General features: G+C 38.7%; 2 protein-coding genes and 1 pseudogene across 2 annotated transcripts; 1 reads left to right on the forward strand and 2 right to left on the reverse strand.

The window, feature by feature from the left end:
* Positions 1-15,071: 15,071 nt before the first annotated feature.
* On the reverse strand, positions 15,072-24,081 carry LOC105046830 (uncharacterized). Its single transcript, XM_010925566.4, has 9 exons — positions 23,430-24,081; positions 23,135-23,183; positions 22,966-23,044; positions 22,816-22,861; positions 22,621-22,719; positions 18,442-18,510; positions 18,015-18,345; positions 17,247-17,398; positions 15,072-17,169 (listed from the first exon to the last, which is right to left on the reverse strand). Exons 1-9 carry the CDS (start codon positions 23,940-23,942, stop codon positions 15,721-15,723), a joined length of 2,787 nt encoding a protein of 928 aa, XP_010923868.1. The 5' UTR covers positions 23,943-24,081; the 3' UTR covers positions 15,072-15,720.
* A 7,708-nt stretch (positions 24,082-31,789) lies between these two features.
* On the reverse strand, positions 31,790-37,751 carry LOC105046831 (probable membrane metalloprotease ARASP2, chloroplastic). Its single transcript, XM_010925567.3, has 2 exons — positions 36,249-37,751; positions 31,790-32,132 (listed from the first exon to the last, which is right to left on the reverse strand). The coding sequence occupies exon 1, from the start codon at positions 37,631-37,633 to the stop codon at positions 36,338-36,340; it is 1,296 nt and encodes a 431-aa protein (XP_010923869.1). The 5' UTR covers positions 37,634-37,751; the 3' UTR covers positions 31,790-32,132; positions 36,249-36,337.
* Positions 37,752-52,356: 14,605 nt separating this feature from the next.
* Positions 52,357-52,454, forward strand: LOC140858977 (small nucleolar RNA R71; annotated as a pseudogene).
* The last annotated feature ends 19,635 nt before the right edge of the window (positions 52,455-72,089 follow it).

A 72,089-nucleotide genomic window follows, 5' to 3' on the forward strand; every position in this document is an offset into this window, starting at 1 on the left:
GGTAAGGATTTTTCCTCTGCTCCTAATGGGATTGTAGGGGTGTAGAAGAGCCGCTGAGGGACTTTTCCCCTCATCCAGTCTTAAACGACCAGATCTTCATTTGTGTCAGGATGAGGTTCTCCTCCTATTTCTGACACAATCAATTTCAGCTCATGTTAGGATGAGATTTTTCTCCTATTCCTAACAAGACTGCAGGGGCACATAAGGGCCGTTGCAAGGGCCTCTCCCCCCATCCGGTCTCTGAATAACCAGGCTTTCGACCTTGCTCATGTTAGGATGAGGTTCTCCTCCTATTCCTAACATGACTATGGGGGCGCATAAGGGCCGTTGCAAGGGCCTTTCCCCCCATCCAATTTTTAAATAATCGGACCTTCGACCTTGCTCATGTTAGGACGAGGTTCTCCTCCTGTTTCTAACATGGCTGTGGGGGTGTATAAGGGCCGTTGCAAAGGCCTCTCCCCCCATCCGTCTCTAAATAATCGGGCCTTCGATCTTGCTCATGTTAGGATGAGGTTCTCCTCCTGTTCCTAACATGACTGTGGGGGCGCATAAAGGTCGTTGCAAGGGCCTCTCTCCCCATCCAGTCTTTAAATAATCAGGCCTTCGACTTTGCTCATGTTAGGACGAGGTTCTCCTCCTGTTTCTAACATGACTGTGGGGGCGCATAAGGACCGTTGCAAGGGCCTCTCCCCCCATCCGGTCTCTAAATAATCGGATCTTCGTTTGTGTCGGGATGAGGTTCTCCTCTTGTTCCTGACACGCTTAATTTCGATTGTCTGAAGGAGCTATTCCCTGTCGTTATAAGCTCATGCCAAAAGAAAAGATATGTGAATATGAAACTTTTATTTAAGGCAAAGTTATCGGTAATACATTCGTAAATTTTTCGAATTTCAGGATCGCGGGAGGTCTGCTCCTCCGGGCTCTTTTAGATAGTATGTCCCGAGCCGGACTACCTCCTTGACTTCATACGGACCTTCCCAGTTCGGGGCAAGTTTCTCTTGGTTCTGAGGTTGTGAAACAGTAGCTCGCTGAAGTACTAAGTCTCCCACTATGAAGACTTTGCTCTTGACCCGGGAGTTGTAGTAGCGGGCTGCTTTCTGCTTGTAGGCTGCCATCCGAACTTTAGCTGTCTCCCACTTTTTCTCTAACAAGTCGAGGTTGGCCTTGAGATCCTGTGAGTTGCGCTGCTCGTCGAATGCCACAACTCACGCCGACAGAAGCTTGAGTTCGATCGGGATCACGACTTCTGTTCTGAAGGCTAAGGCAAAGGGGGTCTCCCCTGTGGACAGTCTTTGGGTAGTTCGGTATGCCCATAATACATGATAAAGCTCATCTGCCCAAGTTTTCTTTATTTTTTCGAGTCTCGCCTTGATTCCTTGCAACAGAGTCCTGTTAGTCACCTTGGCTTCGCCGTTTGCCTGTGGATGGGCTACTGACGTGAAGTTATGGGAGATGTTTAAGTCCTCACAAAATTCAGCAAACCTTGCTCCAGTAAATTATCGCCTATTATCAGTAATGAGAGTTTTGGGTAAGCCAAACCTACAGACGATTGACTTTCAGACGAAGTCCTGCACTTTAGCTTCTGTGATTTTCGCCAAAGGTTCAGCTTTGATCCACTTGGTAAAGTAGTCAATTGCCACCAGGAGGAACTTCCACTGTCCAGATGCCATGGGAAAAGGTCTAAGGATATCCATCCCCCATTGTGCGAACAGCCATGGGGCACTCAAGGGTGTAAGTTCGGAGGCGGGCTATCTTTGGATATTCGCATATCTCTGACACCGATCACACTTTCTGACATATTCAATGAAATCGTGGTACATTGTAGGCCAGTAATAACCTTTTCGGAGTAGTTTGTGGAATAAAGATCTGGCCCCCAGATGACTTCCGTAGACTCCTTCATGTACCTCCCACAAGGCAAAGTCAGCTTCAGAAGGTCAGAGATATTTCAAGAGGGACAAAGAGTACGATCTCTTGTACAGCTTGCCTTCGTAAAGGATATATCGAGAGACTTGGTTCCTAAGCTTTCGAGCTTCTTTTGCATCATGAGGAAGAACCCTGTCTTTGAGGTATGCAACCAGCGGGTCAATCCAGCTGGGTTCATGGCTGATCTCCATTACAAGCTGCGGTTCTTCCGTACTTGGACACTTCAGAACTTCAAAGAAGACTTCCTTGGGCAGTTCAGCTGGAGCCAGTGTAGCCAACTTGAAGAAAAGGTCGGCCCTGATATTTTCTGCTCTTGAAATCTGCTTGATGTCAAAGCTGCCGAAGGCAGGGATGATCTCTTTTACCTTTTCGAGATACTTGGCCATACTATCTTCCCGAGCTTCATAGTTTTCGCTGACTTGTCCCACCACCAATTGGGAGTCACTGTAGACTTGGAGTCGATCTACTTTTAACTTTTTGGCGATCCTCAGTCCTGCAATCAGAGCTTCATATTCTACTCCATTATTTGTCGCAGAAAATTTGAAGCGCAGCGCGTACTCCACGATAATTCCTTCCGGATTGATCAAGATCAGGCCCGCACCCACGCCTGACATGTTGGAGGAACCGTCCATGTAGAGGGCCCAAAAACCATCAAGGAGATCTGTTCTTTTTTCAGGGGAGTTCGGCTGGAGCCCTAGGTTGTCAGTTTTACCTCGCTCAAGTTCGGCTTCTTCTGGGATAGTGCATTCCACTATGAAGTCTGCTAATATCTGGGCTTTTATCACCAGTCGAGGTCGATAATTGATGTCGAATTTTGTGAACTCGACTGTCCATTTTGCTATCCTTCTGGAAGCATCTGCTCGATGCAGAACTGCCTTAATCGGCTGGTCGGTGAGCAGTATTATGGTATACCCTTGAAAGTAAGGTCGGAGCCTTCGAGCTGCAATCAACAAGACGTAAGTTAGTTTCTCTAACTTAGTATACTTGATTTCGACATCTCTCAATACTCGACTTATGTAGTAGATCGGCTGTTGAATTTTTGCTTCTTCCTTAACCAGAACTGCTGCGAGAGCCACAGGGGAGACCGTCAAGTATAAGAATAGCTCCTCTCCGGGTTCGGGCTTTGCCAATAGCGGAGGTGAGCCGAGGTAGTTCTTCAATTCTTTGAACGCCTGATAACATTCAGTGGTCCAACAGAAGTTCTTCGGCTGCTTGAGAGTCTGAAAGAAAGGTAGGCACCATTTGGCCGACTTTGAGACGAAGTGATTCAGAGCTGCTACTCTCCCAGTAAGGCACTGAACTTTCTTTATTGTCTTCGAGGCGGTCATTTCCTGGATGGCACGAATTTTTTTTAGATTTGCTTCAATGCCACACCCCGATACCATAAAATCCAAAATTTCTCTAAGGTTACTCCAAAAGCACACTTGGTTGGGTTCAGCTTCATCTTGTATTTTTAGAGGGCACTGAAGGTCTCCTCAAGGTCAGCGATGTGGTTCATTGAAGATTTACTTTTTACAAGCATATCGTCCACGTAGACCTCCATGTTGCGGCCGATCTGCTCTTTGAAGATCTTATTCACCAACCGTTGACAGGTCGCCCCTGCATTTTTGAGGTCAAAAGGCATGATCCTGTAACAATAAAGACCACGATTAGTAATAAAAGCAATTTTTTCTTCATCCTCTGGTGTCATCTTGATTTGATTGTAGCCGAAAAATGCATCCATGAAAGTGCGAAGCTCATGGCCCGAGGTTGCATCCACTAATTGACCAATTCTGGGCAGAGGGCAACTGTCCTTCGAGCAGGCTTTGTTCAGCTTTTTGAAGTCTATACACATCCTCCACTTGCCGTTCGCCTTCTTGACGAGAACCACATTGGAGACCCAGTTTGGGTAGTTGACTTCTCTGATGAACCCGGCTTTCAAGAGTTTATCAACTTCCTCAGCTATTGCTTTCTACCTTTTGGTGCATGACCTTAGATTTTTTCCTTCATCGATCGATGTTTGGGATCAACAGCTAGACGGTGTTCCATGACTTTCGCATCAATCCCCGGCATGTCCGTCGGAACCCAAGCGAAAACATCCGCATTCTTTTGTAGAAAATTGATGAGCCGTGTCCGTACCTCTTCTCCTAGGTTGGAGCCGATCTTCACCATATGCTTCTCATTCCCATCGTTCAAAGGAATTGAGACAAGACTTCAATTGGCTCACCCCGTTCTTTAGCAAGGTCATCGCGAGTGTCTAATCCATCAACCGGACAGGGGTCAGACTGACCATTTCTTTGTAGGGCTATGTTATAGCAGTGTCTTGCCAGGACTTGATCTCCTCTAACCTCTCCGACCCCTTGGCTAGTAGAAAATTTCAATTTCAAATGGTAGGTCGATACCATAGCTTGGAGGGCGTTGAGGCCAGGTCGACCGAATATTGCGTTGTAGGTAGACGGCGCCCTTACTACCAGAAAATCCACTTGCATCCTAGATTGTTTTGGATACCGACCTGCAACTATGGTCAAAGTTATTACTCCTTCCACTGACACAGCATCGCCAGTAAACCCTACCAACGAAAAATTATCGGCCCTAATCGACCATCCGGAATGGATATTTTTGAGAATACATCGTAAAATAAAATATCGCAGAGCTTCCACTATCAACAAGAATGTGGCGTACATCATAGTCAGCAACGTTTAAAGAAACTACAACCGCATCATTATGGGAGAATTGAATCTCCCGAGCATCTTCTTCAGTAAAAATTATAGATTCTTCAATCCTCTGCCGCTTGGACGGTCCAGTCGATCCATTAGCTGCTCCCCGTCGGGATCCTCCAGAGATGGTGTTGATGATCCCGATTGGAGGCCGATCTCCAAGCTGTTCTTCCCTCCTTGGTGGCTCTGATTGTGGTAGGGCCCTCGGCCGATCTTTCCTACCCTCAGGCCGGCGTCGGATGAATCTGTTGAGCCGACCTCGTCTGATGAGCTCCTCGATCTCGTCTCGAAGCTGAAAATACTCCTCTATGTCATGGCCGTGGTCACGATGATAGAGGCAGAACTTGTTAAGGTTGCGCTTCCCGGGGTGTGTGCGCATCCTTTCCAGCCTTGGCAGCTGCTCCCTGACCTCCATCAGCACTTGGGCTTTTGGAGCATTAAGAGGGATGTAGCTGTGGAATCTTCCTGGGGAGAGCTCCGTCGAACTCTGCGGTCTGGGCTCCTCTGCCTACGAGCCCGGGGAGGAGTCCAGACACGCTTGTGTCCGAGAGGAGTTCGAGAATGTGGTCGAGTGAAAGCTTCACTCAGCCCTTTTTCAGCTGCGGGCTTGCTGGAGTCACCTGCCTGCCGCTCCTTCGCGGCCTCCTCGTCCTTCAGCTTGAAGGCTTCCTCTGCTCGGGCATATCCTTCGGCCCGAGCCAGCAAATCAGTGAAGTCCTTGGGATACTTCTTTTCCAGGAAAAACAGAAGATCATTCTTTTGAAGACTGCTCTTCAGGGCGGCCATTGTAACTGATTGATCCAAGTTCTGGACCTCCAATGCAATAGCATTAAAATGGTTGACATAAGTTCGGATGGATTCTCCCTCCTTTTGCTTGATGTTGATGAGGGACTCCGAACCTCTCCGAGGACGCCGACTACTAACAAATGAGCCGCAAACTGATGGCTCATTTGATCAAAGGAGAAGATGGTACCTGACTTTAGTGTCGAGTACCAATTTCTTGCTGCTCCCTTTAAGGTAGATGGGAAAGCTCGGCATAGGATGGCGTCTGGCGCACCATAGAGCAGCATCATTGTCCGGAAGGCTTCCAGGTGGTCAACCAGATCCGAGGTTCCATCGTAGCTCTCAAATTGAAGGAGCTTGAAGTTCGACAGGATCGGTTCCTGCATAATCATTTGAGAAAAAGGAGGGTTAGTACAGATATCCACACCGTAAGCAGGGAAAGCATGGCGGAGCTCTTCGATCCGCCGGTTCATCTCTTGAAACCTTTGATCCAGAAGATCTTCTCGATCGCGAGTCTCGAGGGTCTTCTAACAGAACGGAGGTAGGGACCCTCCGGAGGTGGAATCATGATCAGACGGAGGGCTCTCCGCCCTCTGCTTCTCCTTTTCGGAGAAGACAGGGCGACTGGCCCAAGTGGCCCGCCCGATCGTCGGATTCTGAAACTTCGGTGATGCTCTTTTCAGCCGCACAGATGCCTGCGACTGCTGCTGCTGCTGCATGGCCTACACCACTTCAGTGAGGCCCCTGACCTGCTGAACCAACAGGTCGAACTGCTCCATGTCGACTGCCATTGTCGGAGGAGGAGGAGCCTGAAAAATTGGAGACGAGGCCGGAGCTTGCGGATCTCCCTGAGATCTGGCCACGGAGGTCATAGATCGCCTGGTGGATGCCTTTTGGGGAGGCATCGGTGGGGATCTGGCAGGAGAAAAGAAGAAGATGTCGAAGAAGATGACCGAAGACAGTCCCGTTGAGTACTCCTTTAAGAACAAGGGTCCTGCGAAGACACAACCCTTTCTCTAGCGTCAATTCTGTCGGTGCAGAATTTTACCGACGTCAGAGAAGCTGGAGTCGAGGGGATTGCGGTCATCGTCGGGACCTGCAAGGAAAGTCTAAACCGGAGTTGGGGGTGCTCCGGCAAGACCCTCCGACACTCAAGTCAGTACTCTGCTTCAACAGAAATGGAGCACTCGAATGAGATTTTAGCAGAGTTTCGAGATAGAATTTAGAGCTTAGAGGAGAACGTATCTAGGGGGTCTCTTTTATAGATGGGAGAGCGTAACCGCTTGACAGCAACGTTTGTAACTGCCTGATAGTAGGCCGTTCAGGGCCACGTAGAGTTTGTTACGGAGAGTGGAATGGTATCCGTTGTCGTGACTTACTAAAGAGTGGTGGGGCCACATGGAGTCTATTACGAAGAGTGGAATGGTGTCCATTGTCGTGACTTGCCAGAGAGTGGTGGGGCCATGTGGAGTCTGTTATAGAGAGTGAGGTAGTGTCCATTATCGCGACTTGCCAGAGAGCTCGGGCCAGATGGCTGAAGCTCGGTTGGGACGTCTGGTGGAGCAGAATAGCTCTCTATCTCAGCAATTTAAGAGAAGCTCAGATGTTTTCGAGGTTGCTGACGGATCAACTGTTGTTGGGTGCCTTAGGTGCTGAAACTACAGGCAGGAGTCATCTGCTGTAGAAGCTCGGACAGAAATTTTCTGTTGGAGAAGTCTGGCAGGAGTCCGATCGCTAGAGAAGTCCATCTGAAATTTGTCTGATGTAGAAGCTTGTCTGAAGACTGTCCGCTGGAGAGGTCCAATTTCATGAGGAATCCAGTAGAAGGTCGACCAATAGTGGAGTTCAAAAGGTATTATGGAAGTTCGTCTGCTGAAGGAGTCTTGATGACACTGTGCAAGGTCGACCGCTGGAGGAGTCTGGAATCCAATTCTATTGTAGAAGTTCGAATGGAGTCCGATTCTTGTAGGAGTCCGAAAGGAGGCCGTTTACTGTAGAAGCTCGGACGAAGATCGATTGCCGTGGAAGCTCGGATGGAGACTTTTTATTATAGAAGCTCGGATGAAGTCCGCTTGCAATAGAAGTTCAGAGTAGAGATCCGGCTGGTGGAGCCCGTCTGTTGTAGAAGTTCGTCCGGGATCCATCCGCTGTAGAAGTTCGGATGGAGTCCGGCTCTTGTAGGAGCTCGGATGAAATCTGGAAGGCGATCGACCACCATAAAAATTTGGATGGAGTCTGGTTACTGTAGAAGTCCTGCTGCTGGAGAAGCTCGAACATTGACGAAGTCCGAAAGTAGTTCGGAGTAAAGTCGGTCGTAGTAGGAAGAAGTCTGGAAAGGATTCGAAGAGTAGTCGATCACTGTAGAAAATCGGCTGATAATAAAGCTTAGAGAGTATTTGGAGTAGTTCGGTAGACGACTGAAGGAGCTCATTATCGGAGAAGTCCAGATGGCACGATAGGAGTTCGTCCGTTGGAGGAATCTGGAGGACACTGTGGAAGGTCGATTGCTGGAGGAGTTCGGATGGTATTGTGGAAGCTCGGACGGTCGGGGGAGTTCAGAAAGACACCGCACAAAGTCTGAAGCCGAAAGAGCCCTGGGAGGGTCAGCCTCTTACGAACTTCGGCTGGGGTTATTTTATACCCAACAGTACTATTCCCTTACCAGCAAATATCATTAGCTTGCCAGTTCAATGAATGAAAATACCCCTTGCTTAAATAGATGGTTTGAAATGGACTACGGAAGATCTTTCAGTGGCACTTGAGGAGAGCGACGGCAGGCTTGATGGAGGAAGCATGAGCCTTGGCGAGGGCAGTGTTGAAGGCCTCATAGGCTAGATTGGTAGAAGAGGATATGAAGGAGAAGAGGATGAGGAGGAAGTGGAGGAAAAGAGGATGATAAAGAAGGGAAGGAGAGAAAAGAAGGGGTTGCCAATGAGAGAAGCAGAGGTGGAGGGAGCCACCGTAGAGAGGGAAGGTGGGATCACAATGGATGTCGAAGGAGGTGAGGTGGTAGAGGCAGGTATTGCAAAGGTAGGAGGCAAGGTCAACAACACTAGGAGAGCAGAAGCAAGCATCCTAAAAGATGTAGCAATGATTGTCAATGGCCTGGAGGAGGATGGGGGTTAAGGGGCGGTGGGGAAAGTGGAGGTTGATGTTGGAGGTGGGGGAGGAAAGAGGGAGCCAAAGGCAAACAAGTGGGGTGACGATGGAGCTGCAGAGGTTGGAGAGGGAATGGAGGTCGTGGAAGGACTAAAGGATCGAGAGGAGGTAGTGGGGGGAGGAGATGTGGATGAAGGTCGGTAGAGATGAGTGGCAAGGAGGTGGAAGAGGGCATGAGTGGCGCAGCCGATGAAAGAAGGGGGGAGGAGAGGGAGTGGGCACAAATTGGACAGGAGAGATGGGAGAGGGCAAGGTCATGGTCAATAGAGAGGGGAGCGGTCAGAGCTCGTTGAGAAGTTTCAAAAAGAAGGTAAGAGAGGTTGTAGAGAGAGCTCCACCAAGCATCGTAGGCATGAGGTGTATAGACCAGATGTGGTTCGAGTTCAGAAGAAAGAAGATGGTGGCAGTGGAGGAAGAGAAAAATTGGCAGGGGTGAGGGGGGAGGAGGAGAAGAGGATGAACTTGCATCATCCCCATCTTCAAAGTAGGACAAGCGGTCACGACGGTGTTTGTGGCTGCTATGGAGGGAGGAGGCATAGCAGAGGACAGAGGTGATGGTGAAGAGGGGGGGCTAAGGAGGAGGTGATGGTGGCAATTGCAGAAGAGAGAGGAAGAGAGCAGTCAAAGAGGAGGAGGCGATGGTGATGATGACTACCAAACTGTAACAACATTAGCAACTGATGCTAAGGACAATTTGGTCTATATGATATCATTCTATTAATAGAGTTAAATAGCAGGATCATTTTATAATATTTTAAAAATTTGAAAGACTAATTTGATACTTTTTAAGATAGAAGGGGTATAAATGAAAATAGATTAAAATTGAGGGGTGTTTTTGTAATTTTTCTACTTCAAACGATAGGATGAGAGACCTACTTATAAGTATCTAGGTCTTAATTTGTGAAAATGCATCAATAAAAATTTGGATATAAACCCTTTGATTGCTAGAAAGGGGGACACGACAACCGGAATAAGCCCTTGTCCATTATCGTTAGGCATTCGACCGTTGTACCATTGGCATAAGATATTCCAGGTACCATTATCCGTGACATCTATGCATTAACAGTTGAAACTAGAGTAATCTGCTTCTGCAATCAGGAAATTTCCAGTGTCTTTGATTGGATTAATGAAAGCTTATCATTTGAATTAATCATAACGCACAGTTAAGGGGTCCATATTAACCAAACACCAAGCACTTCCAATTTGGTTCGTGTGATCGATGCCATGCAAGTTCAATCCATTAGGGACAGGCTTCGTAGAGCCCAAGCCCTTCCAATTAATGCGTCCCAAGTGTGAGGGGAGGTGACAGCAATGGAGCCTTCGCGAAGAATTTTTTACAACCGTATCAGTAATTGACACCTAGAAAAAAAATTTTAAAAAAATTCTTACTTCCAAGTTAATTTTTTTATTAACGCATACCGAAATTTACCGTTTAGATATTGAGTCCGTACCGGTTCGATCCTGTTACCACGAAGTTCCGGTGAGATGTTTGGTGTGGTGCCGAACAAGCGTGCCTTCCTCCCAAATGAGAGAAATTTGTAAAAAAAAATCTGCTTATCGAAATTTATCCGTGTGAAAATCTTTTAATATTTAAATCAATTAAATTTAAAAAATAAAAAAATAAATCATAAAAATAAAAATTTAATATATCAAAAAAAAAATTTTTAAATCTCCTTCTTACCTCTTTTTATATGAGGATGAAGTCTGTCATTGCCATATAACTTTTATCTCTTGAGACGTAGAAACATGAAAGTTATCGAATTCAAGTGGGTGTAGTGAACAGTTATTTTGATCAACGATCTTTTGGTTATAGTTAATACCTTTGTCGGCATTGTAATCATTTTTCGATCTCTAATCTTTGGGGTCAAGTATGACGATTCTTCCACAAATATTCGACCCTTAGCCGGGCAGCATAATCGATTCAATACCAACATTCTCATCGATCTATGAATAGTTGCATCGTAGGATAGATATCGTCGATGATGAGCATCATCGGTGGTTTGATATAATTGGTAGAAATCCAAAAAAATTTTGACACGATAGGTAAATGCCGATTCTTCTCCGAGCAAGACTCTTGGACATCTTTGGAGATTATGATTTCGACTATTTGCCCCAACACATTCTATTACAGTATCAATGTATAATACAATACTAGATGGTAAGACAAATCCATTATCGAAACGATACGGGACTATATATCGATTTTATATCAATTGTATCTGTATAGTATAGTATGATACATATGGTAGACTATGGCAATCAATACCACTAACCCTGATGTACAATATAAAAATAAAAAAAAATAATTTTTCGTAATAGACATTGAAAAGTCACTACAGTCTTATGAAAGAAACACCACCTGCATCTGCTTTTATCAAAGAACCAAGATGGTTGGGAAAACCATTCCAAGCCGCTTCTGAACACTCTATACTTGCATGATTGGCTGGAAGATCTGCTGCATTGCTGCTTCCTGCATAATATAGCAACAAGAAAAATTTGAAGGAGTGGCACATAGAGTTCTAATTTTTTTAGCAGATGGTGAAAGGATTCGTTGCCATTAATCCAAGCCACCAGTCTGAGAGTCTCTCTCTAATGCAGAGCCATCGGTCTGAAAATGTCTTATTGCTAATCTCAAACAATACCAAACCACCATTAACTCCACTATTGGAATTGACTTCGTTGAGATAGGAATTAATGTGGCTATGAGCGCTTGGCCACGTTCATCTATTATCACAAAGCCTGCACCTGGGCAAACTAAACCATCAAAATTAATTTTAATATAACCTATCTGTGGGGGCGACCAAGAGACAAGAATCTGCTAAGGTTGATTCGCAAACTCTCACACAATATGACATCACCAGATTCCAACCTTTCAACATTGCTCCCTTCAAGTATCTTTAAATAAAAAATAAATTGAAACATAGAAAACCAATATATATATATATATATAGGAATGCATCTGATGATGGGCTTTGGCCTACCACAAAGGGAAGAAAGCAACAACTCACCAATGGTGATAGGTGAAGTACCCAACAAGCAAATGCTTTTGGATAATGGATTGGATTAGACAGATAAAGATGGGGCAGGTGAATATTTTCAATCAAAAAATAAAACTTAAAAATTAAAAAAAAAAAAAAAAAAAAAAAAAAAAAAAAAAAAAAAAAGATGGGGCTAGCGAGCATGGCCAGTGTCATCTTTCCGCTTCTTGGCCAGGGTAACAAAGGGTGGAAAACAGCTTCCAACAAACAAGGGGGTAAAATAGGTTTTTCCTTTTCACTTATTGAAAAAAAGAAAAAAAAGGAGATGGCAATGTTGATGTACCTCTCCCTTGTCTCATTCCCCTTGCCAAAACCTCATAACCAGGATATGCAATCCAATTCCCCGGTGGAAAATGTTAAAGTTTCATGGCAAACTTCCCATTTTGTTTCCCTTGGACAGGATTTAAACCACTTCTTTGTGAAAATTTAACATCTAGTCCCTCGTTTTACTTTAATTTTATGTTTAGTTCTTCCACATTTAGCATTTCATATTTAGTCTCATATTACATATATGGTTAGACCTCTACTGGACACAAAGTTAACCTGTGTTGGGCGGCGAAGCATGGGTTTTTCTATAACTATATACGAAATTTATTATTGCACTAAGAGCCACCCTTACAAAAATCAAAGGATGAGAATATAAATTTTAGTTAAGAAGAAAAATCATGAAATGACATTCAAACAAAAGTTGGAGCTATTTTTATTCTAATCATACATAATCTCTCACCAAAAGAATCATATATAATGACAAATCAAGAACTATGTACAAAATATGTTGGTTAGAATACATTGGTCATGTTAAAGGTTATGCATGAGATTTAATCAATATTGTGAGGATCCGTGTGTATATTTAGTCCCACATCGATCATTTGCTAAGAAGATCTTTGATACTTACACAAAATCAAAGAATGCAAACTCAAATAATATCTTTCGATTAGTTTTTTCAGATAAGATCTTGGATTGTTACAAATGCTATCCAAGTCGATCCAACTCATAGCTCACATGGACCAGAGAACATTGCAGCATGGGTCACCAGCACTAATCATAGGTCAATTATGATATTTATGAATGGGTTTGCATGGATTTGGGCTCTTAGCCTAGTGAAGATGCTAGGACTTAAATGGAAAGAGTATGTGATAATCCATATATGTATTTAGTTCTATATCAATTATTCACTAGGAATATGTTGGGTACTTAGACAGGATTAGAGGGTCCAAATAATGTTGGCTATCTTTTTGAGTCCTAGGTTATATAGATAATTAGTAGGAGATAAAAGATTGATATAGATGATTGGACCAAAAATTTAATGACTTAGCCACTCAGAATTCTTATAGTGGGTTTTAGAAAGGAATGAAGTTTCTATTAGATATATTAATATGATTAAAAAGGCAAACAATAGAGCAGTTACTAATATGAGAACTACTTGAAATAATACTAGTGATTTTCCAATCACAATAAGTTTACACCAAGGATTTGTCCTAAGTCTTTATCTTTTTATTATAATTATGGATGAGTTTATTAGGCATATTTAGGATGTATACTATTTGTGAATGATATAGTCTTAGTTGATAAAATTAAGAATAGAACTAATCACGAGTTAGAATTTTGGAGGAGTACATTAGAATCTAAGATTTTTAGATTAAGTAGGATCAAAATAGAATACATAAAAAACGGTTTTAGAAAAACTAAACATAGATATAAATGTGGAATAATAAAAGTTGAGGATTGTGAAGTTCCTAAAAGTAACTGCTTTTCATATTTAAGATCAATTTATAAGGAGAATGTGGTATGTAGGATTAAAGCAGGTTGGATGCAATAGAGAAATACAACTATGATATTTATTATGATCATAGGATACTTGCTAAGTTGAAGAGAAAACTTTATAAGACATCCACACAAGTAGTTGTGCTTTATCATACAAAATGTTGAATAGCTAAAAAACATGCTCATAAAATAAGCATGATTGAAATGAAAATATTGAGATAAATGTGTGGTAATATAACAAAAGTTAGAAATAAAAAAATAAAATCATTCATAAAAAGATAGAGATAGTATTAATTGAGGATAAGTTGAGAGAACTACGTGATTAGGATATGCACAACATAAACTAGGAGATGCACCTTATAAAGGAATTATTATTTAGAAAGAACGGCGAGGGGAAGGGGTAGACCAACATCCCCATCTGGTGAAATAGTAAAGAAGAACCTAATAAATCAGGATATTTCAAAGAGTACGACTCTCAATCGAGTGAAATAGAATAAAAAGATTCATGTGGATAACCCTAACTAATATGTGATTAAGGTTTAATTGAGTTAAGCTAAATTGTGTTGCAACATGTATAGCAAATCTGGTGGGTATTATGACTTCCCCATCCACCTAATAAGCAATGTCGCAAATAAGATGCTGGAATTGGTGCGACAAATGATATTGATTCTGGATAACTCGTCAAGCTATTGAGATGTTGGAATAGGTGCAACAAATGATATTAAGGATCACAGACTCCTATTACGTTTCTAGTGGACAATAGAACACCTCAACTCTCAAGTGCAGCTAACTTCAAGTTAACAACATTCAATTTCTGTACTGTACCTCGCTAAGTGGGGTTCGCCAGCAAAGTTAGGTAGGCACCAACTAAATTATGCGTGCTCCTAGGGATAAATCAAGTCTCAAGCTTCTATCGATTCATGTCTATTCTTCTTTTAGGTCTATTAACAATTGGTGACAACACTCAACCATTCAACCTGTTTAATTTGTTTAAAACTATTATAAATTAGGCTAGATTATCTATTTAATAAATAGTCAGATTCAGATATGTATATTTAACTTGTTTAATAAATAAATTAGATTTGGATTGACAGATTTTTGATCATACATCCACCTTGATCCATATCTTGTCTGAGCTGGCTCATATAATTTAATTGTTAATCCAACATTGCTGGCTCATAAAGCTTGCATCTTTTTATCACTTTGCTTTATACAACATACCAAATCTATGCAACACAAACAAGTTCATTGGCCATGGTGCCTGAGTTAACACTCATTGATCTCAAATTCTTGGCTTTTAGAGCTCTGGATGACAACCAACTTCCAGTTGACAAAAGGGACAAAATGGAAAAAAGAAAAAGGAGAACTTTAGGAAGAGCCTGGTAGGCCGATCGATGATAGGAATAGTATCTTACCACTTCTTTTGGTGGCAAAACTATCTATCTTATCAGTTAGGTTATTTTTAACTCCTGAGGACAGAGAACTTCTCCATGATTCCCACGAACTCCGAACAAGGAACACAAGAAGTCTAACTTAATTAGGACACCCACTCCATCCCCAAAGCATGTCATAAGCTAAAGCAACAAACTGAAGCAACCTATTAACTGGAACAACTTGCATTTATAAGCCTCTAACATTCCCGATTTGTTTGATTAGAATGACCGAAGGATATCAACACGAGACAAAGGAACAAAAACGATCAACAAGATGGTATTAAGATGGAGATCACATTCAATAAGAAGCTACTTGTATCCTGTTCAGCAATTTACAGGGGATGATACATGATAATATGGATACATAGGGCACGTAGCGACCTGCTGCACTTACTGGAAAAGCTCAAGCATAAACAAGGATTTGTGCTCCTAATCTGATGTACAAATCTTTCGATCACACTAGAAAGCATGTGCTTTAAACTGTCAACTGACAGAACAGCTTCTGGAACAATCAACACTGCCATAGTAAATTTACCCAAGTCCACTCCACAATCAGTGCATTGATAGACTAGCCAATTCTCCCACCAATAAACTCATCCACCAAAACGATCTAAAGAATTGTCCCTTTTTATCCCCTTCCAACAGTGAAACTTTTCCGTGTAATAAATTTGATGCCAAATTGGTTGATGATACAGACCTGAACTTGTTGCACATTATCGGACACAACAACGATGAGGTATCGCCTTGTGATCATTAGTTTGCTAAAATATATTTGCAGCATCCTAATCGACGCAACTTCGCAAATATCATCCAATTCTAGATCCACCCACAATTCGTTCCAACCACTAACTCGTTACCAGTTGCTGCTATTTCCTCTATTCCTGCCTGCACTAAAATCACAAGAGCAAGCACAACATCCAAAATTCATAGCTGCAAAGCTAAGTCAGGTTGTTGGGAGTCCTTGAGTATGCCTGAGGACTGATGAACGGGGGACCCAGGAAGCTGGAAACCGATGTTTAAATCTGGAGGACACATATCCTTATTTTGCTTCTGCTCAGTATGTGGAACTAGACCTTGCCATCGAGACTGGCCATGAAAACTTGATAAATCAGTTCCAACTAATTGGGGAAAAATAACCAATTCTTTGCTGCGAACCTTAGATTCTTCACTGCCAACTTGGTTGGGTTGCCGGAATAAGTAAGGCACGGGTCTTGTCTTCAAATCTTCATGCATCCCTGAAGGTGAGCCCGGACTTTTCCAAGCAAAATTGTGAAAGGATGCAGATCCTACTTGGTTGTTGGGAAGACCCCTGCCAGCAACTGCTTTACACTCTGCTGAAGCTCCAATAGACATCCATGCTCGAGCAGCAGCAGTGGCAGCAGCATTCATATTCTCTCTACCAGAGGGAAGAACGGCTGAAGAAAAATGTTTTGGAGCATCAATGCTGAAGTTTGAAATGTTTAGCTGGTTGGATATCCGGTCTGGCAAACCCATTAACCTTGAATGATTATTGATCCTCTGCTCCTGACTACCAATGGCAAGAGAGTTACCTACAGTTCCTGGCTGATGCTTGGGGATGAATCCCAAAGTAGTACTCAGTCTATTACTATCAGAGTTCCCTGTTGCTTTCCCATTACTCAATCCACAGAAATCCATGCTCAAGCCTTCATTTCTACTTTGAAATGCCATAGCTTCTGCCAGTTTTAGGTTGCCAGGTTGCCCCTGGTTCTTATGCCAGAAAATTATCTCAGGTGATCTTGTAGTCACCGCTTCAGAATGATAGTCTGGCCTTTGTAAAGCTGTTTCAACAGGAATGCTACTCACACTGGTTGAATGGCACAGTCGGACTTGCTCCGAAACATTACCGCAAGTCTTGGCAGAATTAACAGTTGCCTTATCCTTCTGTTGCTGTGCTGTATCACTAGTGATGCCAGGTTGGGTTCCAGCAGTAACACGGGACAAACCCTGCTTCAGTTCTATGGTACTTTTTCGATGACAGTCACTCTCCTTTACAAGATTAGGTGCTTTATTTGACAATCCACTGGTTACCTGACTCTTAAGACCCAGCCTGATGTCCTCAGGTTCACAATTCTGGGTGGCTTGCGATGCATCTTTTGCCTCCTTATTCTTTCTTGATGGCAACTTAAACTGAAAGTTTGAATTCAAACCTAGCTGCTGCAGGTTGTTTTTTTTAAGAGACAGAACAGGAGTTTGGAGTGGTTCGAATTCCCCAACCCATCCAGGGCCAAATTTTACCCCAGCAGGTAATGCTTTCTCAATTCTCTTAGATACTATTTCCCAGGCAATGGGCCCAAGAAAAGCACAAAAACGAGCCAAGCTCCTTGCATATGAGTACTCCATGTGGAGTCCTACCTGATTCAGAAAATTTAGAACCATATGAGCACAAGAATACAGTAAGTAACCCATAAAGATGATTGTTCGTTACATACAGCAACCAGCTTCTTTGTCTCGCTTTCAAAGACATCAAACACCGACTCAGGTTCAAGCATGGGCTGTTGCTCAGATATATTGTCGTAAGTTGCACGCCGATTTTCATCAACCACAAACAGCTTCCGTGCAAGCTTTGCAGGAGAACTCTTTGCTGAAAGAGAAACATAGTGAGAGAGGTAATCTTGCTTCATTCATCATGCCATGTGAGTGGATTGAAGTGAAGAGGTGAATGACAATAGTATATTTCCAGTCTGCTGGGAGTGTCAGTTCATATGTCATAAAGAATATAGATAATATGAGTTATATCTTTTTCATGCTAAGTTGTGCTATCATTGACTAACAAAATCTTCTGATGGTGTTCTTCATGGTTCTGCTAGAGATTATATGTAGCCAATCAAAATGATAGGGGACCTCTGATAGTAGCATAGCCAGCAAATCAAATTGATTGAAGACTTCTTAGTTCTAATAAAGCTACAGATCACCTCTCTTGGGAATATTGATAGAGATTAAAGCCATGGTCTACAGAGAGGAATGAGAAATTATCATATTAGATTTGACAATTGAAACAAATTTCTAGACAGCTGCTCCACAATGTCTAGTCAATTAACTGCTTTTGATGGATGTTTTAAATTTTTCAGAAAATACAGGTGCATGTCAATTATGTTATTAAGTGCTATCTCATGACATGTAAGCATCAGGAAGGTTTCAACTTTCACCATAACTCATCCATCCAAATTTTAAGGTGGAAAGCCCTTAACCATACATACCTGAAAGTTCATCTGCTTTCTCTGATTTACTCTCACCCAGAGAAGAACTACCATCTGCAAACCCATTAAGAATGACAGGAGCCTCAACACCATTAGCTTGTGCTGTGCTCAGTGCAGTGCCCGCATCCCCTGTGGAGGCAAGAGTGGCAGCAGAGGAGATGTCAGAGCCAAGTGGCTCTTGTGCAGTTCTGGACAGGGACTTCATTTGTGGCTTCTTTTCATGGGGGTTGAAATTAATTTTCTCTTCGGATTTCCCAGCTGTTTCAGCACATTTACCATCAACTCTTAGTTTCCGAAATTGTTGTCTTGCCATGTCTTGTATCGAGCGTGCCTTTTCAAAACAACACAAAGATTAAGACTAGCAACATAATCAATGACTATAAACACAAATTGCTGTGAATGAGAACTATTTTTGTTCCTGACATGCCTGTCTAAAGTATATGGTATCTGGTGCATTGTACTGCATGGCATTACTGCAAATTAAGAAGATGTCATCCTGCATCCAAGATCAGTGACATTAAGGAACAAGATTTTACAATTTAATAGTTACTAAATGCAAAAGGGTCATTTGTCCTCTTACATATACAGACACAGAGACAAGCACAGAGAGTCAGTGACCACTCAATCATTTTTCCTATGCACCACTTTGATTAAAAAGGACAAAAAACAATTTTGGAACAATGCTATCAACGATATCAAATTAAATTTGAGTTTTCCCTCCTAATTATTCAGCAAATCCATAATTTGACTGGAGCCATCAATGTTCATCTAAACATCACAGCAATTATCACAATATGTAATTTAACATCATTTACAATTCATGACTCTTACCTGCTGGAATGAAATGCATTTTATGGATTTGTTCCATGAATGCTCTATTAGTGGTTTATGATTGATATGAAGTCATTGAATCATAAACTGAGTTTGTGTATAATTCTGCAGTTATCGGTTAGATTGCTTATATAATAAATTCAGCTATTCAGTTGATTGGTTAATTAACTTTCTCAAATGAAACTTTCAAAAGATTATACATAATTTTTCCTTTAAATGACTTGCCTATTTATAGCAAGTTTGGATCGTTTCCAATTTGTACATGAACTCGAGAGCCAGTTCTCCAATCGTGGCTGTCCATGAGAAAGCACAATGGCCGTGATTGGATTGGCCTCAGGCAGTACGTAGGGCAGCATGTCTCATGGTGCCAGGTTGGGCCTACCCAATCACACCCATTGCACCAACCACGGATGGCCGTGATTGGTAACTGGCTTTCTATCCCAACTTGAGAATAGCTGCCATAAACTTCAATTGCAACTCCATTATGTGCACAATGTCTTTGCTAGTTCAATTCTTATATGGTTTCAGTTATTTTAATTGTATATGCCATTAGCAATCTTGGTTAAATTCTGGCTTAGTCTGAATTAGGAGTTTATTCCTTAATTGAATGAAGTTAGTGATTTGTTCTGTTTACACCTTTGTCAGTTTGTTTCCCTGAATTCTGCCTTAGCTTGCTCACATAATTTTGTTTTAGTTAGATTAGATAATTATACATGATGCAACTAAATTAATCAGAGTTAAATATTTACCATTCTACTTAGATATCTCATAAATCCTTGGTATCACCAAAAGATATAGGTCTTCAAGATAAAATAGTATCAGAACATAACAGGTTAATATAGCAAGCTTTAACGAATATAGTAAGGTGGTTGGAATATTGTGAAACATATTTCTAAATGAAATGAATGGGCAGCAGAAATTCACAAGTGAGATGAAAGGAAACCTTGGCTGAATTGTGAACAAAGTTGTTATGCTCCTGGAAGTTTGATTTTATAATGTATCTAGCATACACAGGCCCTAGAACATAACTAAAACAACATTCTGTGGTAAAGAACAAGGACAATCTTAGATTGAAGCCCACATAACCATAACAGACACACATGATATGCAGAAAGGTGAAACCTTGTCCTTTCAGTTATGATGCTCCCCTCCTTAACTGTAGAACATCAACAAGTACCACCTATCTTAAGATATGCAAAATGCAAGCAAATCCAAGAGCAGGTCAAGGGGATATAAATAAGTAGTGTTGAAATGCTGAATTGGAAAATGAAGTATACCTTATAATAATTCAAGGCGACAACCAGATATGCAACTACAGAAACAGGCTCATGAAGAAAATTTCGATGCTAATGAAGATGAAGCAAATGATATCTACTTTAAGGATAAGAGCCACCCATACTCGAGCTCTTATGCGAATTAAGCATATGGGGAATAGGATGCAATAAACAAGAGAGGGAGCTAAATAGAGAAAGCTTCTAATAAAGATGGTATCAAATACTTCCATCATCAAGCTTGGAATCACAATGCATGAAAACAATTTTTTCCGTTAATGCAAGTTTCTTATTAATATGACAACGCCCATCCCCACCATATGCTGGCAAGTGCCGTGCCAGCAAGGCATGGAACATGGCAAATGCTGCCCACTGACTGGACAGGCTATGGCAGAGACACTCAAATCCTTGCAAGAAGCAATATTGTTGAATTCTTCAGCATGTTCTTATCCCTGGAAGGTTAAGTCAATGATTTATCACATGTATCAAGGATAATTAACGTGATCGGAACTACTTATGTCACTTTCTAATTATTCAGCATTAATAACATGCATATTGATTTACAACAACTATGTCCATTGTTTTTGCTAATAGAGTGTCATTCCGGTTGTAAGCAACAGCAACTTGATATTTAATCAGAATACCAAATAATCATGATTGACCACGATTTTGTTTGACATCAGTACTTTGTCGATACTCTTCTTCAATATAGTTGCTTGAGCCTTTTAACTTTTTCACATAGTTCCAAACTTTTTAACTCTTCTGCATCCTTTGCACAAGGGTTAGAATCAAACCAGAGCTTACTTTCATGAAGATCAAAAATGACATGTGAATGAAAACATATACAGGAAGCATACAAGTTTGATGAGCAAATGAAAGATGCAAATGTGGATGATATATGCTAGAAAAGGAACAGAGTTACAATTTGATATAATAAACAAGCTTAGGTGCTGCATCATCAACACATGATCAAGTAATTTAAATGGTCATATGTTTCTTCAACAAGAACAATATCGAATTCATGTCAAAGGATTTAAATTTGGAAAGGATGACCTAAGAATAACTGGATGGAAGTGATTAAAGGTTTGGGCAGACCATGCATTTTATTAGGTCATGGCCCTACCAAAATAAGGCTGCCCATTGATATTGGGGTCATGTAAACAAACTAAGTCAAATGATTTTGTGTTTGTATATCATTGAATCATGGTCCCACCTAATCAAATCTGAGCAAACAATGCTATATAGTTTGACCATGAACCATGAATTACATTTGCTGAATAATTCCTTATAAAGCACTTTTTAACACAGTCTAAAAACTTTTTATATTATATGGTACAAACAACAAAAGCAAGGGAACAATTTGGTTAAATTACATGTCCAACTCTTTTCCTTCCTAAAGTAACTCCCAAGCATATCTGATAATCAATATAACCTGGAAATATGGCTCAATTACATGTAACAAGGCAGCTCCAATTAACAGATAGGTCACCTTTAAGGAGGCACAAGAGTGGGAATATCAAGAAATTAAATTCAGAAAATGCCATTAGGTCAGCCAAACCGTGCACACACACACACACACACACACACACACACACAGAGAGAGAGAGAGAGAGAGAGAGAGAGAGAGAGATTTAGCACATGGATCCAAATCCAATCATATAATATAATTAAAAAGCATCGCTAAATGATTTAACACATGGATCAAAAAAGAAAAAGACATCAAAAAATAAATTGAGAAGCAACCTCGAAACAAGTGACCAATCATAAAACCCAATGTTGATTTCAGGCAATCAATGCCCACTGTTTTCAAAGGAGTAAAATATCTAACATGTCACAATATCATATGGTCGAACAAGAATCCCCAAGCAATGTTCAGAATAGCTCTCATCATTTCCCATGAAGAACTTTAATGTCTACAAATGTCTAAATAAGGAAAGGAGTATTACATGACATATGTCTGTCTTGGATGAGATGGAGGACAGAGTCCCATGGTAGTCTACTGATTATGAGTTGGTGGAGACTTTTGGGTTAAGACTGTTGAAAAATTTGGAATCTCTTGTTCAGGCAAATGATCTGTGCACCTTTTTTTATGATGGAACAGAATATTTGGCGGTGGAAACAGCAAGGTGAAGGGGAACCGCTTCGCTTTTGCCACCTGGTGGGCAATTTAGAGAGAAGCAGCAGATGCATGGAGAAAGAAAGACAGAACCAAACAGGTGTCCCCCAAGGTCGTTCAATGATTTGAACTAAGCCCGGTGGCTCAGTAAGGATTAATATTACCAAGGGTTTGGGGCTACTTTTCTGTGTTGATTTACTGCTCCAGGTATCAACTAGGGGTTCATGGATACAATATGGACTGCCCCATAAAGTTTGAGCTATAGTTTAAAAGAAATGAGTTTATCTGCTCAACAAAACCAAAAAAAAAGAAATGCAATGCCAATATAGAAGGAAAAAATATTATACACTAATTTTACCAAAGATAGAGAACTTCATCTAATACTAACCTCAAATTGCTCGAAGAAGCGGTAGGCATTGCTCGCAAGCTTCTTGCTTACAGTGCCGAAGTCCATCGGATGCTCAATTACCTCATGATAGTCTGGAAGCTGCAAGAAAACCATCACATTCATGATTGTTTAAAGAAATGCTCACTACTTTGTTCTTGTTACCAGTAAGTTTCCAGTGACATCAATTTAGCAAACCTCTTCTGGATCCACTGGCTCTGCAAACGCACCATACGTGTCTTTCCTGCAGAACCAAAGCAAGCCCAAACAAACATTCAGCAATTAAATCAGCAGAAACTGCAGAATAAGAATGCCATAAACTAAACATCAGGAACTCGAGTATCGCACTTCTGAAGCTTATCGAGAATGGCCTCCAGTGTTTTCCTCTCCGGTAAAGGGGTTCCTGCAAACGAATTGGATGATAGCCCTGCACAAACAAAAATAGGCATTTTAACACCAAAGATGACATCTTTCTCGACTATGAGAACAGAAAACAAAGATTCACATAGAATCTGACCTGAAGCAGAGCCCTTCGACCATCTCCGAAGCTCTCTCTTGCCTCCTCTCTTATTAAAAAAAAAAGAGAGAATACAAAAGAACATGAACAGTACTCAGATTCCTTACGATAAATACTAAATAACACAAATTAATGCAGAGAGGAAGGCGAAAGGGAAACGGAAAAAAAAGCCTTTGTTGCTTGGTTAGGGTGCAAGATAGCAGTTATTGACTCCCCCACAAGGTTGGTGGGGGACCAACGAGAGAGAGAGAGAGGACATGAGGTGGACAGAGGTGCAGTAGGGAGAATAGTGTACCTCCTGGTCACCGGATCCATCCGAGCCTACGCCATCGTCACAGCCCTCGGTCCTCCTGTTCTTGGGGGGCTTGATGGTCTCCTCCTCCTCCTCCTCCTCCTCATCGTCATCCACGTACGAGGAGGACGAAGCGGAGGACGAGGATGAGGACATGTGGCCGGAAGAGGGAATCCTCCGAGACCTACAGGCAAGGACTGGCGAGTCGGAGCACCGCTCATCCCTTCTGGAAGGAAAGACGTTGGGGAGCTTGAGAACGAGCTTGAGCTTCCTCCTCCTCCTCCTCCCGTCTTCTTCCTCTTCTTCGTCGTCGAACTCATCGTCGGTGAAGTCGTTAAGGGGACGCCGACGCCGGCGGGGGCGGAGGGTGCGGCGGGGGGGCTCGGGAGCCGGCGAGGGAGGAGGAGGGGAGCGGTGGAGGACGACGGGAAGAGGGGGATCGGGACAAGGGGGCCAGCCCTTCCGCTTCTTCCGCGGCCGGCCCCTCTTCTTCGCCGCCGCGGCCTTTGCCATCATCTCTCTCTCTCTCTTACTCCCTTTCTCTCTTACCAACTACTACTGGGACTGATGCTTAGCCTCTCTCGTTCACCCTCTCTCTCCTCTCCATCTCTTCCACCGTTACCGACTCTTTTTTTTATTATCTTCTTTTTACTTTCTTTTCTTTTTTTTTTTGTCAGACAAAGGAAATAAGGAAGGGGGAATAGATTAAAAAAGATGGTTTGGTTCCGAGGCTATTTTTTTAGGTTGGGAGTCCAGACGTGGGAGAGCGGGAGGGACCAAAGAGTTGCCAGGGGGGGCGGGTCCGCTGTTCCGCCGGATCTGGAGGGACGGTGATGTCCGAAGGAGGCCAGGTTCGTCTTGCTTCGGAGTATGACCCAGCGTCGCCGTCAACCACGGCCCTCGACTCTTCTTAGCATGGGGCGAATTAGATTTCATGAGTCCAACGACGCGAAAATTGATGCACATCTAAATTAATTTAGTATATGTCACGCGTCAAGATACAGGTCTTTCTAACATAGGTCATGCTATGGAGGTTCTTCGTAGCTCGTATTATATTTTTTTATCGAGCTTTCCTGCCCGCATCCCAGTCACTCCAAAATATTGTTTGGATCTAAAAATTAGAGCTTCATCACGAAATTACTTTATTTATATGAAATTTAATATAGTACCGGCTAGCATAATAATTATAGGGTTATATTATCCTAACATGGATTTTACATTTTAAAGTTATTGTGATATTTGCCTAGAGGTCGAGTCTTATCTTCTATGATTCTTGAGTGCATGGTAGCATCTTAGGTATGCAGACAAGATTCACCACAAAACTCTCTCAATCCCTACATAGTTTTCTCAAGATATTAAAGAGAATTTTTTCAATATAATAAAAAGGAGGAAGTGATTGTGATTTGTTATATTGCTTATAATACTTGGTTGGCAAGGAATGATTGTATTTTCTAAGATATGAGATATGGCGCTAAATTTATTTTTCTAAAAACTTCCATTTGGGCTCATGAATTCCTTCATTTGGTTGCCACAGAAGGATTTTTGATAGTATGAGTAATCTATGACTCTTCTTTTGTAGATTTTGTATCTTTGCAATAAATTTTTTTTGAGAGCCACCATCCCCTATTTCCTCAAGATTAATTTTAACGGTAGCGTGCAAGAACATAATACTTCTGATGGTGTAGGGTTTGTTATTAAAAGAGCTAGTAGTGATTCATAATAGCAAGTAGTATTATAATTTTTAATACCATAGTTCTAATGGCAGAATTGCATGCAGTTTGGGAGGGATTAAATTATGCTACATATAAATTGAGGACTTCACAAATTTATTTAAAGAATGACTTTATGATGGTTGTTAGATGGTTTTCTCATTCACTTTTTATCAATGATAGTCTGCATTCACTATTACATGATTGTTGATAAATGATGTGCTCATTAATTGCTCTCTAATGTTGTTTCATATATTTGAATAGAGACTAATAGTATTACTGCTTCAATGGCATGTTATATGTCGAACCATACAAAATAAACATTAAAATTTTTTATATGTATACCCTCTTAAATATTCAAATTTGCATAAATATCCTTTCAATATTGATATCTGCATGTATACCCTCATAAAATATTTTTTTTTGCATATATACTCATATCATCTAACATCGTTAAAAATTAATGATTTAAAATTAACATGACTAAAATATTCTTATGGATAGATATGCAAAAAAAAATTTATAAGGATATATATGTAAATAATAATTTTATGAGAGTATTCACGCAAATTTGAATATTTGAAAAGATATAGACACAAAAAACCCTTAGCATAAATACACCTCTCTTGGTTCATTAATTTTTTTATTCTAATAGAAAAAAAGTAACATATATAATTAAAATAATAAATTTATTTAATTTATTAATTTATATAGATAAAATAATCTTTTTATCAAATGATAGATTAAAATTATTTTATTTAGAAGATAAACATATCGTAATCATCCATATTTCTTCTAATATATAATAATATACTTCTAAGAAAAGTATTTAAATCTGATATTAGATGAATAGCTTATACATTTGTATAGAATAGACATAGTTATAAATTTGGACATTATGTAACAATAAGAATTTATAATCTATTATATTTTATTTTAAAATTTTTTATCAAAAATATCTTTGTGAAGTATATAAGGTATATCATATTGTTATAAGATAGACATAATCGTCCCATCTTGCATAAAATAAAATAAAATATAATATTTTTATATATAAAATATTATATAACATCGTCATTATGTTGTTATATTATGTAATATATTACTATATTGTGGAGTAAGAGGGCCTAAATCTATCTAGATGAAATAGATAAAAATTAAATTAGAATTTTTTATGTGTATATCCTTCTAAATATTCAAATTTATATGAATATCCTCATGAAATTATTATTTGTATATATATCCTTATAAATTTTCTTTTTGTACATCTACCCATAAGGATATTTTAGTCATTTAAATTTGAAACTATTAATTTTTTTAACGACATTAAATGATACGGGTATATATGCAAAAAAATAAGAAAAAAAGATATACATACAAAATAAGTATTTTATAAGGATGTATATACAAATATCAATTTTAAAAGAATATTCACGCAAATTTGAATAGTTAGGAGGGTATACATGCAAAAAATTCTTAAACATTATTGATATCTTTTGTTGTTCTTTTTGTTTAGTTTTTAAATATTTTATTTTTCAAACCACACATATGTATCAATTTATATTTAGTTTAATTTAATGTATCCAATCTACCCCCCCCCCCCCCCCCCACAAAAAAAAAAACCAAAAAAGGGAAAAATGTAGAACTATAACTTCACTTTGAGTTTGTGGAACTTTTTTGATACCATCAACAAGCGGGCTTTTAGCATCTTCGGATGGGAGAAAATGGCCTTTACAACTGAAATTCTTTGGTAGTTTCATCCACTTATCTTGACATGCATTCTAAGGATTTTTCTTTCATGATGCCTGACTAAAAAAGAAATATAAACTGAATATCCTAAAAGGAAAAGAAGCATGACCACCAACACATCTCATAGTATATTTAACCTATATGTTTTCATTATTATGATGAAAATTACTGTGTTGGATGACCATCTCTACTCTCTTGAGATCAGGGTTCCTCATTTTTATAGATTCTAGTTTATTTTCTCTACTTTTGCAAAGTCACCAAAAAGCATCTTTAACGAGAAGAGATCATTTGTAGCCCTCAATTACATTTCTTTTCCATTAAAACATCACAAGCCTGATTCCAAACATATCCATTTTGACCGCATTTTAATCGATCTATGCCCAATTCTAATCTCCATCATTGATACAATTAACCAGTGAATATTTTTGTTAGTACGCATATGCGGAATTTTTTTCCGTTGATTTTAGTAAAACTAGTATTAAATATGTGCGATGCATGTGCAAAACTTTTTTAAATAATTTTTTGTCTTTGAAACTCTAAAAGAAATCTAGATTTATTCTCAATTTTTTTATAATTCATATAATATGAACTTTTTTTTTGTTCTCGAAACTCTCTAACTACTCATTCAATCCTTACATTTCACTCAATGTTCATCTTTTATCACATGTCATGAAGTGAGACGGTGGGAACGAACGACGTTTAAAAGTTTTCATTAAATATTGTGGAATATATTAACCAGCATACGCTAAAAGAGTTGCTCCACAATGTGTGCCGCTCTGCCCACGTCAGATCCACAAAAGTGTGAGGAATCAGCTAGAATAAATATTTTCTCAGCTGGAACGGGACTCAAGTCCACATCCTAAATTCCCAAGATACCGTAACAGGCTCTAAGCCGATTTAGTAGATCCAAACCCAACTCAAATAGACCCCAAAAGATAAGTTGACTAGATCCAGCCTAGGTGATCCTACATTGAATCCAATCAGACTCCACTCGACAAATCTTAGTTAGTATGTAAGATAATTTTAATTTTTGGTTTATCATGGGTTTGATCCATCCAATAATTCCATGGTAGGTTCATTCTACCATGATTTCACTGTGCGATGAGGAGCATGGTTTTATCCGGTTCCAGCGGAAGATTTGGTCGCCGGAGGGAGAAGTCCCGTCAAAGACGGCTCCAGCTGGAAGGGGGATGATGGCTTTCGCGGACAGCAGGGCTGGTCCGTGATTGCGTCCACTCAATGCCAAACCAAGATTTCAACGCCTTTTTTCCACACTTTTTCCTTCTTTGCATCATCCTCCTGCCCTCCATAGAAAACTAGAGCACTTTTTTTTTTTTCTTCTTTTAAAATTTTCCATCTTTCTCTTCAACTGAAAATATAAAAATTCTAAAATAATAAAAAACTTAAAGCCTTTGGAATTTTTCTGTGATCCAAATAGCTAGGCGCGTCGGACAAGACTTGAATTGTCGCAAATCATGACATGGGAAGTTATGAGAAGAGTTTTTTATCCCTACGTTCAATCCTTGATTAAAAATCTCATAAATGTTATGTCTGATCCTCCTAAGCATGAGATATTTCGCCAATATTTCTCTTATTTAGTCACCTACGAGCAAGTAAAATTTTAATAGATATTTCCCACTTATTTCTGTTTAAAGTTGCCGAGTCTGTGACTTCAGTACGAGAATACGAACAGCGAGCAAACAGTTATTTCCGCATTGCTAGTTTTCTAAGAAAGGTTTGTTGTGATTAACAACGGAGATTCCAATTATCATAAAATTAAAAAAAAAAAAAAAAACTTTCTTTAAAAAATAAGATAAAGAAATTATTTCGATGATCAGATATTTGGAGGAAACTCTGAAAAGGAACCCTGCTGTTTGTTGTCGAAATGTGAGGGGAAAAGAAATCCATGCAGCCAATGACCTGAGGGACCACGCTTGATGGTTGCCCGCCCACCAAATGTCTTAGTTATAAATGATGGGTCCACCTGTGTTAAAGCATCCGAACATGCCTCCAATAGTTCCAATTTTCGTATCTTTACCCTGAAGCAACTATAGTAGTGGATGTCCTATTTAGTCCTTTTTGTGACCTTGCCATAATGTGCAAAATCAAATTACAAAACTTTCATCCCAAATCAACAATAGCAATGGCGATAGAAAGAAGCAATGGATTTGGTTACAAGCCATATTTCATAAACCCATTAGCCAATAAGAATTATATCTTGCACCACATGCACTATGTCACTAGGATTCATTCCTATATGTCCCATTCATCATGCATTTTTCTCAACAACTGGCCTGCAAAAATATGTCTCGATGATTGATATGGTATATGACCATGTTAGAGTATGGAGTGTAAAATATTACTTTTCTTGGCCAATACCCTCTTGGTGATATGTAGGTATCACACAGGTGTACCCACACGTCAATTGAAGGTGCAAGGTTGGATATTTTTAATATTAAATACTAATATTTTCTTTTCTTTTCTTTTGTGTGAGAATTCATCTGACGTCGGAATGCTGGAGTCGATGGCAAGGCGGGCCTTCCGAGAGTGTAATTTGCATAAAAATTCTAACCGAAGATGGCTCCGACGAGAATCCTCCAATGCTCAAGTCAGAACTCTCATTCAACACAGAAAGAAGCATGATTGAAATTTCTCTGCCGCCCACTGCAGATCCATCCAAAACTGCTGGTCCCTCCGAAGTTGCTAGTCTCTCCGATGCATCCTTGGGTCCCTCAAGAGTCGCACCCGACTCCTCCCACCTTCAAGGTGAGGTCGGCAATTTTCGTAGCTCAATTGGTTAGAGCACCCATTTGGTAAGCAAGAGGTCAGTTCGACCCCGAGAAGAAGGCAATAGATGAAAAAGATCAAGAAGAGGCCATGAGTTCGATGCTATGCTACAGGGACTTATTCTATATAAATAAAGAAACTCTATGACTAAAAAATAGAAGGACAGCCTGAGACCGGCTTTCAGGGATTCTTCGTAAAGGCCTACTCGACCCTGATGAGGAAAAGCTATCCATTCCCAGGGAACAGTGACCTCCAGCCTGAACTCGGCTGGAACTTGATATTTCAACCTAATCATCTCCAAATCTTTCGAGATAAGGACGGAGTTCACCCTAAACGGACCATAGTTCGGGACCTCATTTTGTTCGGGCCTACTGAAGAACAAGCTACTTCGGACTCTCGATCCGCACCTCTCACGTCGTCACCCAAACTCTAGGTAGATGAGGATGATCTCGATGCACTCATGATGAATAACAAAAGACTGATCTACAGAATGATGCGGCCGAGCAAATGAGGGGCGAAGATGGGGTCGACGATAGCTCGACTTCGATCGAGCTGAATCTCCAAGAAAGCAAAGGGGAAAAGTCCCCCCCCCTCTGAACAGTGAAAGTAGTGAAAACGAAGTTACAGCGGTCCTTATTTATAGGAAGCCCGAACAGCTCCGATATATTGTCGATTTACCTCTCCTGTTTGATGTTTGACAAATGTCAGCCTCTGATTAGTCAAGATGTGACTTTCGCGGATTTGATGATTCAACGGTCCAGATTTGAAGATGATTCACCTTAGGAAGACGATCTTCGACATGTGCCAACAGAGGACAGTTTGATGAGATCATCCTCGACCTCGAACTAGTACTCTCTTTAGCCAACCTATTGACAGCTCGATCTCGAGAGTAGAGGGCATCTGTTGTAGATATGTATCTCGACCTCGACTGTAATATCCTTGGCTCCGATTAAGCTATGGAAGATAGATGCCCATCAACATATGCACACACGATAGAGATGAAGGTCGTCGGATATACCCCATCGACGAAAGTTCTCGACCCTCTGATCTATTTTTAGATCATTCTCGATCAACCTATTTTAGATCGCTTGAGATCAATATGCACTCTACAGTCTCCATGACCTCGGCTTAGGACGAGCTACCATAACTCATCCACGGTCAAACTATATTCTGCATCGATAAATCCGGCTCTCCTTCTAAATTAGAAAAGTCTGGATAAATTGAAATTCCTTTACGATCGAATCTTTCATAAAAAAAAAATATCTCATCCGAATTAATCTACGCAATAAATTCAAAAAGCTATCCAGACTTCGAGATGGATATAGCTCTAACTCCTTTATAAATAAAGGGGCTCTGAAACCTTTAAAGTAAACTCTCGACTCCCTACTCTCTCCTCTTATAGTTCTCCATCTTCTAACTTGAGCATCGGAGGATCTTCACTAGAAAATACTTCCTACTCTCTCTTCTCATTAATTTTCATCTCCTAACTTGAGCATCGGAGGATCTTATCGGAGAACATCCCGATAAGGACTTCTTTGTAGGAATTCGGACGGAGCTCCAATGGCTTATCCACCTCAGCCATATCCACCTTGGCGGCCGACCTCAGGTGGAGAGATCAGGAGCAATACTTGACGCTAGAGGGAGGGATCCCATATCAAATCCGTATCCGACTCAAATCGTCCAGATTCAACACAAAACTATAATCACTGGGATCTAGTTCGCTCTGCTCGGTCTTTTCCAAACAAAATAACTGAAAGGATATCTAAAGAGAGAAGGAAAGAATAGAAAAATAGATGGACGAAAAAGAAAACCTACCGAAAAACAAAGAAAGGAGAAAGAAGAAGTGAAGTAGTCACCGAAATCTTCAAAAATCCCTCTGAGTTATACCATGAAGGAAGATGGAAGTTCTTCATCCAGATCCTGAAGCAGTGAAAGAACTTTCAATGGACTGAGGAGTGCCAAAGAGCTTTTACCGACCAGCTTCATGCTGTTAAACAAATTTTGGCCTTGGATGTCCCTATCCGGTAGCACCTTAATGCGACCGATCTCTAGTCGTCGCCAACCTATCCTTGTCTTGACAGTACTCGATTGGCAATTTCATTCAAAACACAACATTCATTGGACAACAACTGTCTCTGTACTGATAAAGTAGTCACCACTGTCACATTCCGAAAATCTCGAGCGACAATTTTATATCCCATGAATCACATCCTGATCATGCGGAATTGTGCCCACTACTTACCAACTAAAATTCCAATTGGACCTTCGAAGAAGGTACGTTATTATTCTGCTTCTCATGCTCCTCTCCTCTTTCTATTGAACGAGAGTATTGACTTGAATGTTGAAAAATCCTTGCTACAGCCATCTTCGATTAGAATTTTTGTGTAGATCGTGCTCCCAAAAGACCCACCTCGCCGTCGACCCATGCATCCCGACGTCAGATGAATTCTCGCATCAACATCTTAAAAAGAAAAAAGAAGAAATGAATGGAGTATCTGGCATGCCACGTACAGATGACCAATGAAAAAGTCTTAGATGAATATCCATAGATAAAACCTTCAGGAGCATTAATTTTAGAATGTTAATTTATAAAGGCCGTGCTAAATAATGCAGGCTTTGTGTTATATACAACCAAGACTTTAGAGGAGATGGTTAATTTCATAATAAGAGAAATAAGGACAAATGCCAACAAAGTCTGAAAAAAAAGCCTCTAACAAGATTTAAAAAGCAATAAACTCGGTGATTCATTACTGCAAATAAATAACTGATTTGTAAGAGTCATCCAAATCTAAATAAGAATCGACATGTGAGCTCATAAGACAAAATGCTTGGAGAGTAACAACTACATAGAGCACAACAATATACTGATGCAGGTCACCCCGTATAAACAAAGTAAATAATGATTTTTAGAAGACTCGACTGAGACATCGCACAGATAAAGAATTGCTTAAAGAGTAGCACCAAATAGAACATTAGTAAAATGATGCAGATCTCCATGTGTGGCCAAGTATATCATGATCCTCAGAAGACAGATGAAAAGACCAAAGACAAGAGTACCAGTTAAGCCATACCCGTTTTCAGAAAACCAGAGGAATTTTATGGCCACAACATTGAAGTTCTTGCCCAATTTTGGTCAAGTTCAGCTTTTAAGGAGAGACTGAAGGAAAATGATAGTGAGAGGAGGAAAGAATTGACCATATAAATTTCTGCTGGTATTATATAGGAAAACATCAAAAAACTGGAAAAGAGAAAAAATGCCTGTAAGCATAATGCTATCACCTTTACATCTCATCATTATAATGATTCATACACTGCATACGTGCAATTACTTCATCTGCTCTGCTGCATGATGCATTTTTAAGAAATTGTCAGGCATAAGCAATTTTACATGCAAAATGATGAGTAGTACACCACATTTTAAGGATTGATATCGGTGCATGTACCAGACAGCTTCAAGCTAATTTACACATATTCCCAACCTCATTGATGGAAGAAATCCTCATCCCCTATATATGGATGATTAATACATCTAATTCACTAGACTTCTTCAAGTCACAAAATTTACTGAACTCAAAGTAGCTATTCTGTGTAACAAAAGCAGCAGAGTGGATTGTAATTAACTGCATGCCACATAACAGACAGCACTCACGGGTATTAATGTCCAAGAAGTTCAAGATAATGCTGACAAAACATTAATAGCTAGCATATGAAAGAAAAAGATTAGTTTTTCCTAGAATGCTGATCATATCAGCAAACACACCCCAAAATAGGAATATGAACTTTGCACTTTGATCAAATGACTGGATACAATTCTGACCATCAAATGTAAGAAAACGTCAACATTCAGGATTCCATGAGAAAAATCAGAGCTATACAAAGAAAAGGTTCCATGGAGAAATTACTTCAGAAACAATTTCTTTTCAGCAGCATAAGCATTCAATAAAAACTGCAGGTTCATCAGTTGATTGCCAGTCAGATTGTGGTTCAGTTCATTGAAACCATAATATGTCATCCATCGCAATGTGGTAATGACATAATCACCAATTTACTAAGGCCAATTCCAATGCCGATAGCGAAATAAGATATCATTGATCACATTTCACATTCAAATGGGAACCAACAACATACATTAAAATGCTTTTTCAGCCTTTTCACCCATTTTGGACAATGCATTTATGCTTTTGTTTAAAATGCACCAGTTTGGTTTTTAGTACACTTTGGTTTTGAGGGAACTATAAGATTTTATCTGACTAAAACCAAATTCATTTAAATATAATTAGGTGATGCTTATTGCCTTCAAAACTGTCTCAGATGAAGGGAAAAGATATTACTAGACATGAAGAAAAGAAAGCTTTAATACAAAAATCATAGCTCAAACAGATCAGACTTGTTAACCACTTGAATCCATATGGAGTCATTATATATGAAACATGTGATCAATGTGCAAATGAAACTCAGAAGATATCTACAAAGATTGGGAAGTTTAGAATCCAAAAATAGGTTCCAAAAACTTTAGTTGCTGGTATCAACTCCTACATCTTCAGCAATCAAGACTTTATTATGAATTACTCTTTCTACCACAACGAAAATTTCTATGGTTTCCACATCAAGACAGCTTTCTAGCAGTCAATGACTGTTTATGTTGCTAAGGGAAATGCTCTAACAAGCCTCTATGTATGGTGGTGCTTCAATCAAATTAAACTATGGCTAGTATACAAGACAATCTTAGACAACTGCATTCCTGGGAAACAAGAGGCAAAAAATTGCAGATATTTGTGCAACCGTAAATGAGGGCAAGGACTCAATATATGCCTAACATGGTACAATATTGAGATGGTAACCATACTTGTAAACACATCATAGTATAAAAACACAATTATTGACATTTTTGAAATGGCTTGCATACTTCTTACCTCTGCTGACACCTTATTGATTCCAGCCTGCAGCCATTCTTACCCTTTTTATCTCACAAAACATATTCATTCTGCTCTCTCAAGCACTCACCTAATGAGTGGATTTATCCTCTGCCTCCTGCTTATAACTATCATCATGTGATGTGCAGAAATAAGTAAACATCCTGTCTAATAACACACCAAGCTCTCCCCAAGGGTTGCTATCCTTTCTGGGGTGCATTACATCATAATAAAATGTAATTACAAACATTTTTGAAATTGCTCATACACTCCTTAACTCTGCTTATGTCCTAGCAATTCCAGACTGTGGCCATTCTTATGCTTTATATATCACCAGACATATTCATCCTGTTCTCTCAAGCACCAACCTGATGAGTGTATTTATCCTTGGTCTCCTGCTTATAACTAACTTCATGCCTTGCACAGAAATATGTTCAAGATCTACCTTCTAATAACACATCAACCTGTCCCCTAGGGTTGTTATTTCTTTCCGGGTTGCACAGCAATATACTTGCCATTACCTCGATCTCTCATATCGATGTATGAGCATGTCCAGCCATGTTAACAGCTTCATAAGCATGGCCTACTACTTTGCCTTTCTCAATGCTTTTGTAAATCATCACAAGCCTTCTAGCTTTTTACTTTGACTACTCCTGCAGAAAGACCTATATAGTATTCTCCTTCCTCCATTGCTACTACATTTTTTAATGCAACTCTCCCTACATATCCCTAAAGCTCACACATTTCTTACCATCCAAATGGCCACTTATCATCTAGATCTACAATTGTTATTTCTATATCTCTTAAGTTCTCTGCCCATCATAATGCCTGTCCTAAGGGCTCTTCTGATGTTCCTTCTGATATATCCCCTTTGTTGGATACTCCATCACCCATACATAATGCACCTAATGGCCCACAATGCTGATATTGTTTTTGGCATTAAGTGTCACACTTTGACAATTTTTCTCTCTTTATGCCTTTCACCCTTGACATCTCAGTCCATATTTGCATCAACTCATGCCTGTTAGGAGCCTTAATATTAAATTGAGCTAGATGGCATCCTTGGAAGCTCTACAGATGGTTAAGGAGCTTTAGGCAGTTCTGTGCACTCATCCTGTAATGGTCCCCTGCTAAAAGAAATTATTCCTTCAAAACTGAAGCAAAGTAACAGACAACTTCTTTTTGGTTTCTATAATCAGTATTTAGTTTTTCCAATACCTAACTCACCATACAAAAAGTCACAATCAAGACAAGTTACCCTAAGGCGCTGATAAATAATTGAGTTCCCAATCGAGCTTATTTTTCTTACTTCCTGCAGACTATGTTGGTTCCCACTTTTTTTTTTTTTTTTTTTTGTATTTGGTTTAGCTAATTGATTCAAATAGGTGGCTAGCTCTATTTTGATGATCCTTAAATACACAAGCCAGCTGCTCATGTCTTTCAGGTTATATGAACATCAACATAGTTTCATAAGAAGTGAAATCCACAAGATCCTTGAGCCAAAAGGCAAGTATAAAATAATTGACTTCACATTGCATGTATATATAAATTTATTCCCAGTGTAACAAAGTAGTTTGCTTTTTTACTCAAGAATAATTTTGCTAATTTACAACACGTGAGAGGCATACCTTGCCAGTTCGAAGTAAATTAAGAAAACTTTTTACCTGAGTAGGCTGAGTTCACTGTCTAAAGCCATCCCCAAAAGTTCCAACTTTCTGATTTCTGAATTCCCTTCATCTATCCAGAGGCCTAATCACAAAATCTCCTTGATAAAATCAAGGTTTAGAGTGTCACGGACCATGAGGAAAAGCCCAAGCATGACAACCAGCAATATCCCAGATGACATAATTCGCTGTTCCACCTCCCGGGGAATCTTCCTTCCACCTCTAGCTGCCTCGACAAGCAGAAGAGCCAACGATCCGCCATCAAGTGCAGGCAGCGGAAGAAGGTTAATCGCCGCAAGGTTAAGATTAATCACAGCTGCAAATTGAAACAACCCATCGGAGCTGGACCTCGCAACCTCCGCCCCGACCGCAATGATCGCCACAGGGCCTGAAACTTTCCCGGCGGACTGCGAGAAATTCAAGAAAATCTGCTTCAAGCCATCCAATACAGTTGATGTCAACCCCAAGAATTCCTTGCCGGCGAGCGTCGTAGCCTCGGCGAGGTTCCTCGGCCGGACCTTGGAGAGCCTGAAATTGGGGGACAACTGGACTCCAATCCTCCCGGTGCCGTCCGAGCTCTCGTCGGGAACGACATTGAGTTCCAAGGATTCCATCCCCTCCCTCGCCACCTTTATTGCCACATTCCTCTTGGGGCTCATCTTGATGAGGTCGACGACCTCCGAGATGGAGGGGGCCGAAGCACCATCGACGCCGAGGATAACGTCTCCGGGACGGATCCCGTCGCGCGCGGCGGCGGAGCCGTTGCGGACGTCGGGAACAAGCACACCGGGAAGGGGATCCTGGACAGGGAGACCGACGGCGAGGACCTGGGTGAAGACGATGAGGTAGGCAAAGACGACGTTGGCGGCGACGCCGGCGGAGATGACGAGGAGGCGGTCGAGGATGGGGCGGTTCTTCAGGAGGTCGGCGTCGTCGGTGGGGATGTCACTATCGGGGTCGTCGTCGGGGAAGCCGACGAAGCCGCCGAGGGGGAAGGCGCGGAGGGAGTACTCGACGCCGTTGGCGACGAAGCGGGCGAGGACGGGGCCGAAACCGATGGCGAACTTGCTGACGTGGATGCCCTGGAGGCTGGCGGCGAGGAAGTGGCCGGACTCGTGGACGAGGATGATGGCGGCCAGGACGGAGGCGGCCTCCAGGACGGACTGGGCGCTCTCGAGGCTGGCCGAGGCGATGGCCTGGGGGACGGAGGGGGTTCGGCGCCGCCGCCGCCATCGAGCGGGGAAGAGGAGAGATTGGCCGGTGGGGGTAGGGGGGTAGGAGGCTTTGAGGAGGGAGTAGGAGATGGTTGGGGGTTTTGGGTACGGGGAGGAAGGGGGAAGGGAAAACGTTGGGGTGGGGGAGCGGGCTGACGAGAGGTTTATCATCCTTTTGATGGAGATGAAGTTGGATACTTTTGGAGTGTTTTTTCCAAAAGAATTCTTTCCTTATTTGGTTGTTAGGGTGGTGATGGGGATTAGGGTGGGGAGGAAAGGAGTGGAGGGCAGCAAGCTGCTTTCCGTGTGGATATTTTGAGGGTGAGCTTCCCTGCTTTTCAAGTTACGTTGCGCGCGATTGCGAATTATGACGGACAGACACCAACGTGTGATCCGGATTTTGGAGACTTTTTCTACCATCAAGATTTCAAGTAACGGTATTGTAATCCTTGTCAGGACGCTTTCTAGCATCTTGTTGTGTTATACGTATAATGATGGTTATTATAATTAATATATTACTTACTAACATATAATGATTCATTATATCTATTTTCACTTATATTTTTCCAAATAAAATAATAAGGTATAATTTTTTAATTTATCTATTGTAATTTTTCAACAATAACTGTGCTGCCGAAGAATTGTATTTTTTTTCATTCAATGAAAAATATAGGGAAAGTTATAACAGTTATTATTTATATATTATAGTTGCAAATTCAACTTTTTGAGGTGAACAACGGTCACAACTAATAATTAAAAATAATTTTAGTAGAGATCTATTATAATAATATAAAGAGTAAATTATAAAAAATTCTCAAAATTTATATTTATTATACTTATATCGAATAGTTTGAACTTGTATTTAATTAAATTAATAGTGTTAGCAAGCTATTTAAAAAGTTGAAAATATCTCTTTCTGCATCCCATACACACCGAGCATTCCTACCACACTCTTTCTTCCTCTATCCCCTGCTCTTCTCTCTTCTCCTCCTCCTATGCTCCATTAACCTCATGAACGACGATGTCATCATTGGCACAATGGGTCTCCCCATTCACATCCGCACCCCCATCACTTCGTTTCATTCTCTATCTCGATCTTTTTCTTTTCTCCTCCTTTCATCCTTCATCAATCTCATTAATGATGACCTCTCCAAAAATGGCATGATTGTTGGCGACGGCATCATTAAAGAAGCCACGAACAACTTTTTCATCTAAGAGAACCTTCAATGATATTGGAGGAGAAAAATTTTTGAAATATCGGTTACCCATATAGGTTGCAATTCTTTATTCAATTGAAGATTTTATAATGAAGGTCAAAAATTGAGCTAAAAAATGAGGTACATTAACATGACTACCATAATTAGGATTGAAGGGAGGAGCTTACTGCTTATTGCAGTAGTCATAGGTCCATTTTGATCTTCATAGGATATTCTAGCCACTAAGAAATATTATACCATACTGCTTTCAATGATCTCATCCTACAAGTGAAAAAAAAAGTATTGTTTAAAATGTTCCATTGTCCTCTTGCTTGCCCCTTTTATTCTGTTTGTAATACCATATCAACAAATGGCCTACGTAGAAAATTGAAGGCCAACTCTATTTTGATTTCTGATTATGCATTGTTATGACTTATACATGATCATCTATCTACTTTGAAGAATAAGCCCGTATAAGAAACCATCTTAGAGAAATAGTTGAGTGTAAGATCTCTAAAATTTGAATGTTTGCATCATCATAATCCTCAGGTTGAACCCTCTAACCCTAGTTTGTAATATAAGTTGCCTTCTTACTTGATTTCTTAGTTCTTTCATAGTTTGCATGCCCACTAACTTAAAAATATTTTGAAAAGAGAGCATTCGCATTTCAACAGATGTCCTATAAAAAGAATTGAGATAGTCCATACGGAAAGCCTAAATATAGTTTATAAACAACAGTCACAAAATTGTTGTAGCACAGCTAGCCACCAAATTAGTCATGAAGAGTTAGAACATTGATTAAATTTCTCTTCTAAAAGCTAAAATGGGATATGCTTTTGCTAGCATTCCACTCGATGGCAGCAATCTCTAAGAAACAGAACTAGGTGGCCTGAAGGCAGTCGGTGAAGGTGTGCTTGATCGAGTTGATCTAGGCAGCAAGATCTTGGGAAGGCTTGTCCAAGTAAAGGCAAGGGTGAGGGAATAGGGGCGCTCGATGGTAGTAGTGGAGAAGAGAAGGTGGAGGGATGAGCAAAGGAGGATGCGTTGGAGGGTGGGGTAGAAGTTGTCAAGCTAAAGGAAGGAAGTCTTGAGAGGATTGCATAGTCAGGGGAGAGGAGCTAGGAAACATTGTAGTGGATGGTGAGGTCGAGGGCCTAGAAGTGGATGTGGAGGGTTTGGATTTTCTTAAGATCACTTTGATCACTTAAGATTACATTTGTCATTTTTCAATTTTTTTTGATGTGGCATTTAGGTCTAATGATTTGGGTAATTTCTGTTAAGTTATAGATTAAAGTGTTTTGATAAAATTAAACTTAAGAGAGGTAAGCATATGTTTCTCAAACTATTGGATGTAAGTATAATTTAGCCCTAACCTCAAGAGGCTTTGTAATTTACTCTAATATAAAATATTATTTAAAATTTTATGTCAAATTAGGACCACTACCTTGTGATGGAAGTTATAAAACTTTTATAGGGTTTTATAAGCTTTTCTTTTTTATCATCGGCAACATAACTTCATCATACAAGTAGAGATATTTTACTAGATGAATGTACTGAGAATAATGCCTTCTCCATGGCATTTTTATCGTCTGGAAATTAGTTAAAGTAATATTTTGTATCCAACATCCATCAAAAATACAACTTTGTTGTCCAAATAAAATTACTGTTACATCATATTACTACCTTCATTATTGTTTATTGTTTGCTTAGTTCACTCTTAGACCCAATGACAATAAATATTTACTATTATAATAACTATTATTTTGGTTACTATATTTATTAGTAAACTTAATATTGAAGGGATCTCTTATTGAGAGATACCAATGTCCTTGGAAACTTGTAGTTATGTGTCCAGATTGTATTTGTATATTCCAATCAATACAAATAGAAGGAGAAACCACTATATCTTTTGTATCTACTTTTATATATATTGTTGTTCCAACTCACCCCAAAATTTTGCTAAGAGAACATTCTTTCAAGAATATTACTAAAGAAGATATCCCCAAGAAAGAATCTTGCTATATTTATTTAAATTCTAGGGTTTAGACACAAATGGCAACATCCCTATCATTAAAAAAAAGTTTCTCTCATTTCAACTACTTTCTTTTTACATTTCAACTTAAAAAAATGTCTTCACGTGTTTTATATGTAATTACAAATACTTTCCTGGATATTAAAATATCGCAATGTCAATCTTATATTTTTTACATTGCTACCATATGATCCACTCTTCTCCCAATTCTGATCGAGTTTCTGAAGTGGTCATCCACATCGAGATGTCCAATGATTTTTGCAAGACTAGCATTTTTATCAGCTGCAAAACCATTATTTTCAACCATGTTCTTATCTCTTCCATCTGGGCAACTAGAACAAGCCAGTTCCCACAAATTGTACATGATAACCAGTAAAACATTCAAAGATCTCCAACAAACATTAAGAAAAAGTAGCAAGGAATTCTGCAACAACTTTCTTTAATCACGATTAAACTTTAATCTCCATTACATATATTGATAAATTATACAACTGACCCTGGTCTAGGTTTCATTGTCCCCTTCCTCGTGTCAATTTAAGATAGTATACACACAAGCACCTGAGTAATGGCTTATTAAAGCATAAAAAGAAAAGTTTGTGATGGAGCCCTTCCAAAATTTTTCCTTCCCAACATTTTCTCCTGAGTAAGCTAACATTCATCCCTTCATTCCTATTGTAGCCCTTGATGATTATACTTGTTTGATTCCTACCAAAATGAACCATGGTCACTATGAAATGCTTGACCTGTGATCAAAAATTTACAATTAGCAATGTGCAAGTCTACCAATTTAATAGTACTATTTTATACACTTGAAACATTGCACAATCAAAAGCAGCAGTCATCTTCGCATTGGATCAAATGGGACAACTCTATGAATGATTTGATTCAATTTGTGTGAAAGAAGGAAAAAGGTCAAGAATCTTCAACCCTGACAATTTACTATCTGAACCATCTAAACCATCCAAATCTGCAAGAATGGTCTAGGTTCATGGTGAGATGTAGAAGAAAGAAAAAGAAAGAATTCTTGTTTTCTGCAATATGAGATTTGGAGTTTTTCATGCTTCTTTTACTTCAGTTTACATAGCTGCTGTTTGTATCTATATTCATGTGGATATGTACAAACATGTGAATTCATGTGTGTGTGTAAATTTTGGCCTCAGCTCCTTGATGGTCATGTTAGAATTTATCCGATTAATCCCATTCGGATGTGGCGGCATACCATGCATCAGGATTTATTTTAGGTATTTTAATCTATATATAAAGGTTAAGGGATTTACATAGCTGCTATATCTATCTCTACATGTTTGTGGATGGCCCGTAAAACTCACTAGGATAAGCGGTATTATTGAACTCCTTAATCATAAACCTTGTAGAAGAGTGAACCAAGCTAATTAAGCTTTGAGACACTAAGAATATTGAGTATTAGCGATGGCAAATTTGCCATCGCTAATACTCTTTTTCACCGATGACAAATAGCGACCAAGAAATTTGCCATCGCAAAAAATAAAAAAAATTATTACCGATGGAAGACTGACTATTAGCGATGAAAAAACTATCGCTAATAAATTTAAAATTTTAAAAAAATTTTGATTATAATTATAATTAAATTAATTAATTATCGATAGTTATTAGCGATGGCTGTAATTACCGTCGCTAATAATTTTGAAAAAAATTATTTAAAAAATTTTGAAAAAAAATATTTTTTCTTGATAAAAGTATTAGCAATGGTTTTAGCGATAGAGTACTGTCACTAACACTTTTACCGATGGCATTAGCGACAGCCACTTTACCGCCGCTAATATTCCACCTCATTTACCCTTACGGGGGAAAAAATTTACGCTCATGCGCCTGATTCTCTCCCTTTCTCGCAATTCTCCTCTCGCTGGTGCCCAAACCCCCATCAACCCCCCAAAAACCCCTTTTCTCCCTCCCCGCCCCATCCCTTTGGCATCCCGTGGCCCCGAGCCCGCATCCCTCCACTCTCGTGGCCACCCCGATCTCGCCGACCTGACCCCATGGCCTCGAGCCTGTGCCCCTCCATGCCCGTGGCTGTCCCGACCCCATCGGTCCCGACGTCATCGGCCTAACTTTGCGGCCCCGAGCTTGAGTCCCTCCATGCCCGTGGCCGCCCCTACCCCATCGGCCCCTGCCCCCCACCCCCAGCCTGCAGCCCCGCCCCCCTGGCTTGACCACACAGCCCCATCCCTGTGCCTTCGTTTCCGCGGCCGCATCCCTAAGCCAATGCCCCAGCCTCATCGGCCCGACCCTGCAGCACCTACCCCACCACCTCCACCCCACGGCACATGCCCCGTTGCCCCCAGCCTGCGGCCCTGATTCTGCGGCCCCTGTCCTGTCAGCTCGATCCCATGGCTCCATCCCTGCGCCCCTATCTCTGCGACCGCATCCTTGAGCCGACATCTCATCCCTGAGCCGTCTGCTTGCTGTTGCGAGTATTAGCGACGGCATCAGCAACGACTAATACCATCACTAAAAGTTAATTTTTTTATTTAAATTATATTAATTAAGTATAATTAGATATTAAAAAATTAATTAATTAAATATTAATTTAATTAATTTGTTAGATATTTAATTAATTAATTAATTAGAAGCATGGGACTTGGGTCTCGACAGGCAGAGCACTCGAACAAGGGACGGTATCGGACAGCATTGCAAACACAAGGCCGAGGCGTGGCCTGTGCGCTTGGGTGCCTCAAATCCCAGCTAGCATCCAAGAGCTGATCAGCATTACGAACACGAAGCCGAGGCATGCCCTACGCACTCGGGTCTTGGGTCCCAGTTAGCATCCAAGATATTCAGCCCTCATACGCCCTACGTGCTCAGGTTGAGGGAAGGTGCCGATCAGCATTGTGAACACGGAGCCGGGGCATGCCCTATGTGCTCGGGCCTTAGGTTCCAGCTGGCATCCAAGGCATCCAGCCCTCGCACACCCTACACGCTCAAGCTGATGGAAGGTGCCAGACAGCATTGCAAATACAGGGCTAAGGTATGCCCTGCGTGCTTGGGCCTCGGGTTCCAGTCGATGTCCAAGGCAGCCAGTCCTCGTGCAAGGATCGAGTACATATTCTACGGCATCCTATAATTGGGTGTTAATTTAAGTAATTAATTAGGTATTAATTTTTTAAAAAAATTACATTATATAGAACCATAGACCCATCTTTTGATTAATGTATATATTCTATTGTACCCATATATATATATTTTTATACAGATGGAAGAATTATGTACATTGATCAATTGATTATCTAATATGGATAATTTAAAAAATATAAGTAATTCTATAGGTAATTATAGTAATCAAATGGTATGCTGAGGATTCGAAAAAAATTTTGAATAATATTTCTCTTTAGTTCTCTCTGTACATCTTTAGCCATATGGGGAGAACTAAGAAAAAGTACTGTCAAAATTTTTTTTAATCCCTGTTGCATATCATTTGATTACTGTAATTGACCTATAGAATTAATATATTTTTTGAATGGGATAGGACCTTCTATACCTATTAGTTGATGATATGATGTATTTACTATGTAAACCATTTTGAATGATAAAATAATTAATTAGCAGTTGCTTTGTATTTATGTATATACAAAATTCTTAGATAGTATACCATAGAACGTAGTTGGATGGACCGTCGAGTAGTCGACGGAATGATTTCTGCTAAATATAGAGAGGGTATAGAGTACTTCTGTGATTTTGCTTTTGAAAATGTAGTACTCTTACATCAGAGACGGGCTCATTGCCCTTATAACAGATGTGGTAATAGAGAAATATTGGATAGGAATATAATTACTGTCTATTTGTATAAGGATAGATTTATGTCCAACTGCAAGCATTGGTACTTGCATGGAGAGATGTGGGAGAAAGTTGCAAGGGTTAGAAGTGAACAGGATAGGGATACAGATAGAATGGTAGACATGGTTATGGATGCGGCTGGTCTTGAATTTAACTAAAATATGGAGGATGATCTAGAAGCTAGTAGTGGTAATTTCTACTGTATGCTGAAAGATGCTGATGAATCACTATGGTCGGGATATAAAACACACATTGTATTATCAGCTGTGTCAGAGTTATTGAATTTGAAGGCTGAGTTTAATATGACAGTTAGTTATTATGATAGGATGGTAGTAATAATAAAGAATATGCTATCCAAGGATGAAAAGCTTATTGGGAGCTTCTATACTTTGAAAAAAATGATGAAAAGATTGGGCATAGGATATGAGAAGATAGATGCATGCCGTAATGATTGCATGCTTTTCTACAAAGAAGACCAACTGAAGAGCTCATGTGACATATATGGTGAAAGCCAATTTAAGCCAAGACAAGAGAGTAGAAATCAAAAGAAAATACCATAAAAGGTTCTTCAATACCTTTCGCTCACTCCTAGGCTTTGGAGGCTCTACTTATCCAAGAGTACTGCCGACAGATGAAATGGCATAAAGAAAAAATTCGCAAGCACTCTGATATGATGAGTCATCCATCGGACAGTGAGGTATGGAAGTAATTTGATGCTTGCTACCCTTTATTTGCTCAGGAATCATGCAATGTCCGACTGAATCTATCTATGGATGGCTTTGCACCGTTCAATCATGCAGCAACCTCTTATTCATATTGGTCAGTCTTTATTACTCTAGACAATCTTCCATCTGGGATGTGTATGAAAGATATAACATCTTTCTTACATTAGTCATTCTTGGACCACGATATCCTAGTAGAAGCATTGATGTATATCTAAGGCCTCTTATTGATGAGCTAAAATTCTTATGGTTCGATGGCATATGTACTTTTGATGCATCAAAGAAGTAAAATTTTGTAATGAGGCTGCATTGAGTGACTACTATAGAATCCTCAAAGAAGTAATCAAGTTGACCTACCTCTTAGGTGATAATAGTGTCATTTTATTTAAGTACCGATGGTTTGATACCGATAATTGTATGAAGGTTGATCCATGATATGGGCTTATTGAAATCAAATATGGATCAAAAGCATATGTTAATGATTCCTTTGTGCTAGTCCAACAAGCTGCTCAAGTGTATTATACTCCTTTTTTATTAAGAGAGAGAAAGAAAAGATTGGTGGGCTGTATGTAAGGTTAAGTCTCAAGCCATTCATTATGCGTTCGAAGAAGAAGAAGAGCCCCAGGATAAAACATTAGAGTTTCATTGGTCTTTAAAAGATGCTGAGTTGGATGCTCTAGGAATTCTCATACATGAAGGCCAACATGAGGAGGTAGACCCAACTGATTTTGTTTTAAAGGACAATCCTATCCAAGAAGAGGAAGAAAAGAAAGAAGAAGAACTGGAAGAAGAGGGAGAGGTGGAAGAAGAAAAAGAAGTAGAAAAAGAGGAAGAATCGAAAAAAGAATCCAAAGAATACCAGATATCTGAAGAGGTCAATGAGTAGTGCTAAGTATATAATCCTTGAATCATTTTAATTATTTATCTTGCATCATTTTAAATTTTGCATTGTCATCCAAAATTGTATAATTAATTTAGTGAATCTATTTATTTTTATTTTCAAAGATTATACATTATATTTTTCAAAGGCCAGAGCCATGCCAACCGAGGATAGAGCTCTCGAGGAGAAAGTGATCATGCGGCCAGCTTGCAAGGTTCTGCACCTCTCACACCAGACGATAAACTCTAACACTTTAGATATTTTCATTTATGTTATTTTATCTTTTACTAAATAATATAACATTATTTATATTAGATATTTTACGCTCAGGTTCAGATGAAAGGGGTCACCAATGACCCCACAGTCACACGCACCAGCGACCAGCTCCCAGACATAGAGCCATGGTCGAGAATCTACTCGACTTGCGGCACCTCCGACTCGATCGATGGATAGAGAGCTCATCCACATTTAGAGTCACTCATAAGTATTACAACTTTAATTAATATATTTAGAATTTAGCCATTCTAGAGTTAACAATGATTTTTCAAAATCAACTTTGCAGTATGTTTAGAGAGCCTGGAGTATCTTGTATGGTTACCGACATCATCCGACGTTTGATGCCAGGTCGATGAATGAGTTCTCCAGCTGGCCATCTAGAGCTCGTGAAGCAGCCTAGAAATATTTTGGATAAGTCAGAAATGTTTAATTTTTAAATTCCCGATTCATTTGTATTCTACTTATTAATATATGCTTCGATTCTATCTTATAGGAATACTATCGATTCGAGACTCATCAGGATGAGAAAGTTGGCCATCGGACCTTTGATGAGGTGGCCACACGGAGGCTCTGAGATGGCCTTTACAGCCTCAAGCAGTCCACCATCAAGCATTTTGATTCCCAATCACCATCAGACTGGAGGTCCTATAGGGATCACTAGATGTGGACAGACGTATGGGAGACTCTCTACGACTAGTGGAGCAGCGAGGAGTACTTCAGTAGGCGGCAAAGGGTCCAATAGAATTGAGTTGCCTAGTAGGATCCGATCAAACACACGGACGGCTCTGTCAGCACATGTATTATGACCGATAGATTGGTAAGAAATCTATACCAAAATTCTTCACTAGAATTATAAAAACTCTTATATATATATTTTAATTAATTTAATTTTATTATTTACTTATTATAGACACGGTAGCTAGGTCATTGACCAGGCCAGCTGCAGTTGTGGGAGGTTACACATCAGTCTAGAAGGACTGATGATTATTTAGATTTTTGGTTATGACAAATCACGGTAAGAATTTTAAACTATATTTATTAAGTTATTATAGGATCGAATATGTATATTAGAACTAATGTATTTCTGAATTGTACATATGGATTATGCAAAGTACGTCGTTGCATGGCACGATGATGACCCATCCACTCAGCCCCTCCTTGACCTTGAGGGATGGCTTAGGATCACCAGAGGGGTGAGTAGGAGCCAGGTCATAGAATTCAGCCATAGCTTCGACTCTATAATGGCTCGATACTTTTCAACATCCTCACAGGCATTGACATCCTATACTTGGAGCGATGCGCATGTGGAAGAGGTAATGCAGAGGCTTTTGAGCCCACAACCTCAGAGCTTCCAAGATGCCATCTATGATATGATCGTTAAGATTCTTCGGGATCCACAGTTACATGACTAGCTGGGTGATGCGTAGTCGTTGATAGCATCAAAAATAACTCTACTCACTACGTAGGTAGGATGAGTCGAGATCGTATCCTCAGGGACCTTGGGCTAAGTTGAGATTGCAAAATAAAAGAAAGAAGCGTTATTTTTGATTTAGAAAATAAATTATCTTAAAATTGATGTAATTAGAAAATAAAGAGCTCGGGAGTTTTGAATTAATTTTGTACTAGTAGAGTTGTATCTCTTTTTTTTAATTAAATAGATGTGATTAATCTTAGAAAAAATACCTGTCTTTCCTCGGCACGCCCCGTATCTCCCTATTGGAGACCTCAACTTGGCCACTTGTCTGGGGTGATAAGGTGTGGCAACTTTATGAGTTATTTCGTATTTTTTCATTAGCATGTTAAAGTGCTTATTTGTGAAGTGTGTACCCCCATCGCTAATTATGGCTCTTGGGCATCCAAATCGACTAAAGATGTTATGTTGGATGAACTTAATCACGATTTTATGATCATTGGTTTGGGTTGCCATAGCCTCTACCCATTTTGATACGTAGTCCACTGCTACCAAAATATACTCGAATCCAAATGAGGAGGGAAAGGGTCCCATGAAATTAATTCCTCAAACATCAAAAATTTCTACTACAAGTATAAGGGACAGGGGAATCATATCTTTTCTCGAAATATTTCCTGTTTGCTGGCATCGCAAGCAATTATGACTGAATTCATGTGCATCTTTGAATAGTGTCGGCCAATAAAATTCACTCTACAACACCTTTGCTGCAGTTTTTCTTCCACTAAAATGTCTCCCACATGCCGAAGAATGGCAAAAAGTGAGAATGCTTTGGAATTCACTCTCGGAGATACAACGATGAATAACTTGGTCAGGACAGTATTTGAATAGTTCAGGTTCTTCCCAGAAATAATGTTTAATTTACGAGAAAAATCGATCCTTTTCTTGTTTTGTCCAGTGAGAAGGTACTTGTCCTGTTGACAAGTAATTGACAATATGGGCAAACCATGGAGGATGGCTAGAAGAGATTGCGAAAAGTTGTTCATCAGAAAATTTCTCTTTGACCTCATCTATGCCTATCGTGTGTTCAACTAAGATTTTGGAGATGTGATCAGCTACCACATTCTCGGAACCCTTCTTATCTCGGATTTTCAGATCAAATTCTTGTAAAAGAAGGATCCATCTGATCAAACGCAGTTTAGTATCTTTCTTTGAGAGGAGATGTTTCAGAGCCACATGATCAGAGTAAACTAGAACCTTAGACCTTAACAGATATGAGCAAAATTTTTCAAGGGTGAACACTACTGCTAGTAGCTCTTTTTCTGTTGTAGTGTAGTTTAAATTGGGCATCGAAAAGAGTCTTGCTAGCATAATAGATCACATGTGGCTCCTTATTAATTTTTTGGCCTAAGACGGTATCTATTGCAAAGTCAGAGGCATCACACATAATCTCAAATGGAATGGACCAGTCAGGGGGTTTTATTATAGGTGCTATTGTCAGGGCTGTTCGTAATGTGTTGAATACTTTCAAACAGTCTTCGTCAAAGATAAATGGTGTATCCTTGGCCAACAGATTGCACAAGGGTCTTGAAATCTTGCTAAAGTCTTTGATGAAGTGTCTATAAAATCCGGCATGACCTAAGAAGGATCGTATTTGTCGGACCGAAGTAGGGGGTGGTAGTTTTGAAATGACCTCAACTTTGGCTTTATCTACCTCGATTCCTCTTTCAGAAATAATATATCCTAATACAATTTCTTTTCGCACTATGAAATGGCTCTTTTCCCAACTTAGGACAAGATTTGTCTCCATACGCCGTTTAAGAACTTTGGAAAGATTATGGAGACAATCCTCAAAGGTGGTTCCAAACACAGAAAAATTATCCATAAAAATTTCAAGACATTTGTCCACCATATCCAAAAAAATGGTCAGTATGCACCGTTGAAATGTAGCGGGTGCATTGCAGAGCCCGAATGGCATACGTCGAAAAGCGAAGGTGCCATAGGGGCAGGTGAAGGTAGTTTTTTCTTGATCATCCAAAAATACAGGTACTTGATTGTACCCTGAATAACCATCAAGAAAATAGAAGAAACTTTATCCTGCTAACCGTTCTAAGATTTGGTCGATGAAGGGCAATAGAAAATAGTCTTTCTTAGTAACGGTATTCAGTTTTCTATAATCTATGCATACTTACCATCCAGATGATATGCGAGTGGGAAGCAGTTCACCTTCTTCATTCTCAACCACAGTAATACCTGATTTTTTAGGTACTACTTGAGTGGGACTGATCCATTACTATCGGATATGGGGTAGATGATTCCAGCATCTAACCACTTTACCACCTCTTTCTTTACTACTTCACGCATGTTTGGGTTCAATCTCCTCTGCATATCTCGATGGGGTTTGGCATGTTCCTCAAAATGAATATGGTGCATGCAAATGGAGGGGTCAATTCCTTTTAAATCGGCAATGGACCAACCGATAGCCTCTTTGTGTTCCTTCAGAATACCAACAAATTATGCTTCCTGATTAGGGGTCAAGTCTGATGCAATGATTGTCGGGAGGGTATCATTGAGTCCTAGAAATACATACTTGAGCATAGCAGGAAGGAGTTTTAATTCTAACGTAGGTGGTGATTCTAAAGATGGGACTATTGGTGTACTGGCTAATGTGGGCAATGACTCATACTTGATTGTCCATGGAGGAGTAGTTTTATCGTGTGGTGTATCCAACAAGATGTTAACTTCTTTCATATATTCCTCAAAGTCATACACTCCAAAGTGAGCCAAGCAAGTATCTAAGGGGTCTGGTGCTAGAATTATGGGTGTTGCATCTTCTATAATGTCTTCTAGTGTATCTACTTCGAAGCAACTATCCATTGATGGTCCTTGGGAAGCACCAAACACATTCAGTCTTAGTTTCTTATTCCCAAACGATACGTCCATGACTTCTGTCCTACAATTAATGCATGCATTTGCCGTAGCTAGGAAGGGTCATCCTAAGATAATGGAAATTTGTCTGGGGTTGCCACTTAGTTCCATGTCGAGAACCAGAAAATCAACTGAAAAGTAAAACTCATCTACCTTGACCAAGACATCCTCAAGCATTCCATGTGGTTCCTTAATTGATCTGTCGACTAACTGTAGTGTGACTGATGTGGGTTTCAGTTCTCTGAATCCAAAAAGTTCATACACCGAACTAGGTAAAAGATTCACTCTTGCCCCTAAATCCAAAAGAGCTTTTTCAATGTGATAATCTCCTATAACACAGGAAATGATGGGGGCTTCTAGGTCCTTAAGCTTTGGAGGAGTGGCATGCTGGAAGACAGAACTAGCCTATTCAGTGAGGCATACTTTCTTTGGGATTTATGATCTAGATTTATGTTTTTGGGTGCACAAATCCTTAAAAAATTTAGCATAAGCAGGGACCTGTTTGATTGCGTCTAGAAGGGGAAGATTAATTTGGACTTGCTTAAACAATTCCAACATCTCATCGAGTTTTTCTTCCTTCTTATCTGTAGGAATAGGGGCTTTCAGGACATCCAAAAATGGGGCTTTAGACAAGTAAGATGATTCCGGTGTAGTTGGTTCATTCTCTATTTTCAGGTCCTCCTTGTTCTTGGGTGATTTGACTTCGGTTAGAGGTTTAGAGATGATCTCATTGGTTTTACTGGTGTGTTCAATGACCTTCCCACTTCTCAGAGTCATGATTGATTTGGCGTGTTCAGAAAAAGCTTTTGGGGTATTAGAGCTCTCAATCACAAATTATCCTCTTGGGTTGCTCTCGGATTGACTAGGTAATTTTTCTCCTTCCCTCCTACTGAATGCAGTCGCTAGTTGACCTATTTGGGTCTCTAGCTTAGCAATGGATTGTGTGTGGGAGTTAAGGATCTGAGTGTTGACTTCTAATCGTTCTAATACTTTCAGAACTTTTTCTTCAAAAGCTGAGCTGTGACCAGTAGTAGATGGTTGAGAAGTATTTTGAAATTGATGGTATGGTCCATGCCTATATGTTGGGTCCTGATATTGAGGTCGAAGTGCGGCAGGGCCAACCACTGGTTGTGGTCTCCAAAAAAAGTTTGGATGGTTTCTCCAACTGGGGTTATAAGTGCTCGAATATGGATCGTTTCCTGGTCTGCGAGCTTGTTGGACTTGAGCTTGCTGAACCTGCTCGTGCACAAACTCAGAAAATTGAGGTGCGGCTGGGCATTCACTAACAAAATGGTTCGGACTTGCACACAATGCACAAACTTCTTGGATTGGGTTAGGTGGAATCGGAGATTGTCCAGTATTTAGAAGACGATCTAATTTTTGGGACAGTTCATCTACCTTATGATGGATATCTATGGCATTTCCTACTTCATATATTCCACCTGTCTTTGGGTTTAACATGGGTTTATCTCTAATAGAGGTAGACATATGATGTAATGAATTTTCACTTAAAATTTTAAATAGTTGCCATGCCTCATCCTCACTTTTCAGTATGAATGTCCCACCGCATAATGCATCGACCATTTGTCGATGTCTTTCAGATAGCCCATCATAAAAATATTGGATTAACTGCCACTTGGGTACAGCATGGTGGGGATATTTTCTAATAAGGTCCTTTAATCTCTCTCATGTTTCATGAAATATTTTTTCATCTAATTGGAAAAAACTAGTTATGGCTTTCTTTATTAGATTAGTTTTTTCTATGGAAAAATATTTCTTGAAAAACTCTCCTTGCAACTGATCCCAGGTTGATATAGTCATGGAATCCAAAGTATGTAGCCAGTATTTGGCTTTGTCCTTAAGTGAAAAAGGAAATAATTTTAACCTAAGAGCATCATCGGAGAAGTTGTGAATTTTGACAGTTGAGCATATCTCAAGAAATTCTTCAAGATGTTTATAAGGGTCCTCATTACTAAGTCCATAAAATGAAGGTAACATTTGGATTATACTGAACTTAATTTCATATTGAGTGGCCTCCACAGGGAGCACTTGAATACAAGGAGAGTAGGTATATGTGGAAGGAGTAAAGTACTCCTTCAATTGCTTAGGTGGATCATTCTCCTGATTTCGGTCCATATTTTTATGTCTGTTGGCTCTAAAGGTTCTTTCTATTTCTGGATCAAAAGGTTGGATTTCTAGTCATAACGATCTACGGCCAAGCATACACCTTACAATTGTACTTTAGAGCAAACACAAAAAATTTTAGTTTTTATAATATATATATATATATATATATTTATAATAAATTGAGAAAAGAATGAAGAAAATCTAAAGAGAAGAACCTAAGAATCTTAAATCTATGAAAATGAAGAAATTAGTTAATGTTTAGATGTTAATTGCAATCAACTTAAACAAGCATAGAATCTCTATCCTAAGGTTAACTTAGATCTAGACAGCTCCTAACTGCTAAGACCGCCTTTGAGCACTCCAAGCTCAAGACTGACTAACTGACTCGGTCAGGTAAGCGTAAGATGTGGGAGGTTCCCTACTCATTGCTTTCCTTAGACACCAACTGAGTTGGCCAGGTCAGTCAACGGAACCAATTGAAAACCACTTTCTTTAACCACTTGTCTTAGACACCGAGCAATTAACCAATCCGCACTCGGTTCAACTCTAGAGCTTTCTTATCCTATTGATCTCGAAATCTTTAGGGGTTAACATCTAATTAATTTTAGATTAAGGTCTAGGTTATGCAAATGCAAGGGAGTGATTTGTGGGTCAAGGGTGATCAAATCCCCACCTTATCTGATTAATGGGTTATTGCCCTTAAGATTAATTATGGAGATGAGATGCAAAGAAACAAGGTGTCCAATCAAGTTAGAAATTTTTATATTTGAGGTTACACTATTTTAGTTAAGTATCATGAAATGTCAGTGGCTTTTTTTTTTAATTCAATCATGCCAAGATCCCCGGCAATGGTGCCAAAATTTGATGCGTAGTCGTTGATAGCACCAAAAATAACTCTACTCACTACGTAGGTAGGATGAGTCGAGATCGTATCCTCAGGGACCTTGGGCTAAGCTGAGATTGCAAAATAAAAGAAAGAAACATCGTTTTTGATTTAGAAAATAAATTATCTTAAAATTGATGTAATTAAAAAATAAAGAGCTCGAGAGTTTTGAATTAATTTTGTACTAGTAGAGTTGTATCTCTTTTTTTTAATTAAATAGATGTGATTAATCTTAGAAAAAATATCTGTTTTTCCTCGGCACGCCCCGTATCCGTAGATCACGGTGCGTCTCCAGAAAGAACTAGGTAAACAACTCTTCTTTCCTCGGTACGCCCCGTACCCGTAGATCACGGCGCGTCTCCGGAAAGTAAAAGTTGTTCCTAATATTAATCTAACAAGAAAGCATAAATAAAAGCATATGAAAGAGAGCAAATAAAGAACTCATGATGATTTAAATAAAAAGCATAATCTTTATTGCATATAAAGAAATACAAAAAAGTTTAGAACAATAAACCATCTCTGTATCGTTACAAAATTTCTTCTCCACTCCCGAAACTGCTAGCTTAGCTGCTCATGAAGTAGTCCCTTTCTATCCCTCTATGCAAGGCTCTAGAAGAATTTCTGGGCTCCCCCTCCAATGGGAGTACAAAAGTCTTTTTATAAGTATTAGGAGGGAGAAGTTTTACATGATTTTTCGATGTGGGACTAAAAAAATGCTAAAGACTAAAAGATGGATGGATGAGATGGAAAGATCACAAATAAATAAAGAAAATACAAATCTTTCCTCTCAAAGTATTTCTAAATATTAATTTTTTTCCTTTAATAAGCATCTGTTCATCCGCCAGCAAAAACTCCCCACGAACCCGCCTGCCGCGCGCCCGCTCACCGCGCGTCTGCACCTGCACGCCCGCACCCGCGCGTCTGCGCACGCCCACTTGCGATGCCGCGCCTGTGCCCACGCTCGCGCCCGCCCCGCGTCCGCGCTCGCACCCACGCGTGCCGCGTGAACACTGCCGCGTGAATACTTCTTTTTATATTCCAAAAAGAAACTTTATTTCTTCACAATGACGTCTATATCCTTTTGGATTCCTTGCATAGTATCTTCATTTTCTATAATACCGTATGTATCCTTCTTTTATTTTAATTTTATTTTAAGTCCAAATTTCTTCAAACTTGAGTCTTTTTGATCTATGAATCGGACTCTTTGTATCGACGATCATCTTTCCTGTAAAACATAAAAAAGAGCATCAAATTCTTAATAAATAAAATAAATTAAATATAATTTTCTGCTTTAAATGACTTAAATTAAGTGTTTATCACTGGGCTCATTGTCTCAGCCATTATATAAGATAATTCTATTAGTAAACTCTTTTATTTGTTTTAAGTTTTCATATTTAGAAGCTTTATATATTTAGGTTTGAGTCAGAGAAGAAGATCTAGGGGCAAAAAATTTAATCTAATTATCCAATTGATAGGTCAGAGGTATCTATAGTTTCGTATCATCGAATAGAATGTGTAGAAATTATTTGTTCAAGAATCGAAAGGGTGTATCGAAAGATATGCTTTCATATTGAAACTTATTAATAATATTTTATTTTTTTTATTTCAAGATACTGGGATATTTGACTCTCATCCACCAGCTGTTGGAGAGGAGCAAGAGGACGACGATAAGGATCTGGACTGATTTTCTTTTATTTTGATGTATTGTATTTTTTTGATACTGCTTATAAAATTATATAATTTATATTTTTAATATAATATAATTAGTTTTTTTATTTGTAATTGTTATATATCTTTGGATTTTAATTATAACAGGTGCGAGAAATCATAATTGATTGTAATTAATTAAAATAAATTTTAAAAAATATTATTATAATTTTTTTTAAAAAAATAATTATTACCAATGGCATTAGCGATTGTTAAAACCATCGCTAATAATAAAATATAGATTTTTTAAAAAAATAAAATTAAATATTATCGATGAAATTAGCGATGGCTTTAGTTATCGCTAATATTTATTAGCGATAATAAAGCCATTGCTAATTATTTTTAAAATTTTTTAAAATTTTATTTAAAAATAAAAAAATAATGATAGAGTTTAGCCATCACTAATACTGTCACTAATACCAATTATTAGTGATGGCTAATGAATCCATCGCTAATAATGATAATTAGTGACTAAGATTTTTTCAGTCATCAATTAGCGATAGCTATTATTAGTGACGGCAAATCCACTATTAGCAATGGCTAATAGCCATCGCTAATAGTCCAATTTTTTATAGTGAGAATCCTAATGTTAAGATCATGATCTTAATATAATCTAGCAATCAAAAAATTTAGCATAGAGAAGGATTGAAAAAGTTCAAATGGTCAACTAGCAAGCAATTTAGCAGGTGTAAAATGGAGAATTAGAGAGAATTAAAATTAAAGCAATTTACTGCAAAAAATTCTTCTCAATAATTTACTGACCATCATAGACACAGGATATCTTCCCCTCCTCACCCTTCAAGTCCTCTTCTCCAAAAAACACTACTAGGTCATAAAGCAGGCTTCTCACCTATCTAGTTCCTAAACTATACATTTAGTAGCTTGCCAACATTAAGATTAGGATTTCTCATTATGGTATGACAATTCAAGCATACAACTATTAGAATTGAGTATTCATTTTGCATCCTTTTCTATTATAGTCCAAGAACAAATGATAAATCAGATTTCAGGGACACTATGTTGGATTTATGGTTTCAAAAATGAATTTATGATTTCAAAATGGATTTTAAAACTAAATTTATCATCTAATTTTATATTTAATTTTGGAACATGTCAGGTCGGGGTTTTAGGTGTGGGAATTGAATCATGTATACAAATAGGAATGAATTCAATGTATGAATTTAAGGAAAGAAACTTGTGGGCAGTGAGTTAACCTTATATGGGACGTAGAAAGATATGTCTCTAGAGATTAGAATTCATAATCTTCATTTATCACCTTTATTGAGATGTTAAATATGATTTATAAAATTTATTATGAGAGTCTCTTGATATGACATTGAATATCTATAAATATCTCATTTGATCCTACAAGTGAGGCATGCTAAGAAATCTAGCCTAACTGAAAGAAGGAAGCCAATTGCTTGTAGATATCTTTTATTGCTATTCAAAGGAGGATATTTTTTATTTCTATTTGATGGAGGATTTCTTTTATGGTTATTTAGAGGAGGATCTCTTTTACTTTTATTCAAGGGAAGATCTCTATTAGTACTATTCAATGGAGGGTTTCTTTTATTATTATTCAAAGGAGGATCTAAAGTTGATATTCTTGTGGCATTATGTCTGGTATGGGAAATGAATTTTATAAGATTTATCATGAAAATGTTATGAAATCAAATATTTTATCTAACAAATACAAGTGATTGATGTCTCTATTGTTGTGAATTGTATAATAATTTCATATTAATACTTTGGAATCGTTAAGTTCTATAAATGAGATATTTGAATTTTTCATATAGAAACACTAAATTATTTTTGTAAAGACTAGATAGTTTAATTTCTTCAATATTACGTAAGATATATTTTCAATTCTATGATTGATCATTATTTAGTTGATCAACTTATGCTATTATTGCTTCATTTGAATATTCTATATCATAATTACATCTATTAGTTGGAGATTGAAAGACAAACTTTATTGCCTATCGCATCAAATCATAAGGCTTGCTATGTTATTATTTTTTTTAAAGACTATATATGATTATTTTTGTCTATAATCTCAAATTGAACATAACCAAGAATAGTGGGAGTTGGTTAATATAACATAGAAAGGTATAAAATCCCTAATGGATAATGCATGTTTCTATTTAAGAAAATTTGGTGATTTGGTAATTTGCAAAATCTCCAATAGGTAATGCAGATTGTATGGTATATTAAGATTGATATATCTTAGATAATCAATCATGTTCTTATATTTTTCTACTACCTTTTGTAAATTCCTTAAGGATAAGTGAATTGTTTTTTGGACATTTCATAATATATATGAGTTTATAATTTCGTATATTTATAGATATTAGGAATTTCTTTGTTTGTGTCTAGTGGTGGATCTGCATTGGTGATATCCTAAAACTTGAGCTCTCAGATGGCACCAATTATGTTGATTGGAAGCAAAGGGTTGATAAACCTCTACTAAGGTTTTATGGTTATAATATATTATCTTTGTTAATCAACCTCCTATCAAACCAAATCAAGTAACCAATCAAGCTGAGGTACCCAAATATGAAGAGGAATTGAAGATTTATAATAATTGGAAGCTAGCCAATGACACTAGATCTTATGTCTATAATGGCCTTAGTAAAACTCTTTGAATGACCTATTTTCATACTGAGACTACCAAGAAAAATATTAGATAAGTTAGAGGCAAAGTTTAGGAAGAATTTTGATTCTCATGTAAATAACTTGTGGAAAAGTTTCTAGAGCTGAATGTGAAGAAGAGGCTGATGTCAGAAAGTATGTCAATGATGTGGTTGCTATGATAGATGAATTAGTGTATCATGGCAAAACCTTAGATAAGAAAACTATTATGTCTATCATTATTAACTCTTTGCTAGTATCCTATAAGCACATTAAGGATTTCTATACTTTAGCCAAGACGAAATGGAAGATTGAGAATTTTATCAATAAGATTGATCACCAAGAAGATAGAAGATCTATGAAAATATTTGAGAATGTTGGTAAGTCAAATCCTTCTTCAAGTAATGTGGAGTTGAAGCCCAATATTAATAGGAACTTTAAGATAAAGGGGAAGAAGCCTCAATTTCAAGATTATAAGCCAAAGACCCACAAGTAGAAAGTTGAAGTGAGAACTCAACAAAGGCTATATTTCTTTTGCAATAGGCCTGGTCATTTGAAGAAAGATTGTAAGACTTATAAGAACTCACAAAGTCAAAAGCAAACTAAGCCAAGTGAGCCTTTTCTCCTTGAATCGTGTGTATCCTACATTAAATCCTTTAGTTGGTGGGCTAATTCTGGTGGAACTGTTCATGTATCTAATGACTTATAAGGGTTCAAAGAAATCAATAAAATTGAACAAGGAAGGAGCTTTGTTTATATGGGAAATGATGATAAAGCACCAATGCAAGGAGTTGGGACTTATTAGTTGAAATTGCTAGATAATAAAATCTTTGATCTAGATGATTGTCTTTATGTTCCCTCCATGAGGAGAAACCTTTTATTTGTACCTTGTTTGAAAAAACTTGGATTTTGGTTCTATTTTGGAAATGGGAAGTTTGTTATGTATAAAGACGGTGAAATAAGTTTGAAAGGTTTCAGAAATTTTGAAATGTGCCAAGTTCAGCTATGTGGCATTGTGGTGTATGAAGTTGCTAATTCTTCTATCATCTATTCTAATGATTTATTTCTTTGGCATCTTCGTCTTGGTCATATTGGTAAAGATAGAATTAATAAGTTGGTGAAGGATGGTTTGTTTGATTTTATCAACTCAAAAGAGTTTTCTACTTATGAGAGTTGCTTATATGGCAAAATAACTAAGCTGCCTTTTCCTTCTAAAGTGCAAAGAAATGAAAATTTTCTTGATATAATTCATTCTCATATTTGTGGGCCAATAAATGTGCATAAATGTAATGACCATCTTTACTTTATCACTTTCATAGATGATTATTTGAGATTTGGGAGGATGTATTTATTGCATAAGAAAAGTGATACCCTAGAAATTTTCAAGAAATTTAAATTAGAAGTGAAGAATGCGATCCGGAAGAGTTTCAAAACCTTCTACTCAGATCATGGTGGTGAGTATCAATCTGGATTATTCTCTACATTTTGCAAGGAGAATGGCATTGTGCACTTGTTAAGCCTTCCATATACTCTAGCACAAAATGGGATTACTAAAGGGCGTAATAGAGCTTTACTGGACATAGTTAGATCAATGTTGGCCCTTGCTAATTCATTACTAGTTTTTGGGGTGAAGCTCTTCTCATTATAGTTCATGTGTTGAATTGAGTGCCTTCAAAACCTATTGAGAAAACTCAAGAACTCTAGTTTGGAAAGAAGCCTAAGCTGAATTACATGAGAGTATGGAGATATATTTCTCATGTTCTTTTTTTGATCTTGGTAGAGATAAATTGCAACTTAGGAGAATTATGGTTTTTTTGATCATTTGTTTATTGGTCATCCCAAGTTTTCCAAAGGGTATAGATTATTTGATCCAGTGGAGAAGACAATTATAGAAAACAAGCATGTAAGGTTCTTTGAAGATAGAATTGATTGTAATGAATTTCTTGGTGAAAAGTCTTATCTTGAAGAAGTCAATAATTATATTCTACCTGAAATTTCTTCCAATCCAATTAATGTACCTGAGATAGTGTCCCATAAAAGAAAGGATTATCCTAAGCCAACAAGGAAATGAAGTAAAGAAAGAAAGCCAAGTTTAACATTTTTCTCATATGATTTTATACATTTGCTGGTGAAGTTTTTGAATGGATAAGGTTGAATGAAGATATTTTAGATCCAAAGAATTATGAGGAAGCTGTTATTTATGTGGATGCTAAGGAGTAGAAGTTAGCTATGAAAGAAGAAATGAAATCGATGTATAAGAATAAAGTGTGGAGAACTGTTGATAAACTTGAATCAGTTAAGCCCTTGAAGTAAAAGTGAATTTTTACGAGAAAAAAAAATTCTGAAGGTAAAGTTGAAAGATTCAAGACTAGATTGGTAGTTAAAGGTTTTACTCAACAATATGGAGTGAATTATGATGAAATCTTATCTCTAGCTACTTGGATCCAATCCATTAGAACAATTTTAGCTTTAGTGGCTTAATATGACTATGAGTTATTCCAAATGGATGTGAAGACCGTTTTTTTGAATGGAAGTTTTGATGAAGATATCTACATGGAGCAGCCCAAGAGTTTCATTGAAGTTGAGAATGAGGACAAAGTATGTAAGTTGGAGAAATCAATTGATGGCTCGAAATAGGCATCCAAGCAGTGGAATATCAGATTTCACAAAAAAGTTGAAGAGTATGGGTTTGTTCAAAATCTAGAAGATCATTATATTTATATTAAGACAGGGGGAGTCAACATTCTTTTTCTCACTATATATATTGATGATATTCTCCTAGCTGGTGACAATATAATTCTTTTGATAGAGATTAAAGGTTGGCTATTCCACACCTTTAAGATGAAAAATCATTGTGAAGCTTCATATATTCTGGGCATCAAGATCATTCGATTAGAGAAAACTTTACTTATCTCAAGGGAAATATTTTGATGCTCTCTTATATTGATTTAAAATAGATTATTTTGTAGGGCCTGTTTGGATGGTTGGGTCCAAAATTTTATGGGATTCATGGTCCAACTATAAAAAATTTGGATTATAAGTAGGCCAGGTCCTATATTTATAAGTATCTAGGATCATTTTTGAGTGGGCTAGCTCGGATCCCATAGAGAGAAAAAATAACCTACTGAGGTCATTTTTTTTCTTCCTATGGGATCTGGGCTAGCCCATTTAAAAAGTGGTTCTGGATACTTGTAAACAAATAACCTAACCTACTTATAGTCCATTATTTTTGATGTTTACGCCATGAATCTCATAGGATTTTGGGCCCAACGAGAGATGGGCAATGAGTTGGGCCGCCTATGACATGGTCCGGCCTGGCATGCGATGGGCTGTGCCTGGTATGGTCCTTCAGCTACGATGTTGTGCCGTGCCTGACACGGCCTATAAGAGGGGGCTGGGCTGGGCTAGGATTTTTTGGCCCACAGCCCAGGCCCGACATAGCCCATAAGGGCCTGGACTGGTACGACCCATGGGCCGAGCATGGCACGGCCTGCATGCCAGCCCAACCCCCTTGAAATAGGCCATGCCATGATATGGCCCATTTAGGCATGGCCCATTTAGGATTGTTTAAAATTTATAAAAAATATACATGAATAAATTAAAAAAAAGTTGGAGACTAGGAATTTAAATATAAAGTCACCTTATTAGGTGGGGGGTTTGACGTGGACCTCTATCAATTTATTAATAAATATCAAAATAGTACAAGGAGAGAGGGGGGCTAGGCCTGACCTCCAGAGTATAATGAGGAGGGAGAGAAAAGTAGAATTATAAAGGTGACTCACCTTAACAATTAAAAAAATTAATATAATTAATAAAAGAAGAATAGATAAAATCATACCAGCTTGTCTCTACTCTCATTAAACTCCTTTAAGACCCTTTCTCTGCTCTTCTATGCTGGCTTGATAAAAATCCTACTAATTATCGGTCTCACTTGTGTCATCTTCGTCAGAGGATGTAGTAGAATGTCTATCTTTATCTTGAAGCCTCACCTCCGCATCCAACTAATCTTTGAAGCAGAGCAGCATATCCACCATGTTACCAGTCATCCAACCATTTTTTTTGTGAAGAACATGCCAACCTGCACTAAAAGTGGATTTCGATGCTACCATGGATATTGACACAGCTAAAATATCACGTGCAATGACAGACAAAATAGGATATTAATTTTTAATTCTTTTTCACCAAGCTAACACATCTAGATTATCTATTTGATTTTCATCATATGTAGAATGAAGATCATTTCATAAATAAAATTCTAGTTCACTTAAAGTAGATGAAGAAGATGCAGATGAACTTGAAGCATGTGTCTATCTCCTATGTGTAATAAAATTAAAAATAGATGATGAATAAGAACGACTAGAAGAAGTGATAAAGCTTTGTGCTAGTAATCTAGATTCACGAATTTTTTCATTATATAATGCATAAATATCATAAAGAAGTTTTGTTACCTTAGCTTTAGCGAATTTAAGATCCAGCATCATATTTTCATAATATGCATCAAGTAAAATTAGCACACCACTCAATTTAACTTGTGGATCAAATACAGTAGCTAAATTATACATAGGATATATCTTATCCCAATATTTATTTTATGTAGATTCTATTTATTCAATAATAGCATTAAAACATCATCAAATCTATATTCTACAAATTTTTTACCAATATCAAATGCTTATTGTAAAAATGAACATAAAATTGGATAATAAATATCAGAAAGAATATTAGTAGTATTATAAACAGTAACTAAAAAATCTTTCAAAATTTTATCTTTAGTCTAATCAATTTTAGTCAATACAAAACCTAATCCATGGTCATTAATATATGCACTTAATAAGTTTCTGTATGGATATGTATCATGTATCATGCTATATGTTGAATTTCAATAAGTCATTACATCAAGTTTAAAATTTTTAAAATATTTATCATGATTTACACACAGTTGCTTAAATTCTGAAAGTCTTACTCTTGAAGCATGAATAAAAAAAAATATATTTTTAATTTTTAAAATTATATCTTGGACCATGCCTATGCTAGCTTGTACAGAAAGATTTTTTAAAATATGACATGCACATCTGATATGCAACAACTGATCATTTAAAATGGGATGCAATGAGTCTTTCAATAATATAATAGCAGAATTATTATTAGATACATTGTCAAAAGTAATAGACATAATTTTATCATTAATTTTAAATGAATATGCCATTTAGTAAATAATATTTAAAATTTATTATCCAGAATGTAAAAAATCAAAAGCATGAAAAGTAAGAATACTTTTATTTAAATTTCAATCATTATCAATATAATAAGCAGTAATAGAAATAAAATAATTACTAACTATTGATGCTGATCAAATATCAGAAGTTAATGAAACTTTTAAATTTAAGATAGAGAGAGTTTCATCATTGCTAAAAAAATTATCATAGCTATCATTCTAAAAGTACGTTTACTAATTCTTTAATAAGCAGGCTGTAGGATTAATTAAACATATTCTTCAAAATTAAAAGACTCACATAAACTAAAAGACAGTTCATCCCTAACTATCCATTTAACTAGTACTTTTCTTTGATTTTCATGATTATATGTAAAATTACCAATCAGAGATCTCTCTTGTATATTGAAGGTACTTTAGAAATAACAGTCACTCATCCTATGATTTTCTTGATGTCTTCTCAAATGACCAGTTCCTCCGCTACTGACACAACTATAAAATTTGATATATTTTTTATATTTTGCTTTTCAGACTCTGTCAACAAAAACTCTTTCAAAATCATCCCAAACTGCACTAGTCCTCTTATGGGAAGAGATTTTACCTTGACTAGTTTCAGAGAGAGTAGGAGCAACAGGATTAATTTTCTCTCCCTCGAAAATAGAGAGAACATCAAAATGGCTCTCATCATAAGATGCCATTTCTAAATTTACGAATCAAAAAATAAAAACTAATCGGAGGTGGAGGAATTAAGTAAAGGTGGAGGAATTGAGTAGAGGTAGTGCCAAGATTTATGAGCTTCCTCTTGTGCTTCTTGATAAGGACCTCCTTTTGTGCTTCTCGACAAGGATCTCCTCTTGTGCTTCTCGATAAGGACCTCCTCTTGTGTAGTACTTCAAGACTTACTAAATACAAACTAAAAATTAAATTGCTAGAACACTTGCAATATTGCTAGAAGAGAGAAATAGTAGTAGTAGGGAATGAGCGAAAGGTAGATTTGGTGTGATGAGAATAGGAGAGGAGGGGGCTATTTATAGGAATCCATAAAACTTTTTCTCAAAATACCCCTTAAAATAGTATTTTATGGCTATTGGGAGGGGTAAAAAGGTAAAAAAATATGAAACCAGTAGTTTTTGATCATTATGGGCCGAAACAGGTGGTGCTTGGCACAACCCGTTTGCAATTTTTTTCTTAAAAAAAAGAGGACTGCGGCCAACGGACCAATGGGCCATGCCAGGCATGAGTCGCCACCCATTGGGTCTAGGGCCGTGTCGGGCTAGGGCTTGATGCTAATCTTGCCGTGCCTAGTATGGCCCGTTTAGTAATGGACCGTGCCAGGCACGACCTGTTTAGCCTCAGGCTTGGTGTGCTTAGGTCAGGCCATGCCAGGCATGGCCCGATGGCCTTCACTAGGCCCAACCATCCAAACGGCCCTTAGAGGGCTCAATTCCATATGATGGAACAAAGAAATTATCAAATAAAGATTGTCTAGGCTGATTATAGGACAAACTTGATGAATACAAATTTTTATATGCTTCGATGTGGGGAGTCTCATGTATGCTTTAATATGTACTGGGTCTGATCTAGCTTATGTAGTAGAAGTCCTCAATAGATTCAAGTCTAATCCTGGGAAAAGTCAATGGGAAGGAGTTACAAGAGTATTTTGCTATTTAAAGTGGACTAAATCATTTATTTAGACCTATCAAGTTGGTGAGTTACAGTTGATTGGCTACCTAAATTCTAATTTTCAAGGCTGTGTGGATTTTAGAAAATCCACTTTTGGTTTTGTTTTTATAGTTGTTGGAGGTGCAATCTCTTGAAAAATTAAGAAAAAAGATTGTGTGATATAGTCTGCTATGGAAGCTAAATATATGGCTATTAACTTAGCTACAAAGGAAGCTGTGTATCTTGGAAAATTTTTAAGAAGTCTTCAATGGTACCTTATGTGGAGTGACCTATAGTGAGTATTTTATGATAATACTTTGGCAATTGCCATCATTAAAGATCCTAAGTGTCCTTCTAAAGCAAAGCATATTGAAGAAAAATATTATTACATCAGAGATATGCGGAAAAAGCAAGAAGTTTTTGTTGAAAATGTGCCTTCTAAAGATAGCCCAGCAGATCCATTCACTAAGTGTCTTGTTGTAACTATTCAAATTTTGGGTTTAATGATCTGTTGATGTATTCTATATTTTGAATTGTAAAGAACATTTTGAGCATTAATAATAATTTCATAGAATGGATACTTCGTGGTTTATTTTGTTTGATTATTGTGACTAGTCATTGAATTGGTATTTGTGAGTACTCACAATTATGCCCTAAGATTTTGCTTCCCTATTAGGTTGCACTTGTGGGTGTATATATGAAGGGCTCAATGGGGAGTAAGGGTTGAATCTCAAAGTGTTCAAGCCTATGAAGTGTTTAGGGCACATCTCCTTAGTGGCTAATACTCAAATTGGAACAAAAAGTTATATGAGTTTCTAAGTTCTAAGTTTGATATGAATGTGGACCATTTAATTTTGATTTATATGGATTCTATTCCCAGTCTCTAATCCAACAACATATATGTTGTGTAGGTCTAGATTAACTATAAAAGTATTTATTGAAAGATTTGAGATAATGATTATTATTTTGGCCTCTATTTTACTAAATAGTGATACATATATATTTTGAAACCAAATGAGAGATTGTTGGATTTATAGTTTCAAAAATGGATTTATGGTTTCAAAATGGATTTTAAAATTAAATTTATCATCTAATTTTGTATTTAATTTTAGAGCATACGAGGCTATGGTTTTAGGTGTGGGAATTAAATCATGTATATAAATAGGAATGGATTCAATGTATGAATTTAATGAAAGAAACTTGTGGTCAGTGAGTTAACCTTGCATGGGAGGTGGAAAGACATATCTCTTGAGATGTTGTCTCTTAAAATTCATAATCTTTATTTATCATCTTTATCGAGATGTTAAATATGGTTTACAAAATTTATTGTGAGAATGTCTCTTGGTATGACATTGGATGTCTATAAATACCTCATTTAGCCCTACGAGTGAGGCATCTAAGAAGTCTAGCCTGATTGAAAGAAGCAAGCCAATCACTTATAGATATTTTTTTTATTGCTATTCAAATCAGGATATCTTTTATTTTAATTCAATGGAGGATTTCTTTTACTGTTATTTGGAGTATGATCTCTTTTACCACTATTCTAAGGAAGATCTTTTTTACTTCTATTTAAAGGAGGATTTATTTTATTGTTATTCAAACGAGGATCTAGAGTTGATATTCTTATAGCATCATATCTAGTATGTGGAATGAATTTTATAATGTTTATCATGAAAATGTTATGAAATTTATATTTTGTCTAACACATTAGTGATTTACTGTTGAAGCTATAAGTCCAATCATACTCATAACAAAAGATAACATCCAAAGATTACCAGAATTGGCCCCAAGAGTCCTGATCATGACAAACCTGAAAAATCCAGCTGAAGTGGATCAGAATGGACCTTGAATTTTTTAAACCAAAACTAAGATGGAATTGGAAAAGAACTAGAAACCATCGAAGACAATCCCCTATGTATAATCATTCCATGGAAAAAATGCTCACATTAGAATACATAAAATATACCAAACTAAAAAGTACACTTGATCTCCAAGAAAGATGCTCAAACAAATGCAAAAACGTTTCATCATTGAATATAAATAGAGCAACTACGTCAAAGAATTTGATGTCTATTAGGAAAGACACTTCAAAGCCTAATTTTAATGGATAAATAATATAGTGCTCTATTTGCCTATCTTCACGGGTTAATGGTTCCCAAAATATTTCCTTTTAGCAGGAGAAAGAAAAAAAGGTGACCAGAGATGGATACCAGAGTATCGTATCAATGCATCATATTTTGTACTATAGTCCTCCAATATCATTGAGTCTGTTCAATATTTCTATGTGTTCATGATGTAGACATTTAGTTGGTAAATACTTTCATTTGATAGATTGGATCTAAAAAGACAAGAAATCAAGTTGATTGCATCTAACCCTATCAGGTTTTGACCCTACCATACTGAAACAGGCATAACTGCCTCATCCGGAGTCGGAATCACTTATAAGACCCCAATTTAGAAAGCCCTTTCCATACTTTACAAGCCTAACTGCTTTGCTATTATGTCCAATTCTGGGATTAGATTCAATCATCTGACAGGTCAAAGAGAGCCCGGAGGATTCTAGATGAATTAGAAATCTTAATCTTTTTTCTATTTTATTTCAGATTACTGCAACGTTAAAGTAGGACTTTTTTTTCTACAAATACGGTCTTTTTAGCCAATGTTATAGCCAATCTATTTTGTGATATTGAATCAAAAACTCTTGAAGAGAATTTCTTTTTACTTTTATTGTTCTCTTTATTTCGTGCATCTTTCTTCTCTATTTTCCATCAAAATATGGCATTGGCTGCATCAGCTCATAACCCTTGATGGCTGTTCAAGACAACCTTTCAACAGAGTTCTTTGTTGTTAAGTCAACAGTAAGGGGATTCAAATATGATGGACATAATATATTCCGCTGAGCTGAAGAGTGATCAATCAAAGAAGCCTTACAAAAGACATGCTCACGAGAGGTAAGCTGAGAAACAAAGGATAAAATAAGGAAACCAAAAAACACCTGAGAATTATGTGGAGGCAGTATAATAGTGTTATAAACCTTGAACAAGGCATGTTTACCAACAATTTATTTAAGTAGCAGAGGGGGGTTACTCATCACCCACTTTTCTGCTGGATCATGGCAAATATCACAGTTGTCTTCACAGTATCATCTTATTTCCATTAGGTAGTTCAGGAGTTTTAGAATAATCACCGTGTATGGATGGTCAGCTACATGGTATCATCAGATATAATTGATATAAAGTTCCGAACCAGTAGATCAGGCATGCAAAATAAAAATTTGAAATAGAAAATGCAGAACACACAAACACGCACACAAGAAATTTTGTATGTCATGCCACCAGCGAATAAAAATTTTGTGTGATGCTTTAATCCAAGTTTTAAAAACTCAATGGAAAGAGACAATGGTGCTACCGTACCATTCCGGTAGAAAACCGGCATTGGTGCACTATGTGTGGTCCCGTGCTGTGCATCAGCACAGTGTCATACTGTTCTTTTTAAAAGAACCGGTCCACCTCCGGTACCAGATTTTAGAACTTTGATTTGATTCAAAAAGGAATGCACACATAAGTAGGACAAGGCTTTCAGTTAAGGTTCAGATGAATACTGAAGTATGAATAGGATGACAGATAGGCCTGCTGCTTGTTGTTACATCACCATACCTTAAAAATTATTCTCTGGTGTATTATCAATGATTTTTTATCTGAAAATGAAGTGAGAGTTTCATTTTATGATATTAAAAAAAAATCATGAATTCGATTGTGCAAAGAATGATCGTTTGAAAGTAGGAAGCAATATTTGCAGCGCCCAGCAATGAATCGAAGTTTTGCACCATACGTGATGCAACCACACGGAGGTCAAAAATATTTGCATAACTGTTCACCAAGCTTCCAGCTGTGACATGTGGAAAAGCAGTAATGAACTTCAGGAACCTCACCATCACTCAAAACAAGGATAAGAAAAGAAAAGAGAACAAAGACACTGAACAACATGAAATCTGATAGGCTAAATTTAGGATTAAAAGAAGCGTCTTTCATTATAAAATCAATTTAGAGGGACAACTTGGTCAGCCTCTGATCAAAAACATTGGGAGAAACAGGTAGAAACTGTGAGCAATCTCCATTCGTAGTGTGAGATTAGGCTATGTTTAGGTGTTTAAACAGTAAATGTCTCACCTCAATTTGATCCTGCAAGCAAAATCTTTCATCAGATATCATGACCTATTATCATAAGCTCTGTTCCTATTTGTGACAAGCATACTTAAACCTGATTGCACCCATCATGCATTGATGTGCATTCGAGTCTCATTGTAGTCTCCCAAATGTCCCAGCGTCTCTCTATTATCCCTGACCCGTGGAACCTTTCATGATTAGAAATCTGCATTTTGAATACCCTCTAGGACCCCCATGAGCAGGGAAGTCCATTACCTTATCCTAGACTCCAATTTCATTTCTTCTACTCATAGACAGCCTGAAGGAGCAGGACGGTTATCCCCCTTCCTGTTGGAATTAATATGTTCTTGAAGCTAGAAATTATTATTCTTATCCTTATGATTCTTAGATGGTTTTAGAAAAAGAATAGAATACTAAAACAAATAAAAGATTGAAAAGATCTTGCCTGAATCAAAGCATGTGAAACACAGCCTTAAGAATGCAATTTGCCCCCTACATGCAGGTCTTCGGCAATCTCATTCCCAAGATATAATGATTTGGCTCAATCCGATCCTCCTCTCACGAGCACGATCGTTGGGAGACTGACCCAAGAGATTTGCTTCAGATGCCCAATTAATAAAACAAAGTGGAAAAGAGAGAGACGATCTCTGTCTCAGAAAGCAAAGAGAAACAGAATACAAGAAGAGATAGAGAGATCTTATTGTTTTCAAACAGTCGAATCCAGGGTCTATTTATAGACTCCATTTGGATTACCCAGTAGGCACCATGGTTTCAAAAAGATATGATGTTTCAAAAGCATCGTATTTTTCGGAAACCAATGTTCTCTTCCGAAGAGTTGTATCTCTTCGGAAAGAACTGTTTAAGTTTAAAAATAAAATTTTAATATTTTTAAATAACTAAAAATTAGGAGATAAGAAAATTTAAATCTTTTTATTTTTTTTAAAATAAAACTCTAACCGTTAGGATTTGACGCCTCGAGATTCAGCCTACATTGAGCCCACAGCGAGGTTCATGGTAAAAAACGGAGTCCAACGAGACCAAGATCACCTGAATCGGAGCTCGGATAGAGGAGATACGAGCTTTTGAAGTCGGCAAGAGAATCGAGACGGCGGAGGACCGCCAGCGACCGGCGGCAGCGGCGCGGCCGCAGGTGGTGGCGCGCGGGACGCGCGACTCAGGCCGGCGCGGGATGGCGACCCAGGCCCGCACGGTGGGGGCCCGGGCCCAGGCGGGCGCACGGCCCAGCGGGGCGCGCGGCCCAGGCGCGCGCAGGCCCGCGCGCAGGCGTGGCCCAGGCCCGCGCGCGCGGGCCGGCCCAGGCCAGCAGGCCTGCTGGCCCCTTGCCCCGGTCCACCATGGATCGGGTGGTCCACGGTGCGGTCTGTGGACCGCGTGGGCGTTTCCCATACGTTTCTCGCGGTCCACGGCACTATTCCGTGGACCGAAGCACGATCTAAGGGCCGAGGAGGCTCCCGGTCTTGATCCGACGGTCCAGGGAGGTTTTTGGCTTTGTTTAGGACTCCTAATCACTCTCTAATCAAGTTTTAACCTATGTTTAAGCCTTTAAGAGGCCCTGAGAACGAACAGAAGAGGGTGGATTCGGGTTTTCTCGCCGCCGTATGAACCAGAGGAAAGAGAGAGGCGTGAGGCGCTGTGAGAGAAGGAGCAGGAGGCTCCTGGACAGCGGTCGCCAGGCTCTTCAGGGGTTCAGAGGGGTCTCCAAGAGAGAGAGAGCTTTTGTGAGGGAAACTTCACGTGAGAGAGAATTGGGTGTACAAGGATTGAGGGTGAGGTCTCCTCTTGTAAGATTTCTTTTTCATAGTGAAGTTTGCATGCCCCGTGGAGGCGAGCCCTTTTGTGGCTGATCCACGTATTTTGATTATTTTTCCTTTTGTTTTGTTTCTTCTTTCTTCCTGCTGCATCGCGTGGTACTGAAAGGATCTTGGGAGGTGGTGTCCTAGCCAGTCATCCACCCAACAAGTGGTATCAGAGCAAGGCGGTACAAGGATGCAGATTGCAGTGGTGGTGAGCAAGACTGAAGATGGAGAAAACAAGAACAATCAAGATGGAGATCAACAAGTTCGATGGTAAGAGCAATTTCTCCTTGTGGCAGGCAAGGGTGAAGGACGTGCTCATCCAACAGGGGTTGATCGATGCTCTCTTGTGTGACGAGAAGCCGACCACCATAGAGGTGCAGGATTGGAAACGGCTACAGATGCAGGCAGTGAGTACCATTCGCATGTACCTGGCGGATGAGGTGGTGATCCATGTGCTGAGCGAGACTTCCCCGATGGTGCTGTGGTCAAAGCTCGAGGAGTTGTACATGGCGAAGTCTCTCACCAACACTCTTTTCCTCTGGAGACAGTTTTACCAACTGCGGATGACTGAGGGACAGAGCGTGCAGGAGCATCTGAGCCACTTCCAGAAGATCCTCACCGACCTTCTCAGCGTTGGCGAGAACGTTGAGGAGAAGACCAGGGCGCTGGTTTTGCTGGCGTCGCTTCCCCCTTCATACGAGTCCTTGGTGACTGCTCTTCTAGTGGGGAAAAGCACTATCAAGATGGACGAGGTCACCGCGGCGATACTCCAGAACGAGGTTCTCAGGAGGGAGAACCCAGCTTCGAGCTCAGGTGGCAGTAGCTCAGCTTTGGTGGCTTTTGGAGGTGCAGGAGGCGGTAGACGGAGCGACAGGAGATCGCAACGAGGGCGGTCTAAGTCCAGGAGGGACTTGAGCAAAACTAGATGTTACCGATGTGAGGAGTTGGGGCATCTAGCCAGAGATTGCCCTCAACTGAAAAATCGGACGGTGGCTGCTGTAGCGACGGCCAGCAGCGATTCAGATGGAGATGTCCTGGAGATATCTGACGAGGTATCTACTTCTTTCCAGCAGTGGATATTAGATTCTGCATGCCCCTATCATGTGTGTTGCAGAGAGGAGCAGTTTGACTCCCTGGAGAACAGTGAGAGCACTGTATATCTGCCGGATG

This window comes from Elaeis guineensis, chromosome 6 (genome assembly GCF_000442705.2).
Source record: "Elaeis guineensis isolate ETL-2024a chromosome 6, EG11, whole genome shotgun sequence".
Classification (NCBI taxonomy): domain Eukaryota; kingdom Viridiplantae; phylum Streptophyta; class Magnoliopsida; order Arecales; family Arecaceae; genus Elaeis; species Elaeis guineensis.

Excerpts from the sequence above, each read along its gene's own strand:
- LOC105046830 (XM_010925566.4), bottom strand. The coding sequence starts at position 23,942 with ATGATGGCAAAGGCCGCGGCGGCGAAGAAGAGGGGCCGGCCGCGGAAG. Across the intron at positions 22,720-22,815 it reads AGCCAGTGGATCCAGAAGAG|CTTCCAGACTATCATGAGGT; the intron begins GTTTGCTAAATT and ends GTTTTCTTGCAG. Across the intron at positions 17,170-17,246 it reads AGACAAAGAAGCTGGTTGCT|GTAGGACTCCACATGGAGTA; the intron begins GTATGTAACGAA and ends TTTCTGAATCAG.
- LOC105046831 (XM_010925567.3), bottom strand. The coding sequence starts at position 37,633 with ATGATAAACCTCTCGTCAGCCCGCTCCCCCACCCCAACGTTTTCCCTT.